The sequence below is a fragment of the Sycon ciliatum genome, chromosome 5 (assembly GCF_964019385.1).
Source record: "Sycon ciliatum chromosome 5, ocSycCili1.1, whole genome shotgun sequence".
Classification (NCBI taxonomy): Eukaryota; Metazoa; Porifera; class Calcarea; order Leucosolenida; family Sycettidae; genus Sycon; species Sycon ciliatum.
In genome coordinates this window covers 15,994,761-16,066,692 of record NC_088647.1, presented here as the reverse complement: position 1 = coordinate 16,066,692, position 71,932 = coordinate 15,994,761, and the positions used below count along the sequence as shown (strand labels likewise).

Below are 71,932 nucleotides of genomic sequence, written 5' to 3'. Positions count from 1 at the left end.
TGTCGTGTCACGGCTCATACCGTATTATCTCTAATATAAGCACAGTCTCCAATAATAGCACATCTCCAATAATAGAACACCTTGGGGCGGCATTCAAAAAATAAAGTGCTCCGTCTCCATTATAAGCACACTGTGTAAATTCATTATCTGTACCGATGAAAAAACCCTGAAATGTGTGTGTCCGACATGAATTTGGCATGGCAACAAGCCTCTGAAATGAGGTTGAAATAATAATGGAACAGTCTCCAATAAAGGAGCGTCTCCAATAATAGCACGGGGCGGAGGTACATTGAAAAAATAAAGGACCGTGCTTATATTAGAGATAATACGGTATGTCACCTTGGGTCTCCATTCGTCCCCACGATGTACATGGTAGTTCCGTTCTGTTTCTTCTTTCCTACTTTACTCTGACACCAGCACTATTTCTGCATCGCGGCGTGCGGCTGGTAGATATATCTACTCAAGGTGTCATCGTGTAGGGGATATTCTCTTTCAATACTGGAGACAGTCACAGTATACTGTAATAATTTGCTCGAGAATTTGATTGCGGCATGATCTACGACCCATTACGACCCACAATTAATTGGGAACTCCCAGGCCACGGGGGAACCATGGATGCAGCGAATGGGACTTTCGGTCTTTGGCCACTTTGGAAGTGGATCTGATCCCCCCCCCCCCCCCCCACACACACACATTGCTTCAGGAGCTGCATCAAAGCCTTGATCCTTGAGGGTGGTGGTGGCGTTTTTTGGGATCGAACTGTAACAGAACGCTATCAGTATGTGTGTGTACCTGAGCGTAAGACTCCTAGTTAGATGAGCTCACTGCAAGCCAAAGCGTTAGGATCACTACTGAGGGCAAGTCGTAATAGGGTAACTGTTAGTAGTGTACATGTAAACCGTAACAAACTGCAGATGCAGCATCTCCATTCTCTACTGTGCTCCCACCTACTGACCTTTTTTGATGCGAGCTGTAAGCAAGGAATTTCCTCGGCACTAACGCATAATTTAGAACAAAATTATAATGCTACTGCATGCTACTAGCATAATTATTGTAGTTCCACATTTGGTTACATTTGCCATTTGTGGCCTCTATGAATTGTGGTCACTTTCCATTTTCCTTCCCGTTGATGATCCTTTCCACGGTGAAACCGGGGTTTCTTTTGCATCTTTCAAAGTCAGTGAACTACGTGGTTGCCATTTTCATGCATGATCTGAATGTGCAGCTGTTGCTGCAAATCGAGGAGCAGTTGACGTCGAAGTCGAAGTGGACGTCAAGCAGAGAGAAAGAGATAGTGAACGTGGCGGAAAGCATGGCAGACGGCGAATGGAAATAGTTATTTACTGTAACTTCTGGATTCGTCCTGCGTGGCCTTCGCTCCAAGGTTTCCGTTGTCACCTCCAGTCGTGCTTTCACCAGCCGTCAAGAAATTCATCAGTCGTCATCGTACGTCATCAATCATTCTCCCCCGTCTCTCGTCGGCTGTTGTCTTCCGTCATTGGTTCCGGACGCGACGTGAAACCGTGCCCAGAAGGACAACCCAGAAGAAGGAAATAGAAGTTGAAGACGTTGATGTTGAAGTGGGTTAAGAAGTCGACGGCTAGCAGAGCTGGTGGCTGTGGCAGACTGTGTGTGGTTTTTGTTGGCGAGAGGGTATGTGTGTTGCTGCGAATGTGATGAGCATGTGAGTTTCGTATTTTCTGTCCTCCCCCACATTTTGTTCTTTATTACTTGCTCTCCTTGAGGGTATAAAGGCGCCCGCACAGCGCGTGTGTTCTGTTCGTTTTTTGATTTGCTCTTGTATGAGGATAACTAGAGGCCCCCACAGAGCCAGTGGATTTTGTTCTTTTGTTATTCCTATGATTTGGGGCCTCACATTTTAGAATTTTCGCATGAACAGTTGGTGAGGCGGTGTGTTGTGTGACTTAAGATTTTTTAGAGGCTATCATTTCCCACATGTGTGACAGCCATCGCGGCTGATGTTCTGGGTGGGCGGACAGAGTTTTATAATACGCAGTGCAGGCAGACGTACTTTATTTCTGGGTGTGACTGGCGAGGTATGATGGAGATTAGAACCGGGGGCAATTCTACTCCGGGGAGGGAGTAATGTTGTAGTACGTTATTTTTGTGTACATCATGTGTACGTGTTTCGGTGCCTACACATGTTGCTGTTGTGTAAAAGGCAGTATTCGTCTTGAGTTCGTCATGTCCAGTTGTTTTTCCATCGTCTACTTGTCAATGCAGTCTTCTCTAATGCAGTTATCTCGTCAATTGTCCAAAAGTGGAGATGGCACGGGGCTGGAAGCAGGAAGGAATAATTCGACATACAACCACCGTAAGTAGACGAGAGCTGTGAATCAACATGGGAACATACAAACAAGTTTGTGCCCGACATTGCAACGCCCGTAAGTGTGCAACAGGAGAGGACTACCGTGTCCGGGAGTGTCACAGGTGCTCAGAGGTAATCCCAAGGTGTCCTTCATCAATCTCACCCAAAAAGCGCAAGCTCTGACCCACAGCCCTGTGATGCCGGCAACTCACTGTGGTCGTGCTCACTTCACAAAGTGTTCCCCACTGAAAGTGGGTGCCCCAAGGGCAGCAGCGCGTGAGTTTGTCCGCCAGAGCGGAACGACCAATTTGTTTGCCCACTTGAGCTCTGCTCACAAGGAACCACATGCGGCTGCTGTTGGTGGAAAGCCACCAGTTTCAGAGAACAACAAACGGACCGATGTTCAAACGTGTGCTGATACGAAGCCGATATCCAACTTCTTTGGCGGTGCGGCCAATATGCGAACGTGTAACTCGAGTCGTGCGGGATAGAGGTCCTTCTCCATTGTCACTGACCCTGGATTCATCGAGCAGAGTTCAAGGTGTATTCACAAATATAGAATTTTTGATGCTTTTCGACTATCGAGAACGAAATTTGCTATAATGTGCTTGAAAAACGAAAAATATCGATGAAACCAGTAAATCGATCGTTAGCGTTATTGGTTAATCGTAAAGAGTTTATGAATGATCGGTTCAGCCCTAACAGAAAGAAGTTGTATTGTGAACAAAACCTACCTGGATTTGCCGATGCACGATATTCTGACTGTGCAGGTACGCCACCGCACTGAGAAGCTGCTCAGAGCATGAATTAAGTAGCTGCAGGCACAGAAAAGGCACAAGTAAACACACACATGAGTATACACACCATTTGACCATTTGACGCCCATCGCCGGAGGCGATGATAGCGATGCTACAGCAGAAGCTGGGATTGCACCATTCAACAGCTTGCAAGGCTGAAGAATTGACTGCCACTATTCAGCCTGGTCTACACCACACAGCTATAAAATGGCTTTTTCTGGCCAGTGAATCCCCCCCACACACACACAAACGCGCGCACACACACACACACACACACACACACACACACACACACACACACACACACACACACACCATCATGTACCATGTATACGCCCGTCGCAAGAGAAGCAAGCAAATCTGCAAATGCACTGGATGTGCACCCACAGATTTTCTCTTATAGCAACGATAGCGAACAAGATCTGAATGAGATAGATCAAGACTTGCGCCAGATAACTGTCTAATCCACACAACTGGCGAAGCCATGTGAATCGACCACCAATGCACACCTGGTCTACACCACACGGAGTACATCGGAATAAAACGGCCAAGACAGTTACCTATGCACACCCTACACTTGCTGGGGTAACCAGTATAGACAGCATGCTGCTTTGATAGAAGCAGGCACTAGATGCACTGGTACCTTGAAGTGAAATTGGAGTTACTTTACCAACCAGCCTCAGCTACTGAGTACTGGGAACCCAGAGCCAACAGACATACCAACAACCTCAGCCATGAAAGCTATTATAGTAACGACACACTGGATTGTGGAGCCGAAACTAGTCCAACTTCCAATGCTTTGGCAAGAAGGTAGCCTTCCAACAGAGACACACACACACACACACACACACACACACACACACACACAGTGATGGCAGCCTAGAACCCAGGCTTCAGGTGTGCGTCAACGACGGCAGAAAAATCAGGGTGAATCCACACACCCCATTCAAGTGCCTTACTTCGCCCTGGAACACATTGGTGGTCATGTTCTCCAGATGCTTGGCCAGAGAACCACCACTGACATACTCCTTCATCACCTGCATTCACACGCACGCACGCACACACACACGCACACACACACACACCATGTACACGCACACACACCATGTACACGCACACACACCATGTACACGCACACCATGTACACACACCATACACACACACTATGCACACACACACACACGCACGCACGCACGCACGCACACACACACACACACACACACACACACACACACACACACACACAAGGCATAGAAGCAACCAGAACAATAATTACAATACCCACAAGCACATTGATCGCCATCCACAAAAACCCACCAAGCGAGAACAGCAGGGGACCAAGAAGGGTAGCCAAGCAATACTTATGCATGATGGTTTAGAGATGTAACGGTGACCCAAGCGCTCACCAGTCACCATTAAACTGCAGGGAAGGACGGAGGGAAGGACGGAGGGAAGGACGGAGGGAAGGACGGAGGGAAGGACGGAGGGAAGGACGGAGGGAAGGAGCAAGAGCGAGGTGTACAGACACAGCAATAGAAACTACCATGTACAGTGGCAAGAACTAACTTAGTAATATTACTCACTTCAATGTGTACGAGATCCATTTCGCCCGCGTCCTGCCAGTGCCGCATGCCGAGATAGTGAACAAGGTTGCAGTGGCTTACTGCCTGCCATTTCATTAGCTCTTGCTCTATACTAACCACCTGTGTACAAGCACAGCCAGAAAGATACGACAAAGAACGTCATTCCCAGCGCTTTGGCTTGGGAGAATCCACAGGAAAAACTGCTCTTATTTTCTTTGCCGTACAGTCCACGTCGGGGATGTATCCATTTCGCTGCAATCTTTCATTGGGGAAGAGATACTGTATGTATGTACAGGTACATGTACATATAGCACACATAGGGGAGGCTACAGAGAGACCTAGGGAACTGATACTACTGTCATTGCCATGAGTGCAAGTCCAAGGTATGCATGACACTATAGAGGTTACGTCATTACGTCATCATTAAGAGTTGCTTCCTTGGGAGTGCCATCACAAGCATGAGACTGACACTCCATACAAAACATAACCGATGATGTCATTAACATACGTGGTGATGTCATTCGGGTAATAGACACGAACATAGGGCAGAGCATCTACTAGTACCTGTCTGAGGCGTCTCATCACCCCCGGTGGGAAGTTGGACGCTGCCTCGGAACGCTTGCCACCGCTGCGACACTGCAGTTGCCACTGACACAGACAGACGACCTCGCCGTGCGTTGTCATGGCTACGCATGTCCTGCAACCCATGCTGCAACTGCGCCCTGGAGTGCATGTACCCAAACAAACACACACACGCACGCACGCACACACACGCACACACATACACACACTCAAACATCCGCACACAAACAAACAAACACAAACACACACACACACACACACACACACACAATGCAATACAACGTCAGGTCATAGAGACTCAAAGATTGCTGCTGACCAGCCAGCACCAGCCATTGGTGATGTATTTGCAGCTCATTACTGCAAGAACAATACTCATCAGAGGTATTCAATCCAGCTGGATGCACCAGAGAACTCCTTTGCTGTTTGCGTTCTTCAGAGCTCACTGACTTATTGAGCCAATGACCTATCCAAGACTAATACGAAGGAGGAGTTCTTCAGCTGGTATGCTGCATATGTGGACGCCTCCTTAGATGCCAGTGGGTCCCTTGATGATGTAAAGATCGCTTCGAACGCCTCGGCCGTCAAACCACACCATGCCAAATGGTTGAAGTCGATAGAGCAGTCGCTCAGCTCCATGGAATGCCCAAAGGATGGTTTCCGCAAGGCTGCAATTCTGGAGTCCATGTTTTCTTTCAGAAACAACCTTCTGCTGGTTGTGTATTGCTGCTGCCTTTGCCTCCTCGTCTCTATCAAAAATGAAATTCTTTATCAATAGTTGTAGTAGACAAGACGCCGACCGACCTCTCATTGCCCTATTTCCTCCATACTGAATTCGACTCTTGCAATAAATAGTAGTCTCAGCACAAATGTTGAATCGTTAAAAAAATCTCCGCAAACCGGTCCAAATCATAAATTTGCGCACAGGAAAATTTTAGACGAATGCAAAAGACAACACACACACAACATAGCTTACCAAGGCCGCGTCCGATGGTGACGTTGTCAAAGTTACCAATGCAGTCCGAGCGGAGGCCGGAGTCGCCGACTGACGACGACGGCGTCGGCTGAGCCATGGTTCGAGCGAGTGGCGGCAGATCCTGAGAGGGACGATCACTGCGGAAAACAACAGCACAGATCAGACCAAATGCTGTAAAAGGGGGCAGCCCTGATTCAAACCAAAGCACTTCCGTCAGAAATAGAGACACCGCTGGAAAGTCGCGTGGCTGATAATTGATACGGGCAAAACACTTCGTGATTGGAAGTCAAAATCAACAAACGTCAACAGATGCAGGTGGAGTCAACCTTGCAAATAACGACCCTTGATCGGGCATTAGAAAAGTGTTGCTATTCATGAGGTTAAAAGTATGCAGTCAAGTGGGTACTTGGTTTGAAGATACATGTAGTGTTGTTATTCGTGACTTGTTGTTAGATCAGAGGTTGCTATTCGCTAGGTCGACTGTATGCACTCCAATATTGCCCCCCCCCCCCCCCCCCCAACACAAATACCACCAGCACACATACACACACCACCACCACCACGCATACACACGCACGCGCACACACGCGCACACCTTTGACCTTGACCTTTGACGCCCATCGCCAGAGGCGATGATAGCAATGCTACGGCAGAAGCCATAGCAACTTGTGCTGGGATTGCACCATTCAACAGCTTGCAAGGCTGAAGAATTGACCGTCACTATTCAGCCTGGTCTACACCGTACAGCTATTTGAAGTGACTTTTTTCTGGCCAGTGAATCCCTACCGTTATTTTTGGTCTTTAAAAAAAAGAAGAAAAAATAGACCACGCGCGCGCACGCACACACACACACACACACACACACACACACACACACACACACATACGATGGGCGTCGGATGGAGGGTGACGACTGCGCGGAACTGTCCTCGTCAGTCGAGAAGACAAGAGTCTGGACATTCGAGCAGATGGATACAGTCTTCACTGGCTTGTCCTTGACGGGACTATCACCATGACGCTGCACAATCACAAACAGCACACAGTCACACCAATGGGAGAAAAGAGAGCATACTGTCAGGAATGTGAAAACACACATCCACAACAGTTGTGACATCACAGGGTAAAAAGTAGGGCTCAAACGGTCACGGTTTTATCCCTGACGGTTAACTGCTAAGCTAACGGTCGGTTAACCGGTTATAACCTATAAGCCACGGCAATCCTGCGGACTCTTTTTTAACCGTATATTTGACTATACTCATTCAAAAAATGTACCCTATTCAGTACAACGCACACTTGTACATTCTCTTGCGTGCTCATTCATACATATTCTCACACCAAGAGACCAGATATGACCGAGTTGACAGCCCAGAAATTGTGTACGCGTGCGACAGCCTGCGAAAGTGCATACTTTGCAACGACTTGATACTTGAAAAATTGACTGAAAAGTTACTGCGTAACCGTTATCTTTATCGGTTAACCGTTAATTCTTCGTAACCGGTCTGCAACCGGTTAATCGGACTAATCGTTTGAGCCCTAGTAAAAAGGGGGCGGGGGGGGGGGGGGGCAAAACACTACTCCACTCGGAAATCAGCTTCAGCTTCAGACTCTTGACGATCAGCATTGTATACATGTTCTTACGGCCTCTCTAAGAGAGAGGCAGAAGAGAAACGAACCAAAACGATACACTGTGTGTGTAACACACACATGGCAGCAGCAGCAGCAGCAGCAGCAGCAGCAGCATCGAAAGCAAATCATACAGAAAGAAGTGGCAAACATCATACAGGGTGTGTCTTGAAAATCAGGCTTGTATTCAAAACAGGCTTCTATAATGATGAGACAGGCTTTTATACAAGACACTACGGTATGCCAGTACAGGCATCATAATAATATACCCAAGAGACTAAATGTATGTGAATCAAATCGCCAACCTTGCTGTCCTTCAGCTTCTTGCGCTCCTCCTCCCGACGATTTAGCTCATCCTTGATTTGCTGTTGCTGGTGCAGCACAGGTACAGACAACGGATGGACGGCACAAACACAAACACAAGCACAAACACATGTGCGTGCGCACACATGCACACACACATACGCACATGTGCACACACACACACACACACACACACACACACACACACACACACACACACACACACACACACACATTAGAAAGCTAGCACTTACATACCACACGACACCTTAACGATCACCTCAAAGAAAATTGCAACGGGAGACGAGCCAGATACGAAGGAAAAGACGACACGTGGTTGCACACGCTCCCGCGAACCAACCTCGATTGCCTGCCGCCGCTCGATCTCCAGCTGTTCTTCACGCAATTGACGCTCCTGCTCCTCCTGTTCCAGGCGCTCCTGTTGCAGTTTGCTGGCTATCATCTGCTCGTAGAAGGACAGCTGGGGACGGTTGAACTCAATGAGCCAGGTCTGAATGTCTTGAACAAGACTAAAGATGACCTCCTACGGGACAACAACGAGAAACATAGAAACAACAGCAAGGAATGGATTGAGCGAACGGCAGACAAACAAAAGGAAGAAGAGCAAACCAAATCGATGCTGCGGCACGGTGAGACCCTACATGCTGCTCCGGGTGGGTGTGCATGTTGGCACTGGGTATACATGCTGACATTGCACAGGGAACAGCAGCTGTTACTTGTCCACAGCACTGCCAGCAGCAGCTACAGAATGGCTTGCTTTGGGGTCACATGCACCACACAGCAAAAAAATCAATGAAGCTGGCCGCAGCACTGCCACAACCACAACCACAACAACAACAACAACAACAACAACAACAACAACAACAACAACAACAACAACAACAGCAGCAGCAGCAGCAGCAGCAGCAGCAGCCACAACAGGCAGAACCAACTGAGCCTCGAAATAAATAAAAGCCCATGCACAATGCAGCAGGAACAGCGTACTTCTCCTAATTGATCGAGCGTCAGCTTCTTCAGCTCTTCCTCCTTGGCTGTGACCTTGTCTTTGGGAACTCCCTTGGCGTTCAAGAGCTTCAGCACTGGTGGGCTACCACGACACAGCACAATGGAGAACACAAGAGCTTTGGTGATGGTCAAGCAAGGAAACGGTACGCAATGCAAACAAGTACTGATAGAGTGCGTGAGAAAGGGGAGGACTTAAAAAGACAGCTCTGCGCAAGAGGAGCAGCAAGCCATGTGTGTGTGGGGGGGGGGGGAGATAAGCGTCACACTTTAGCACATCAGAGAGAGAGAGAGAGAGAGAGAGAGAGAGAGAGAGAGAGAGAGAGAGAGAGAGAGAGAGAGAGAGAGAGAGAGAGAGAGAGAGAGAGAGAGAGAGAGAGAGAGAGAGAGAGAGAGAGAGAGAGAGAGAGAGAGAGAGAGAGAGAGAGAGAGAGAGAGAGAGAGAGAGAGAGAGAGAGAGAGAGAGAGAGAGAGAGAGAGAGAGAGAGAGAGAGAGAGAGAGAGAGAGAGAGAGAGAGAGAGAGAGAGAGAGAGAGAGAGAGAGAGAGAGAGAGAGAGAGAGAGAGAGAGAGAGAATGCTTGGACAGGACAGCCCGAGCTAGACAGCGGGAGCAGTAATGATACAGCACAACGTGCATTCAGCAACTCACACCCATATTGGTGCTGCATTAGCAAGGCTCTCGTCAACATCCATGCAACTAACCTGTTCGGGTAGGCCTCAGGCAGCTCCACATCTAGATCAATGCAAGCATGAACATCAGCACCGGTTTTGCTTTGCTGCGGTTCCAAGCGCACGCGATAGCAAATACGCTCCGTCGGAGAGAGGTCGGACAGGGAGAGCCGCGGTGTGGCACCAGCAGCGCAGGCCACATCATCCTCGTTGTCGTCAGCTTTGGCAGTGACATCTCGGTAACTCTTCGTTTGACTGGGCTGTGGCAAGAGAGACAGCAAACCAAGAAGAAATCAACATTTGAGTCCAACACATTGTGTAGGAGAACATGTAGTAGAGAAAGTGAGACACATCACTAGTACTGGACTTAAGTTCATCAGCTAATAGCGCAAGTTCGGGCGACATAGCCAGCTGGACCGGGTGCAGATACAGACAGGCATCACAGCGCATCGGTCAGATACTTGACAAACTGTGATTACTCTGCGAATGATGCCCTCTCCGTTGTGGCCACTGCCTACCCGATCCAAGAAAGACTCCACTCCCAGATGGACCTTCAGGGGTGGAAAATTCCTGTACACCCACATCTCTCCTATCCGGACAGTCCGGGACCGGGCAATGCCCACAACTTTGAAATGTCTGTAACTCTGAATTTTTCCGGTTTCCGTCTTTCCCTCAAACCAGTGAACACGTACAATTTGATGGGACAGGGCCAGAGATATGGCATATGACATCACTATTTCCACACAAATTGGCAAAAGAGTAGAAATTCTTCCCCACTAAACCTCACCCACAGGGTGCCCAATAGACCAAGGTGCCTGTAACTTCGAGGTCCGGATAAGAGAGATATGAGTATAGATTGTATCTCATGTACAGGGAATCAGTTAGAGATTTTCCACAGCAGATACTGTACGCCTTTTGATTCAAACACACAGCTTCATGCATACACAAAGTGTGTCTTTACCATGCTGCTAACCAAGTACTACTAACACCTTTTCGTGAAACTACTTGAAGAAGTAGAAACTTGCTGGAGACAGGCGTACGCGCAACAAGCATGTGCCTGCTGACAGGTACTTTCTGGTCACTACGATCTGTGCATGAAAAGAGCCGGCAGCTCTGGGCAGTGCCAGTCAGACCGACATGCCCGCACCCGTAGATACTGGAACTATACAAAATTCCGGCAGCTATTTAATTTCAGCTATATTCGGCACGGACCCAAAACGCCGAAATCAAAACGCTGATCAAATTTTTCCCATTGGCTTTGGTGATGCACTTGTGCTACCCGTGTCGAAAATAAATCGCCGCTGAAATGTCGAAAATTGCGAAATGCCAAAATTGCGCAGCGCCGAAATTGTGTATATTTACAGGACATCACAACCTCCTCTAGCCAAGGGCCATGAAGTCAGATCATGCACCGCATTGATAACGCCGACACACGTAAATAATGAACAAGCCACCGTTTTTGCATTAGCCAGGTTATATGTAGAAGTTGCTTATCCCATGGTCGCTCGAACCACTTTGAACATGAACAAACGTTTGCAGAAGAAGCACCGTTTTCCTCTGCTCTACTGCTATGGCATGCATGGACTCCAGAGATAATACTCATGTGTGGGGTACATGTACTAATGCATGGACCCCAGAAACAATACTAGGGTATGTGTGTGTGTGTGTGTGTGTGTGTGCGCATGTGTGTGTGTGTGTGTGTGTGTGTGTGTGTGTGTGTGTGTGTGTGTGTGTGTGTGTGTGTGTGTGTGTGTGTGTGTGTGTGTGTGTGTGTGTCCCATATGGTGCAGTGGTATGTGCAGCGATTTCCAATCGATAGGTTGCGGGTTCGATTCCCGACGATTATGGTCACACACGTCTTTCTTCTCTTTCTCAGACTCTTCCTGACTTTTCTTTCATTCTCCTGGGTGGTTACCAACAGCCAGTGCATGCCGGAGTATGTGGTGTGATGTGTGTGCGGGAAAAAAGAAGAAAAAAAAGACCAAAAAGTAGGGATTCACTGGCCAGAAAAAAGCCACTTCAAAGCTGTGTGGTGTAGACCAGGCTGAATAGTGGTGGTCAATTCTTCAGCCTTGCAAGCTGTTGAATGGTGCAATCCCAGCACAAATTGCTATGGCTTCTGCTGTAGCATCGCTATCATCGCCTCTGGCGATGGGCGTCCAATGGTCAATGGTCAATGTGTGTGTGTGTGTGTGTGTGTGTGTGTGTGTGTGTGTGTGTGTGTGTGTGTGTGTGTGTGTGTGTGTGTGTGTGTGTGTGTGTGTCTTGTGTATGGGTATGTGGTGGTGTGTACATGGTATGTGTGTGTGTGTGGAGGGGGGGGCATGTACTAATGCATGGACCCCAGAAATGATAATCGTGTGGGAGGAGGGGGGTACAAGTACTAATGCATGGACCCCAGAAATACGACTCATGTATGTGTGTGTGTGTGCGTGTGGAGGGGGATACATGACATGTACTAATGCATGGACCCCAGAACTAATACATGTGTGAGGGATACATGTACATGTACAGTGGAACTCACTTAGTACGTACTCTGATAAGACATACCAGTACCCAGTACTCAGTAGTAGGGACACACACTGTCCAGATCGAGAGAACAGATGTATTGATCCATACTGCAACTGCAGTGCACTAGAACACCGGATCACTTGTGACCCGGTTGGGAAGACATGTACATCAGGGGGGGGGGTTCGGGTCCTACAATATTTTCCTGTTAGGCCATGGTAAAAAATAAAGTTGATTCTCAGGTCATGAGCCTGTGAAAATCGGTGCGAGCGAGCGATTTTTTATTTTAATTCCCACAATTTTTTTATTTCCAAAGATAGGGTCACACATGTGTACGTCACAGGTTCATAATTAATTTATAATTATTTTATTATTCAGGCCAGGGAGTAGAAAAATACCTGTATTTTACTACTCCCGGATTCATGCCTTTCGCATTGACCGTTTTCATGCACGCATATGCATGCATAGAAATAAAAAAAATCGTCGGTGCGCCACCAAAAATCGATGCGCGCGTACTTGAGAATCAAAGATATTTTTTACCATGGCCTTATTTACCTCTTTTTTTTTTATAGAAAAGAAAAAGGACCAAGGAACTACCAGTTACGCTATAATGTCCACTAACACCACTCCTTGGTCATTTATCTTTTCTATAAATTTATCCTTGGCTCTCCATCCGAGTCCAATAATTTTTTCCGTACAAATATTTTTTTCACTTCGTTGGCGGCCGGCCAATGTGCGATGCGCAACACCGAAATGCAATGCGAACTCGTGAAATAACATTCACAGAAGAAGTAAGTGATACGACGTCGCCTTGCTGATTTGCCTCAAAGCGTAATACAGGGGGGGGGGGGGGGGGGGTACAAATCAACAAGCAACTCTTGAACCCGATGTACAACTTTTTTCTGCAAAGAAGGTCCAAATCGTGAATCACATCACGAAAGTTGAGCCAACCTCAACTTCAGCTCCGGTGATTGCCCATGCGATTTCGGGGTTTTCTCGGATTCGCAGCCACCGTATAACACATCACAAAAACTCCTTATGCAAATCCAGCTGTATGCAAGTCCAATAGATGTGCTGATAAACCTGATACTATAGTAGTAGGTCTGTAGGTCTAGTCACATGACTATTTGCTACATGTACCGTGAAAAAGGTAAATCACATGTATTTGAGTGAACAACTTCTGACAAACTTCTGACATACTAGTAACATTTATTTTCGAAGTCAGCAATGAATACGTTCACCAAGCGCCACTGCTCGGGGTTGATCCAGAATCTCTGCGAGATATTCACAAAAGTGAAGCTGCAAAATAATCACGCACTGTAACGTGAGAAACTTTCGCTAGAGATTAAATTTCGCTATTTCGCGACCACCACATATTCGCGAATATAAATCGCCGCAAACCTCTCCGTACATTGATTGTAGACTACAAGATCCAAATGAAGAGATAAAATCGCAAAAGTTTCTCATCGTGAATCAGCCCAATCTATGAAAACGCAAAATTTGCACGCCGCGAAAGTTTGTCACTTTACAGTAACTCTGAAATTCAATTTAGGCCAATTGTTGATGCTGAAATTCTCGTAGAATGCATTTATTCCCGTGGTAAACTTCTAACCCGGAGTGTGATATTACTATGGCCACGGTGAAATTTGAAGGGCTTCAGACACCACGGATAATTTGATTCTATTTTTGAATATTCATTTCCTACCCTCTATTCAATTCTTTTTAAAGACTGAAAACCAGATCAATAAGTTCAGTGTTTTTATCAGGGTGTTCGCTATTCCCACGACACAGAGTCTACAATCAAAGTGGGCTATGCTCACCTCGACAGCACGACGCAAGAAACAATCTTCGAGTAATATTGACTGCAAAACAGCTAATTCGTTCTCCTGACGTTCGCGAGGTGTGTCGTCCATTGTTCACTATAGCTCGAGGGACATGTCAATAGAGTCCGCGCCAAGTTAATTTAGGTCCCTGGCGTGCTACCCTCCACCCTGCTTTCTCCACATGTCTAATATACAATGACAACCATGATGGGAGCTGGACTAACACTATAAACAGCAAAGACAGTAACACAACTGCCTGTTTTCTGTTTTGAGAAGTGCATTTACGGTATGAAGGCCAAGATTCAAGAAAGAGTGCAAGTCGGTGCAGTCAGTTCAGTAGAGGTCTACGCTCGGTGCATGGACTGGTGGTATGGTGTGGTGTTACTGGTGTATCGTATGTCCACGCGTCAGTCGAGTCGTGTTGCGTCACTTGCGTGGTTGATGAGCAGCTACATCGAGTATGGTGACGTCATGACGTCTACCCGGCGCATCCCTTTTATTTCCCTTTTTTCGAAAATATTCGATTTCGACTGTACACGATGTGCACGGTACGGCTAGCTGTTGTTTCAGCATTTTCATTTTCAAAGTCAAAATGCAAAGCGTTCGCCTCCGCGATCCGACAGACTGACTTTGAGACACTGACCTGTCACTTACCAGTGTGTGACGGCCTGCCGTGCCAGTTGAGAGTGAGACAGAGATAGCTAGCACACGAGTCAGTCCGACAGTGGTGCCGGTGAGGCCTGAGTGAGGGCACCGCGCGGTGCGCATGCATTATGGACTATGGTAGAAGTCAACCACTGACAGGATCTAGTAGTAGGAGTCAGTGGCTTACCTGTTGAGTTTTGACGTCTTGCCTCTTGCCTCTTGCAGTCTTGGTCGCTATGCCAGTGCAGTGCAAGCTACATCGCGTAGTGTAGACTTGAGTGCTGTAACTAATTACTTGTAAGTACATACATGGTATTTTATAACTCAATACTAGTACTAAAATTACTAGTTCAGAACCAGTATTACTATTAGATGAACCTTGTTTCATGCTGTCAATCTAACAATATGTATCTAATATTGACTGAGTACGAGGTCAATATAGGAAATAAAAGCCGAGTAAAAGACCGAGGCGAAGCGGGAGGTCTTTTACGAGGTTTTTATTTCCTATACTGACCAAGTACGAAGTCAATATTAGATTTATCACGACAAACAGTCCGTATTTCAAATTCCAGAACGATAACCTCATGAATCCCGGTTTTATGATTGCACAACCGTTGCACCACCACCTAGTACCTACTCATGCAGTGGCAATGCTGCACTAGGCACCGTTCAACTGCGCAACCCCTAAGCAGTCAAATATAAGCAGTCAATATAGCCCTAATAAGGAGTGAAATACGCAGGAATATTTGACTGCTTAGGTATGGCAAAAATCTATGTGAGTCAATACTAAGGGAGTGATAAAAGTACGTACATGTACATGCACGAGTAGTACTGTACAACAGGTAATTTTAGCGACTATTAATTTTAGCGTTTTCCCATTGTCAACCGGTTAGCGACGTTTTATTTTAGCGATTTGCAGCGATTTTACTCACGGATCACCAGTGCACTACTATGTCTCAACGGATTAGCGACTTGAAACTTTAGCGAAAATGAGTCGATCGCTAAATTCGCTAGGGTTTTTACGTCGCTAAAATTACCCGTTCTACAGTAATATGGTTATGCACTTTAATATGTACTCTTACTTGGTATCATAAAATTAATACAGCAGTACAATTATTATAAAACAAACAGATTTCTCATTACTGTTTTCTGATGATCGCTTAGTGCGTGAAATTCGGAGTAAAAACACTTTCTCTGTCCTCCTATTGTTTGAACCAGCTCTACCACTCGGTATTGAGCACTCTCTTGGACAGCCTGGAACCTCTCTGTTTTACAATTATTATACAATGTATAGCAAGCAGTCTACGTACATGTAGATCTACAATGACCGTGTCGTACAGTAAGATCGGGCGCCGAAGAACGCAGGGGCTCGAGCGCAGCCTAGGAAAGTTCTTAAATTTTTGATTCTAGCCAGACCGTTCTTATTCACACGCGCGCGGCGAGTCGAGTGACGTCATGACGTTTGTCATGTACATGTACATGTACATGTAGTGCAATGTAGTACTTCTAAACTAGTGGGTGTCGTAAATGGGAATGACTGTACATGTAGCAGTTACTGTTTACACGTGTACATGACATGTACTCACCTCCTATACATGTACAATGTTCCAAATTTTAAAAGTGTTCTTAAATCTGATAATTCTAGCCTGGACTGTTCTTAAATTTTGCCGGTTTTCCAGCCTGGGTGTTCTTCGGCGAGGTGTTCTTCGGCGACCGATCTTACTGTACAGATCCACTCGCGGATTTAAAATACCACTTTACTTCTCCCTGGCATACAGTCAACTTCGCCTATAACGACACTCGGCGGGGCATCAGAAAAGTGTCCTTATTCGCGAAGTGTCGTTATACCCGAAGTCTCATTATATGTGTCACAGTTGGATGGGACTTTGCTCTGGGCATGAAATGATGATGTCGTTATTCGCGAATTGTCGTTATATACGCAGTCGTTATTAGCGAAGTTGACTGTACATGTATGAGCTGCCTACTTACTCATACTGTACATGTATCTCGTTTACCGTACTTTCGGCAATGCTGGCCGAGGTGTTTAGCAATTTGCGAGCCCTAAAATTTCACGCGATTTGAAAAAAAATCCACGCAAAAGCCCTGAAATGGTGTGGCGCTCATTTGAGGAAAGCGGTAATACAATTTTAACGGCGGGGTCCAATTCCAGGAAATACGGCATCCGGGTAGTCCGGGACCGGGCACGTACCGTAACTTGGGAATGTGGTGTAATTCTGCATCACATGCAGGTACAGTGTACATGTTGATGGGGAATATACGAATGGCCAGAGATACGGCACCTCCGCCACCTCGTCACAATTGTTTCCCCAAACGTGACGAAAGAGTAGTAATATTTCCACGTAAACTTGGCCGAAGAGTGCCTGGTAGACTGAATTCAAGTGCCTGTAACTTCGGTATCCAGATACCTGAGGTATGAGTGTTCACAATCCGGCATACGTAGATCTACCGCGCGCGGTGTAGGTGACGGTACTATTACTCAGTGAGTCGTACCCGAGCTCGGCGAGCTGGCTATACCAACGATTTTCTAAGTGAATGACGTCACAATGTGACCCACAGTGGGACATGGGCTTCTAAAAAAGATGCTACAACACCCTGGTTAGCCCAGGGTGCACTGCTACGCCATGAATCTCGCTGCATCTACTGCTTTCCACATGCGCATACCAATAGTTTTTACAGTGCTGCTTGCCTCGAGTTTTCAGTCCAGGAAAATCAACAGAATTTGGTATTATTTTCTGAGAGGTTTCATCAAATGTTTGTATGGTTGCCGGTGGTGTTATTGAAGCACATTCCCGGTTCATTGTTTCCCGGTTACCAGGACATTGGTGAACACTTTCACTGCACTGAACAACCGTACCTGTATATGTTCACCAGTATGAGCATGGCATAGATGTGCTTTGGGCCGATTTACACAACAGCGCCAGCTGCCATTGGGAAGCGAGGCACGTTATCCCGAGAGCATGCCGACACACGGGGAAATGGAATTGATTCCCATGGCCACCGTGGCAAGAAGGCAAATCCCATCCCGTCGCAACTTGTGACAAACATTCTTGAAACATCTTTTTATCAGTGTGACGAAGATTTCAGATGATTATTACATGAAAACGACGTTTAAATCATAACATATTGTTCCATTGTTCCGTGGTGGTATGAGTGCGCTCACTATATTTCTTTCGATATTATGTTTCTTGTCTCAACGCCGACTTTTTCATCTTTTGGCTTTCTTTTTTTCTTTTTTTCCGCCATTGCATCCATTTGTGTGTCCATGGGGCTTGAAAGTGCTACATCACAGCATAGCAACAATTCAAAAAATTCAAAAACTGGATCCACTTGGATCCAGTTTTTGTATGGATCCGAGCACATTTCAAACCGTCTTACTCACAGCAAGGTGATGTAGCCAGTGAAACTGACTGATTTGGCTACTGGGGCGGGGTGACAATTGGTGGCGAAGTAAAAGTCGCGCCTGCATACGACATGAGTGGGTTGCGATGCACCCACATACTGAGGCAATAGCAAAGTCACACCTTAGTGGATCCAAAATAGAAATCTGATGTCAACTTACTACTCCCTGGCCGTTTTTGACGTCATCACTTTCAAGCCCTATTCCCGACTAGTCTCTCAGCCACCATCAATTCAGAAAGGCCAGTCCAGACTCCAGTCCAGAGACCAGTTGGTAATGGTAGAGCCTGGGCTTCGAACACTGTTAGCTGAGGGTCCTTGGCCTTGTGCTATGCTGTCATCACTCATGCACCTGGTACACTACACTACTACAGAGTACAATTACCATGGTTACAGTATTTTATTTTATTTTAATTTATTTATTATAGCATCTCATAGCACAGTGAGAACACCGGCCAATACAAAGAGAGAGGGTGTTAGCCAACCACGGCAAGGAAGGGAGAAGGGGAGGAGAAGAAAAAAAGGAACCGGCATGGATAAGTAGTGATTGCAACAAAATGAGAAACACAAAATCAAAGTCAGTATCAAGCAAGGCTTACAGACATGTACAGTCGACTCCTGATATACCGAACACCATTAGTTCTTTATGGCCGACTGAGTTCGTTATAACGTAAATGCACTGACCCTGCCCCCGCCAGCTCCAGCCCGCACCCGAGCCAGGGTGCGCACAATTACGAGCCACCACCCGTTCCAGCTGACCAAGACTCAGTCTCGGAACAATGTCCTTCGGTCCTTCCCCCACTGCATGATTGACACCTGGAATTGCCTCCCAGCCTCTATGCTCAGTGCTCGCCCCTCCCAGAAGTCGATGCAGACCTTCAAGAAGGTCTATGACCACCTGGGCAGTCTGACTGGGACTGGGCAACCGACCGCCTCTAACCTCTTCCGGGGTTATGCCTCTGCTTCTCCCACCCCGAGCCAAGTTATTGCCAATCCTGAGTAGCCAATCTCCGCTGCTGCCCTATTGCACCCTTCATTTGACACCCTCCTTTCACTCCGGCTATTATCTTTTTAATCGTTTGCTATTTTCTGCTGTGTTCCAAATCAGATCCTCTCCTTCGTTCTAAATATTCCATTTTCTCCCGTGCTTCTTTTCCCCTCCTGCTTATGCTTTCCTCCCAAATTTGGTGCGCCTGCCATTCGAAGATGCCGAAACCTCTGGTCGGTTGAGCATGGCAGGCCGCACCAGCACCATCTCACCCCATGCTAGCCCCATGTGCCTGCCGGTAAGTTGTGTATCTTGTAGTTGTAAACAAAAAAAATCATTACTGACATGTGGCCAATAGGGCTTGAAAGTGATGACGTCAAAAACGGCCAGGGAGTAGTAAGTTGACATCAGATTTCTATTTTGGATCCACGAAGGTGTGACTTTGCTATTGCCTCAGTATGTGGGTGCATAGCAACCCACTCACGTCGTATGCAGGCGTGACTTTTACTTCGCCACCAATTGTCACCCCGCCCCCAGTAGCCAAATCAGTCAGTTTCACTGGCTACATCACCTTGCTGTGAGTAAGACCGCTTGAAATGTGCTTGGATCCATACAAAAACTGGATCCAAGTGGATCAAGTTTTTTGAATTTTTCAAATTGTTGCTATGCCATTGCTATGCTGTGACGTAGCACTTTCAAGCCCTATGACAGTCAGTATGACTGTACTTGGCTTACATGCAGCCAACATTGTTTGCTATAAGGCCATGGTAAAAATTATCTTTGATTCTCAAGTACGCGCGCACCGATTTTTGGCGGCGCACCGACGAATTTTTTTATTTCTATGCATGCATATGCGCGCATGAAAACGGTCCATGCGAAAGGCATGAATCAGGGAGTAGTAAAATACCGGTATTTTTCTACTCCCTGGCCTGAATAATAAAATAAATTTAAACAATTATATGAATCTGTGACGTACATATGTGTGACCCTATCTTTGGAAATAAAAAAATTGTAGGAAATAAAATAAAAAATCGCTCGCTGGCACCGATTTTCACAGGCTCATGACCTGAGAATCAACTTTATTTTTTACCATGGCCTAAAGGGTCAATTTTGTATGGGTTCAAAGTTCAAACAGGGACATGGACAATGGTTCACTATATGAGCCGCAATCAGCGAAAACGACCCTTAGAGATTTCGTAATTTTTTCGAGAAAAAGGTCGATTTGTGACGTTCAACGATTTTTTGATCATGCTGCAAACAGCGCGACGACTTCTTGATTTGAACTCTTTGCTTGAAGTTGAAGTAATTTATTTTGAAGTTGAAGAAGTGTCGAGTGGCGAGTCCAGTGTTCCTTGATCTTGTTGCGATGGCTGCGAACACCAGAGCTGTTCGCAGAGCACACACGGCAGTCATTGTCTACAGCTAGCTCGAGCCTGGTGGGGAGTGGGATGCTGAAGTAGCCGCTGAAGTTCAGAATGAGGATGAAACGTTCTTTGGTTCCGACATCGATGTCGACAGCGAGGCGGATCGCAGCCGTCATCTCCTGCTGCGATGCGGCTCAAGGTGGCCTATGACTCGTCAGAGTCGGAAGATGAGGAGTCGTCACCTGAGATAAATTCTGAGTCTGGGGCTAGTGACGGCAGCGACTCCGTGTCTTCAGCTGCGGAGGAAGAAATGGAAGACGAGATTGCGGAACGACTCCACGCAGGATGAAGCTGCGAATATGTCGATCATCTCTCCGCACTCATTAGCTATTCTTTGTCATTATAGCTGCTTACTTCACTATTTCAAAAGTATTCAAGCTGCCCACCCACCTTAGAATGCTGAATATTCATTGTACACATACATCGTATACATACATTGCACCAATTTGGAGTACATATTGTATATTGGTGTATACACCCGTTTAGAATCGAAATATTGAACTTTTTCTTGGCTGAGGTCCTTCAGTAGATGTGGTTCAACAAATTTCTAACCAAAAAGGAATTTTGAAAATGTTGACCCTAAGGGCTGTTTTCGCTGGTTGAGGCCCATATCACGAAATTCGTTATATTTTATGCGAGTTTGTTATACATGTAAGTGTAGTCGTCTGTACATACAGTCGTGGCCAAAGAAATCCGACCCATGAGACAAAAGAAGCAGCACCAAGGCTCATCTAGATATCTGGCCTCTGCTGCCCTCTCGTTTTTGGAACGTGCATGATGAAGTGGAAGTGGTGGGATTTCCGAGTCTGGTCATGACTGCATGCACTGTCTTGTATTACAGAAATTATGGTGTGTCTAGAGTGTATAACTAGTGCAATGTATGCAGCAGATCTGCCCATGACAATTAGGGCTAAGCCTATCTCAAAAGTCATTAGGCCATAATTATAGGACTTATCTCTGGTGATCACGCAGTCAGCCATGGTCTCCTGCCCCTTCCTCTTGCCTTGGTGAGGCAACACACCTGAATAGCAGCTAGAAATAATGTAGTACAATACAACCAATCTAACATCTTTCTACAGTCTGCAGCACATGGCCCTGCACTCGATCTGGATATCTACTTACAATAACGCCATGTCTGGCGAGCCAAGTGCATACGGAACCTGGCAAGTGGCGCTCTTTTCCAGGAGCCATTGTTCTTCGAGCGGCATCCCATTAGTTTGTTCCCATTCTGTAGCATTTGCGGCCGAAAGTGCGTGACACTGACAGAGTGTATGTCAGTCCCTGCATCGGGCCATGCTTAAGTTGTGGGGAGAGCGAGTAGTGGTACTGAGTCTGAACATGATCTGCTCGCACATGCACTTCAGTATGATAATCTCCACTACGTAGCGGACTGACTCTCGTGGAACATGTCGCAACAACTGTGATGAAAGTTTCGGGACGAGATTCGTCGCCCTCAATGATCCATTCGGCATTCGCTCGACCGGAGCAACCGCCAGACTGACTCGAAAGGTCGAGCTTCAGTAAGTCACGTTGTCATGATTATACTTTATAGTTTACTTGCAAAAACGAGGCTTTGGGAACTTGTCCTCAAACCCAATCAACGAATGACCATCACACATGTACATGTATCCGGAGGTGTCCTGATATAAACTCCCTGATGGAAATTCATTTAGACTTTATTTGAAGGATTCTCCAAAAGTAAACGGATACTTTCGGGGGAGTTTCCTGAATAACAGGGTGAAAGAATGGCATCGATAGACATCCATGCTAGCCGCTACAGCAGCACTCTGTGTTTGTGTTTGTAACTCCTACACTAGATCAGGGCCAGGTCCAGGCAGTTGTATGGCATTGGTATAACCATGATAACAGTTACACCTCCCTGTGGTCGACCAGTCACCGACCACCATGACCACTACCACTGTACCAGTACCACCCTCACCCCGGCCCCACCTCTTATGACAAGCACGAGCCTTCGCTTGTGTACTGGGACTGGCCCACAGGCCACAGCCGTTATTGCACCATGACTCAGGGCATGATGGGGATTACTCGATCTACCGACTGTTTTTTCATGTGTGCGTTCGCTGTCTGATGATTGGTTCACACTTGCCACGTGATCGTTGCCACGGTTTGAGCCAATCAGAGCGCTCACAGGCAGGGCATGAACCTCTGATCATGCCCTGCCATTCAGGCCCTTGGGCTTGAATGGCACCGTAGGAGAACATGAATGATCACGTGATGGGTATACTCGCACGTGGAGAGACTTACCTGATCGAGGTGGAACAACTCAAGAGAAAGAGAGAAAGAAAAAGCCTGATATCCGGTCCATGTCTGATACATGCGGTGGCATTCAGGCCCTTGACCAATCAGCACGTCCCGAGACCGTGTGGAGGTGAAACTGAACACGCCGGCATTCGGCCTTGGGCCGCTCTCGGGCCTGAATCAACGATACTGCCCTGACATCCATGTCTGATTCTATACTTCAGCCATGAAACTCTGAGTCACAACGGAATTTGCCAAGGTTTTCATTGTGTGCCTTTTATTTTGTGTTTCTTCATGTACTACTAGTAGTAGTAGTAGTAGTAGTAGTCTGTGCTGTGTGCAGCTGTACCATGTGTGCCACGAAGTGAGAGTGTCGGCCACTCGTATGCGCACTCAACCATGTTGTCGCCGTGCGACTACCCTGTGACCCTGATCTAACAATACTCATGCCATGCGCCAGTTGCACTACAAACAATCCACTCATGACATCTTGCTCTAAAAGGCGAGCTGCCTGCAAACTTGGATTCACACAAGAGCCATAAGAACACGAGGTCAATCTTGGTGATCATAAAAAGGAGAGACTGATTAGGAACGCGCATGCCTAATTTATACGGGCCAAGATCGCGCATGCCTAATATGCGCGCGTACCATACTGCGCATGCCTATAGCCATTCAGAATATGGAAGGAGCGCGGCAAGGTCAGAAAAAGTAGGCTCTAGCACTACAAATTTATGTCTAAGTGATAATTATGGAAATTACGATCGCGTTCGCGACATTCCGGCCAGCGAGAAGAAATGAAGAATGGTACTCAGTAAACATATCTACACAATGAACTGAATGTCAAGAAAGGAACATGCAATGTAAATAGCTCCGAATACTGTCAGCCTTGAAATCATGAATACAAATCTGTGCCGAAAATGATCTACGGTACCTAAACGACGCAATGGTGGGAGAGCTGTATCAAACTTGACTCAATGATACTGTTACTATACTGACTGACTGCATGATATATTGACACTAGTTACATCTTCAGATCAACTTACTGTTCATGCATCTGAATACTCATCTTGAAAGTTCACCTTCGGAAATAAGGCAATCTACTTTTAAACTACTTCAATAGAACATGTATACTGCAGTGTATCTAGTAAAGGAGGTTCGCATAAGCAGCATGTTCATAACAAAGATCAGAAGGCAATCGTGTTCATGCTGTGTATGTACAGTGTATAAGTGTGTGGGTGTATGTGTTTATGCATGTGTGAGTTTGTGCGTGGGTGTACAAGTGTTCAGACCATCATAGTATAGCTTACTATCCGGTGCACTCATCCTTGTTACTAAACTGCTCCGTCTCGTATAAGCTCACCTAGCTGTTCTTGAAACCGAGCTGCTGCGTGCCGCTTGGGCCGAGTCGTGCTGGTGGTATCACTACTGGATGCACTCTCAGTCGCCGGTGTACCGCGGCGAGCGACGAATCGCTTAAACGCCATTAGAAAGCTGTCAGTAGTCATTATGTAGTACAAGCTCTAAGTGCAACGCCCGTGTTGCCAGACAAGTGAACAGTACCACCCAAACTTTCTTGTTTTCTCCATTGGCTTTAACAGTCAGGGGCCCAAAGTAATCAATGCCAGTCCTGACAAATGGTGCGCTGCGGGTTACCCGTTCTTTGGGGAGAGGTGCGAACTTGGGCATTGCAAAGGGGCCACCCTCAAACCGTTTGCATACTTTGCACTGATTAACTACATTCGTGACCTCTTTTCTACCTCGTGTCACCCAGAAGCGTTTACGTAATTCCACAAGCGTGTGACTAGCGCCGGCGTGGAGAACTCTCTGGTGTACATCGGAAATGATCAATCTCGTCAGCGCACTCTTTCCGCAGAGGAGAATCGGGAATTTAGCATTTGATGGCAGTTCTGCATTCTTCATCCTGCCTCTGCATTTGATTAGGCCATCTTCTTCATCAATAAAGAGACCCAACTTGAACATTAAGTCACTCTTGGTTTTCTTGTTGTTCTTGATGGCGTCCAGTTCTGCTGGGTAATCAGTGGCTTGCGCATGTTTCAGCCAAAGCATTTCCGCGGTCTGAAGTTCGTCAACCGATAAGTATGGTGATGTTGGTCGAGACTTTCTTGCTGACTTTATGAAACGCTGTACCCATGCTGTAACCCTGATCACTTTCGCGAAGGATGATGATTTCTCAATACGAATACCAGCCGGTGGGGGGTTGCTCGCCTGTTGCTCCGCAGGACCCTCCCCCGACAAAGCGGCGTGAACGACTTCTTCTTGACAAGGATCAGTATCCGGTGCCCATTGTACATCCGCCAACCACTCGGGTCCTGTCCACCACAGATTACTCTTGAGGAGGGTTGCAGTCGTGGTGCCTCGTGACAGTTGATCGGCAGGATTGCTTCTTGTGTTCACATAACAGAATTGCACGTCTTCATTGCGGCGGATTTCTGCGACCCTATGTGCTACGAACGTCGGCAGATCCTTGCCCTTCCCTTTCACCCATCCTAGCACACATTGAGAATCTGACCACAAGTACGTAGTGAGCTGAAGAGGGAGTTCTTTCCGTAAGAAGTTGATCATTCGAGCACCTAGCGTGGCTGCGAGTAACTCCAACCTTGGTATTGTTGTTTCCTTTAACGGTGCCACACGAGACTTGGCAAAGAGTAAGCGAACAGACACGTTCGTCGAGATAGTGCGTAGATACGCCACAGCTCCGTAGCCTGCCTTTGATGCGTCACAGAAAACATGGAGCTCATACCTTGGTTCAACGTTGGAAGTGAAACTCGCAAGTCTTGGTATTCTGGTTTGGCTGGCTGTGGATAAGTCATGAGCTATCTCATGCCACTCTGTAAGAATGGCTGCTGGCAAGACATCGTCCCAATTGCACTTCAGTTTCCAGATCTCCTGAAGTAGAGCCTTCGCGCGGAATACGATTGGCGAATAGATTCCCAGTGGATCGTAGAACGATGATAATACGCTCAGCATGTGCCGCTTCGTCTGAACGTTTTTTAGTTCAGCTGGGTTTGGAGTGAGCCCTAGCTCATCCAAGTTTGTGTCCCACTCCATACCAAGGACCTTGACGAGTTGAGCGATTGCGCGATCGCTCTCGGGGATCTGCTGCTTGAGGGACTCGGAGTTTGTCGCCCACTCCCGTAGATTCATTGATGCATCAGCGAAGATGCCCTTGACTTCTCGATAGTACTCTACTGCGTCTTCTACGCTTTCCGCTCCGCCGAGGACATTGTCGACGTAAGTGTTATTCTCTACAGCCTGCGATTGCGTGTTCTCTGAAGAATTGATGTGGTGTCGTATGGTGGCACCAAGCAAGAATGGACTTGCGATTACGCCAAAGGGGATGCGGCAGAATCTGTAGATGACGATGTTGTCTCCTCTGGGAGGCTTGTTGGGGTCTCGAACCCAAAGAAAGCGTGTGACATTGCGGTCACGGACATGTAAGCCGACTTGCAAGAATGCCTTCTCGATGTCGCTGCTCATTGCTATGGGATTCAAACGAAAGCGAAGGAGGATGCCGCAAAGGTCTGGCAGCAGCACTGGGCCTCTGTGGATGCACTCGTTAAGTGACTTGTTGCCTTCCTTCGTCTTGGCAGATGCGTCGTACACTACGCGTATCTTCGTCGTCGTGCTGCTCGGCTTGACTACACAGTGGTGTGGTATGTAGTGATGTACGCTGCTCTCTGTGTTGTTGTCAGTGTGACTGCCATTGTTGTTGTCACTGCGTAGTTCGCTGCTAGAGTCGTTGACTTCTTCAATTACACCCATTTCCATTTGTCCCAGTATCGTTTCGTGATACTTCGTGAGTACTTCTGGTGTTTTTTCCATTCTGTGCATGAGAGATTTCAATCTACCTTTGGCCAAATCAAAGTTCTCTGGTAGGCAAGTTTCTGGGTCTAATTTCCATGGCCATGACACTACATAACGACCATTAATGAACTCAACATTTGCATTGAAGTTGTCGTACGCTAGGGTGTCATCTGTGACTCCATTATCTTCATCTATGCCAATCTGCTCTAGCTTCCAGAATTTCTGTAGGTCGAAATCTGGATGTTGTACTTCGCTTTCAACAGACGTGCACATAGCATGGATATCTGGCATTGAATCATGTTGGTCTGCTTTACCCGTCGGGATGAAACCCAGTTTCGTGTCAAGCATTACAATCCCATTTCCCAATTTCAAATGCTCCAGACCCACAAATTCAAAGTACTGGTCGCTCCCAATTAGTATGTCAATCGGAGCCTGGGTGCTTTCGGTGCCAAGGGGCTCAGCTAGTGGCAATTTTGCGATGGCTGGATGTTTCGACAAATCTAACGGAGCCATATTCATTGGACAAGAGATGTGGTCAGTGATATTTGCAGATATCGGTTGGAAGGAGCCATCACGTAATTTGACTTGTAACTCTACCCTAGGGTAAGTGCGAGTAGTTCTGGTCTTGGAACCAAACCCGGCTACAGCCAAAACATCTTGACCAACTGGTTTACTGTGTAGTGAGGTAGTGACATTTCTGTGCACAAATGAACGGGACGACCCGGTGTCGAACAAGATGCGTGCGTTGCAAGTGTGGTCACCATTCTGGATTTCTGCCATTGCTGTTTGCATTAGTACCACATTGCTCTGGGAGTAAACTTCATTTGTTGCATGTACGTCAGCCACAGGCGGCACTAGCTCTGCATTGCAAGATTGAACATTGGTTGGCTTTGCACTTTTGAATTCTCGTGCCTTTGGATCTAGCCTGGATTGTGGATCAAATTTCTTCATGCATAATGACCGGTGATGCCCGCGTTTCCCACAATGGTAGCATGTACGTGCACCAGCTCTGCAATCTGCTGCACTGTGTCCTTTCCTCAGACATACGAAACATTCATTTGTGATTTTCTCTTTCCGTTTCTCATACGTTGGATATGCTGGGCATTCATCCGTGTAGTGTGACCCTCCACAATACCAACATTTCGGGCCTTTTTGCGTGGTCTGATTCATTAGTAAGGAACTGGTGGCCATACCCTCTTGGTTTGTTTCCCTGTGTACCCGCCCATTAGAAGGTGTGAAGTGTACAGATGCCATGTGATCACTTGCTTCAAGGATATCAATTAATGCACCCAAGACCGTAAGTAGTTTGCCCACAGACCAATTATCACCGGTTTTTCTTTTCTCCATATCAATGATTATCGCTTTTGGCAGTTTTGACATCAGTAGCGGTACGATTATCTCTTGCTGGATGTCTGAACCAGCTGATTTCAGACACCGCAAGTGCGCCTCTGCTTCATTTTGGAACTTCCGCAACGCTACTGGTGTGTTCACTGGTGGCTTAATGGCAACAAGCTTGTGATACGTCATGTTGGCAATTACTTGTGGCTTTCCAAATCGCTCTTTTAGGAGCCCTAATGCTGCTGCATAATTCTTGCCCGTTAAGGTAATGCCCGTTATGGTATCTAGTGCTGCATCGCTCAGGTGATTTCTCAAGTACACTAATTTCTCCACATTGGACAGCTTGGTATTATTGTGAATAGTGGATTCAAACATGTCAATGAATTCTGGGTACTGCAACACATTGCCATTGAACACAGGTATTTTTAGGACAGGAAGCTTCGTTGAACTTGATACTGTGACTGGAGTGCCATTGGCGGCACCTTGTTCTGAGACAAACTGGTTTAATAGCTTCGCTGTTTCTGCCTGTGTTTTCGTATTGGCTTCCATGACCTTCGTCAGATCTATGATCTCCACTGGTGATGCTGTTTTAGACTGGACTGACTTCCCTCGTAACTGTGCCAATAGATCATTGCATTCCGTAATTAATTCCACAACCACATCGACATACTGCTCATCGTGTTTCTTTTTCTCTTTATCACCCTTTTTTGTAGCCTCAAAGTCGTATACCACATTAGCAAACAGGTCGAACAATTCCTCGCCTTTCTTTATCGTAGAAGCAAATACAGTAATCAGACTACTTATCTCGTCCGGAGTTGGAGTGCCAGACAGCAATGTGTTGGCCTCAGCGGAGCGCTGCTTCAAGAACTTCACGTGGGCCTGCAGCACCTTCCGTTTCGTCTTCGCCTGGGCGTTGATGGAGTCTGGTTCTGCCATATCTGCTCTCGGTCTCACACCATATCCGGCATCAGTATTGGTTTCGGCACCAAAAATGTCGCCGTGCGACTACCCTGTGACCCTGATCTAACAATACTCATGCCATGCGCCAGTTGCACTACAAACAATCCACTCATGACATCTTGCTCTAAAAGGCGAGCTGCCTGCAAACTTGGATTCACACAAGAGCCATAAGAACACGAGGTCAATCTTGGTGATCATAAAAAGGAGAGACTGATTAGGAACGCGCATGCCTAATTTATACGGGCCAAGATCGCGCATGCCTAATATGCGCGCGTACCATACTGCGCATGCCTATAGCCATTCAGAATATGGAAGGAGCGCGGCAAGGTCAGAAAAAGTAGGCTCTACAGTCCATTCAGAAAAAAATGAACTTCTAGCTTTTGGCCATAAATGGGTCAAACGTTGAGTTTTTTTAGAATTTTTTTCTGCAATCCCATATGGAATCCTCTTCCAATTATGTTTCTGAAGTTTTTTTGTCCAAAAAGCAAGCCATAGCAAGAATAGGATTTCGGCCAGGTTTTGCCCCAAAAGCACTGAATTGGGAAAAACCATCAAAATCCAGGCCGTTTGACCCCGCCTGCAACAGTGCATTCTGCGGTTCGAACCCCAGTTCAGGCACCCTTTTTGGACCCTTTTTCAAATTTCAAAGTTCGCAGCACTGCACTGTGTACGATGAAATCACGAAAAATCGCCAAATACGGGAGCTCGCCAGAGCCAGGACCCATTTTTTTATGAATGGACTGTAGCACTACAAATTTATGTCTAAGTGATAATTATGGAAATTACGATCGCGTTCGCGACACATGTCAAGCATGCAGCTAGCGATCAACAGAGCAGGAGGGGGAGCGGAATGGGGACATCTGGGGAAACTGGACACTACAAATGCCATGTGCATGTGTGCGCAGTCGCCTCCATGATCCAATGCTCCATGATATCCACTGCGCAAAGTAATGCGTTACTGTGAGTAGTTTCAAAGACCTGAATAGCATGAACCCCTGAACTAGCACTACTAGTACTACTTGGCTGACGAGTGAAGTACGTACTTTTCCACTGACTGCAGTCCATCACTACAATGACTTGGTAGTGATACATACTAATAATTATTTATATTAAAACCATTATCTGTACTCTTTCATTGCACGTACACAATCATGTACATGAGTACTAGACCAAGTCTTCCTAATGACCACAGTTATGTAATTGATAAGAAGCACCTGTGCCCGCACATGCACTGGTACTTTAGCTGGGTAGCAAGATCCCTAGTAGTAATACTAGGACCACCATCATCACCAACCTGCTACATGTATACTAATTGGGAATGATTGCCAATGACCACTTGGTAGCGAAAGAGGTATGCAGGCATGCATGTACGCACAGCTACATAATCATTTGCACCAGGGCTAGGGCCTGGGGGGGGGGGGGGGGGGGGGGTCTGGGGTGCTACTATTCGCCAAACGTCAAAAAGTAAATAGACTGTACATGCACATGGTCCTCACTGAGTCAGTTCTGAACACTACATGACTGTACCGATATTACTGGTGGTAACAGGGATGTTCTTGACATGCGTGTGTGTACCATGTGTACGTGACTGGGCATGTGACATGTGGTGACTACACACCAGGCCAGGGATCAGGGAATCGTAAAAATACTTTTACGACTCCCTGCATGCTACACACAGCCATACATGTCCATCAAGCCACTTACCCCTAGGCTGCCAAACGGACATGCGCGCGCGCACGCGCACACACACACACACAGCAGGCTGGATCCAGGTCGCAAAATTAATATGCACTCAACACGGGAGAACAACAGAACTGAGATAGGAGAATTATGGGATTCGCTATCGTGAGCTGCATACATCATCCAGGCTGGATGTACACAGAAGCTCATGCAATTAGTCAAGAAAAATTCAACTGTTGGAGGTGATAGTGGACATTTGACCACTGGGGACTCCAGTCCAGGGCAGAGCGGTGCATGCCGCACGTGCTGGCATAGGCGCCAAACTGGAAAGAAAGCGAAACGGATAGCAACATTGTGGATAGGCTGAAACTTTTTCAAAGAAATGACCGTCAACGGGGCGTACGGCTGAGTACAAAGATTGAATGACCAGCCCACCCGGGCACAGCATGCAGCCATGCAAGTACATGTACAAGGCAGACTAAACAGTAAAGACTGGAGTCACTTAGCAGGCCGGTGAAGTCAAGGCTCCCCTACATGTATACTGGAGGAACATGTAGGTTCCCATCCGTACCGCGCAAAATTGTTCGCATCTAGCGAAGCTGGAATGCCGGGAACACTGAGAACGTGCCAACATCTAGTGAGAAAGTAGCAGGACTCAACGCATGGAGGCCCACTTCACGCAGGCACAGCACAGCCTGCCTGAATGAGTCCGGGCAATGCCATGTCGGTGGGCTCTTTGGATAAGCTATGATGGTGCGGGAAATCAATTGAGGAAAGCGTTGCTCAACAGGAGTCATTATTCTGATTGTTGCCAACTTGGAGTCATGCAGTACAGCCCATAATCCCATCGGGGAACACTGGGCTCTAGGAAGGCACAATCAACGTAAACCAAACGGGGTCAAGCAAACATAATCTAACATTACGAATATATCTTGGCAACAGTGCACGAGTGGTCACTGGTGGCCCACTAGATTCGCTGTGCCACTACAAGTCCAGTCGCCGGCCCCTGGTCACCAATGGCCGGTGACGGGGGCCGTACAAACACTTCGATCGGGCCGGTATGCGGCGACGTGGAGTGAGAACGAGCGTGCTGTTGCGCTACGGTCAGGCCGTTGCGGTTCTGCAGAGGCAAGCCCGTGGGAGACAGGTGCTGCGGCGGATACGCTGGCGTCGTCATGAAGTCCGGCAGACCGTTAGCGTGGGCTAGCTGCTGGTATGCCGTAGAGCACGCATCCACTAGCATTGCACTGCCTGATTGCCAGGTACCAAACAACTGTGAGTCACCCTCGTCGCTCATCATTTCCTGAGCTAGCTGATCGGCCGACTTGATGGAGCGCCCTTCCAGATCCCCTTTCTTGTATGCTTCTTCGACGGCCCGGTTCAGAATGCTATTCACACTGGCCGAAGTCAAGCCAGGAATAGTAGGAATGGACAGCGTCCCCACTTCTTCGGATTGCCCGTTGTTGGACGCTGACGCTGGCACTCCAGACCCGATCACCATAGCCTGCTGCTGCTGGTTGAGGCTAGTCCGACTACCGCCGCTTGTCGTCAGCGGCGTGTTCAGACGTAGGTTGTCCATATCTGCGTTCCAAGAGCAGGCAGAGCTGCTGCGCTGTATCGAGCGGGGCGACGTGCCCAAGCTGTCCATCGAGAACCCTTCCGTCCTCATCTCCTGCGAGCCGTTCCACGGCGCCGTGGGATAGGGCTCGTCTAGGTTCAGACTGGGTATGGCGGCTGCAGCTCCCCGAGTGTCGCCGTTGCCGAACATGCCATGCATTGCATAGGACTGGCGGTGAGCACCGAGCACCTGAGCACACGCAAGCATGACAATCACAGGACGACCTCTCAATCATAGACACCCTAGTAGCGAACAGGCAAGCTTGCCCTGCATGCATGCGGAGGGGGCTTGACTAACCGGCTGGATGCATAACAACTACTTGATCACGAATAGCTGGGACTGGACCAGATGTGTGCTGGATGTGGACGTGTACTTGGTTGGGTGGTGTCCACCAAGGGAGGTTCCACCATATATGTGCAATGAGGCCATGAGAGACTATCATACAGTAACCATGGTAACACCTGCCACGACAACCACTCCCCTTAGAAACCACCTGTCTTTCGAAACCGGCCAGGGTGAGCATGAAGACTATTTTCTGTGCGCACTCTGGACCGGTCGCTAATGCCAGCCCTAATCAGATCCTCTTGCACGCAGCACGGTCAAAGCTGGAAACTACTTGTTGTTCTATATACAATGCTACCGGTATTCCATCAACCACCATATTCCAAGTTATGCGGCTCGCCGAATTCATAAGGGTTTCAACCAAACTGGCTTTCCAACCATGATGCCACCTGCGTATTACATTCTCAATATTAAATGGCAATTTTTTTTAGAAATGTTCCATCCTCAGGAGTCCGATTTAGGACTGGGTGCCTGATTCCATATGGAGAGGCATGTACAACAAGGGAGTGGAGATCAGCACAGCTCACAAGCTCATTGAAGCAGTATGTACATGCCATGTACACGTATCTTTCATCTCCTGCCCTGACCAACACAGACGCGTTGCGGTACCATATTTAGGCCAGGAAGATCAATTGGAACAGCACCTACCTGCCGGAATGCCTCTGGGTTGCCGATAGTGTGGCGCTTGTCTGCCTGTGCGTTGCCTGACATGGAGTTTGTGTGCAAGCCACCTGGGTCGCTGCCAGACCTGTCCCTCGACAGCTGCATGGGTGTAGGAATGGAGAGGTGATGCGAAGGAGCAGCAAACTGCTGCTCTCGCTGCAGCTCTGTAGGATTTGTGTTTTCAAAGACCGGTGACTGCGGCGGAAAGAATGCTCTCCCCTGAATACTGGTGAAGTCAGCCGGGTCATTGAACGCTACACCATCTGGAGCAAAAGAGAAAGAGCCGAAAAGCAGAGAGAGTTCAAGAGTGAAACAGGGCGAACGTGTTTGCTGCGAGTTCTACTTTGATACGTATACCTGAGGCAGCCCAGCGTCCTCTATAACCTGCGAGCACTCAGCTCTTGTCAGCCTGAAAGGGAACTATGGTGTTCGAATACTTATGATAACATTGTGTATGCATTTACAATTATTATTCACGATTTGCTGGAGTTACTTACGTGGTTTGTTATATTCTTGCTCAGTGAAGTCCCTCTGCAGAATAACTCTACGATGTGTCACTATCTGACAGGGTTTACTGTCACCCCGTATCGGGTGCAAGCACCCACTGACAGATCAAACACTTTTCTTTCCTCATCTTTGATCTTTCTGTCTTCGTCCTGCTCACTACTGTTTGTCGTTCGAATTTCTGATTTATTTATTTATTTTGCTTCTGCATTTCTGCATTTGTTTTGCACCATGTTTTCCATGGATACGCGGGCTGTGCGCAGCAGCGCACCTTTCTGGGGAGACTGGTATCGTTTTAGGTTGCGTCCCGCTACCCATATTTGTTGCATGTAGTACGCTGGTCTCGTTTGTGCTGCACTTGTACGCGCACGTTTTGCCAGGGACAGCGGTTTTGCATTCGCTCTTCTTGGCGCAGCCAGTTCTCTCTCGCGTCTCTCTCATTTTTCTCTCTCCTTTCAACCATGCATAATTTGTTCCTTATCTGAAAAGGCGGTGATCTTTTGTGTGACGGTGTGCACGGGGTGCATGACTGAGTGCCTGGGAAGGTTTAGATAACAAAGTGGTCCCGAAACCCTGTGAGAATGTCCAGGCGTATCGAGGCGTTTGTGAAACCCTATCGTGGTAGTGGCGATGATTTCGAGGCCTTCTGGTCTAAGTTTTTAGTATTAGCGAACCTCCAGCAGTGGAGTTCGAGCACAGACAAGATGAACAATTTACCGTTGTTTCTGGAGAACGAGGCCTACCTGGTGTGGGACGAGCTTTCGTCAACCGACAAAGCTGACCCGGATGCGGTGAAAGCAACTTTGAAAAGTGCATTCAGTACGACGCCTGCTGCGTCTTTCCAGAAATTTCGTGCCCGCACGTTGCGGACCGATGAGAGCGTCGAGGGGTACGCTGCAGACTTGAAGAAACTGCTAGTTGGTGCTGGCCAGAAAGTCGCGAGTGACGGCAAAGACCGTGTAGTCATCGAGCAGTTCGTTGCTGGTTTGCCCTGGGAGTTTCAACGCCAGTTGCGAATAAATTGTTCCATGGAGTCTGTATCTGACTGTATTGAGTATGTCCGTCGCTTGCGGAGCGCGGAGGGTACATCTCGTCCGAAAGAGCCGGTTGGCGCTGCGGCTGCTGGCTCCCAACGCAGCCGGAATGTTTTATGTTTTCGTTGTAATCAGGCTGGACATATTTCGCGCAATTGTCCCGCAAACCGGAGTTCTGGCAGCAGCAGAAGTCATGGCAATGGTGGTGGGCGGCCAGCTTTGACCTGTTTCTTCTGCGATGAGACAGGTCACGTGAAGCCAAACTGTCCGGAGTACAAGAAGTGGCGCCAGTCCCGCCAGCAGTCTGACACGTCCTGGCGTGCAAAGGAGTCTGAAGTGCAGGCCGCAGCACCTGAGCGCACGCCTGATCCATGCCTCTGTGTGCCTGATGCGAATGCATGCTCTTTGCCGCGTCTCCATGTGGATATTGCTGTGGGAGAACAGTCTGCTCGCCCTAAGGCAGTCGTGGACACCGGCGCCAGCCGCAACCTGGTGAGCCGGCAGCTGGTGGAGGCCCTGAATGTGGATGTCCGTCCGTCCGAACTGGCAATTTCGGCTATTGACGGCAACAGTGTGCCTATCCAGGGTGAAGTTTCGCTGCAGGTGTCCAGACTCGATGATGCTGTTTATCTGCCATGCACTACGAGTCGGTTTCTCATCGTCCCTGATTTGCATGCCGTTGGCTCAGATCTGGTCATTGGCCTGGAACTGATTTCCGCACTGGGCGGTGTTGACGTCCAGTATGATCATGGCGTGCTCACTGGTGTGACGTTTGGCACGAAACCGCAGACCATTGACCCAGTTGCAGCTCCACCCGAGAGGTCGACCCATGACCATCCATATGGGCATGTGACAGTTACCAGAGATGACGAGGGTAATGTCACCCTAGCAACGGATGATGGCCAAGTGTGCTGGGACGCTGCTCGTAAGAGATGGGAGCTGACCTGGAAATGGCAAAGTGGGAGCGAGCCTCAGTCGCCCGTTGGCTGTGGCATAGGCGAGTACTCTCGCTCGAAACTGACTGATGAGCAGGAGACCCTGTTCCAGCAGGAGGTCCGGACTTGGATTGACAACGGCTGGCTGCAGCCGTATGATGTGGACCAACATGGCCAGCCCAAGTGTGTGCTGCCTTTCCTTGCTCAAGTCCAGGAGCACAAGTCGTCCACTCCAGTTCGCCCTTGCTTGGACTATCGCAGGCTGAATGCCTGCATCATCTCACATCCTGGCTCAGAAGCACCTGCCTGTGGTGAGAAATTACGGAAGTGGCGGCAGGCTGGACCTGCATCTGAGTACGTTCTCCTGGACATTCGCAAGGCCTACTTACAGGTCCATGTCGCACCATCATTGCTGCCATACCAGGTTGTCCTCGTCGACGGCCAGCGTTACGTGATGGAACGGATGGCGTTCGGTCTATCCATTGCCCCCAAGTTCCTAGACATCATAGTGAAGTGGGTCTTGCGTGACGTGGTCGATGCCGACAACTACGTGGATGATATCCACGTGCCGCGTGACCGTGCTGCCGAAGTGTCCTCTCAGCTTGCTGCGTTTGGTTTTGAGACCAAGCCTGCAGAGCCATTGCCTGATGCCCGTGTTCTGGGCTTGCAGCTCCATTCTAGCGCCACGGGTGAAGTCTTGTGGACCCGTCGGCAGGGTGTTGATCTGTCTGTTCCACCCACGACTACGAAGCGGGAACTCTTCAGTTGGTGCGGTCGGGCGCTCAGCCATTATCCCGTCTGCTGTTGGCTTCGTCCGGCCTGCAGCTTCTTGAAGCGCCTCGTGTCTGGCCAGTCCGCATGGGATAAGCCTGTCTCTCCTGAAGTACAGCGGTTCCTCCAGGAACTGTCCGATCGTTGTGTGCGAGAGGATCCTGCTCATGGTACGTGGCATTCTTCCTCTACTGGTTCTGGTTTTGTTGTTCATTGCGATGCCTCTGATGTTGCTATTGGTGTTGTTTTGGAGTGTGATGGTTCTGTTCTGGAAGATCGTTCTTGGCTCCGGCCAAAGGACGACCGGCGTCATATCAATCTTGCTGAGTTGAATGCTGCCTTGAAAGGCCTCGAGCTGGCTATTGATTGGAATGTCTCTTCTGTTGTGCTCAAGACAGACTCTAAGACTGTCTTTGGTTGGCTCCAGGCTGTGTTGCGCAATACTGAACGGGTGCGAGTTAGTGGTTTGCAACATGTCTTGGTTCAACGTCGTCTGCAGATCTTTACAGATTTGATTGAGGCATCCGGTATTTCGGTCACAGTGGAATGGGTGCCAAGTTCTGAGAATCATGCTGATGTACTGACTCGTGTTCCGCAGCCGTGGGTTGCTCATGCTAAGAAGTTGTGTTCTTCTGCTGATGTCGCTGCTTCTGCCCCCTCTTCTACACTTTCACATCCATTGGAGTTTGACGTGTTGAAGTCTGGTCAAGCTACTGATGATGCTATCCAGAGCGTTATTCGCGATTTGTCTCGTGACGTCTCTGTTTCTGATCCGTCATTCTGCAAGTTTCGTAAGCAGTTGTGTGTTATTGATGGTCTATTGTGTCGCACTTGGCGTGACCCCGTCGACGGTGAGGTACTGGTTCCTGTTGCACCGCAATCCACCGTTCCCGCTTTGATTACTGCTGCTCATGCCAATACAGGTCATGGCAATTGGGAAACTATGTGGCGTTCTCTGTGTCAGTCTTGTTTCTTTCCAGGTATGTCTTCGCTATGCCAGGCCTATGTGCGTAATTGTCAGGCCTGCCAGGCTGCCAATCCCCGCAGTGGTCCACCAGCTCCTGCTGTTCAGAATGACGTTCCTGTCAAGCCGTGGGACATTGTCCAGATCGATACACTGGAGCTCGGTGTCAACCAGACCGGTCAGTACCATTGTGTGTTAGTGGTTGTCGATATGTTTTCCCGTTGGGTCGAGGTGGTACCCTTGCGGCGTCATGATGGTCGCTCTGTTGCAGAGGAATTTCTGCGTCTCTGTTTGAAGTTTGGTCCGCCGCGTGTGGTGCGTTGCGACAATGGTCATGAGTTCCGCAATGCTATTGTGTCTTCTTTGTTGGATGTGTTTGGTGTTTGCGTTCGTACTGGTGCGGTCCGTCACCCTCAGTCACAGGGTGGCGCCGAGAGATTCAATCGTACTATTCTCACTCTTATTCGCAAGGTGTTGGATACTGCTGCCGATTGGCTAGCCGAGCTAGAGATTCTCCTCTTCTTCTACCGTACTCGTCCGCATAGTGAATTGAAGATTTCTCCCATGCGTGCTATGTTTGGCTGGGAGCCTCGTGCTCTATTTGTGGACGGTATACCATCTACTCTTTCGTCCTCTCTTTGGGTTGATGGTGTGTGTGATAAGGCTGCTCGGGTTCACGACTATTTGACGGCGGTTGTTGCAGAGCACGCCCCTGCGCCTGTTGTTGAGTCGCCTTCTTGTCCGTATGTTGTTGGTGATCGTGTTCTATTGCGTAACCCTGATCGTCGCCAGAAACGTCAGCCCCCGTTCGATTCTGGTTGGTCAGTTAAACATGTTATTGGTCCTGCCAGTGTTGTGATTTGCCGTGTGCATCCTGAGTCAGGTCGTCATCAGGAAAAGGTGGTCAATGTCGAGCTCTTGAAGCGTGATGTTGGTTTGGTTGTTCCTGATGTGCCGTGTGCTCCTCTAGTGCCCCCGCCTGATGTTGGCGATGTTCGCGTTGATGGTCCTCGTGATGATGGTGATGATGATGGTTGGGTTTGCTTGGACATTTCCCCCCCCATCTGATCATCTGGTTGGTGGTCATTCATTACGTCCCCGTGGTTCTCTGCAGCCCCCTGCTCGCTATCGCTAGGCATCTGTCTTCCCTGCTGTATGTCATTACATGTATGCCCCATCCAATGTTATCAGGTGGAGGGGTGAAAGGGAACTATGGTGTTCGAATACTTATGATAACATTGTGTATGCATTTACAATTATTATTCACGATTTGCTGGAGTTACTTACGTGGTTTGTTATATTCTTGCTCAGTGAAGTCCCTCTGCAGAATAACTCTACGATGTGTCACTATCTGACAGGGTTTACTGTCACCCCGTATCGGGTGCAAGCACCCACTGACAGATCAAACACTTTTCTTTCCTCATCTTTGATCTTTCTGTCTTCGTCCTGCTCACTACTGTTTGTCGTTCGAATTTCTGATTTATTTATTTATTTTGCTTCTGCATTTCTGCATTTGTTTTGCACCATGTTTTCCATGGATACGCGGGCTGTGCGCAGCAGCGCACCTTTCTGGGGAGACTGGTATCGTTTTAGGTTGCGTCCCGCTACCCATATTTGTTGCATGTAGTACGCTGGTCTCGTTTGTGCTGCACTTGTACGCGCACGTTTTGCCAGGGACAGCGGTTTTGCATTCGCTCTTCTTGGCGCAGCCAGTTCTCTCTCGCGTCTCTCTCATTTTTCTCTCTCCTTTCAACCATGCATAATTTGTTCCTTATCTGAAAAGGCGGTGATCTTTTGTGTGACGGTGTGCACGGGGTGCATGACTGAGTGCCTGGGAAGGTTTAGATAACAAGCCAACAGTTGCAAACGCAATCAACCGAGCACATGCTTGTACCAACATACATACGTGCAGGCATTAAATAGTGGCACCTGGCTAGCAACGAGATTGGATAGATCCAGCCCGCGGCCTACACCACACGCTCACTACTCGCCGAATCAGAACCGACCAGTATCACAGTGAATTGTGAGCTGGTTTCCATCAGCTACATGTAAACATGGACGTACCTTGACGTGGCGCTCTCAGTGGCGAGGCTTCACCGCTGGCCAGGTATGGGCTTGCGACGGGGCTCCTTGAAATGGGGCTTGGTGCCAATCCCAGTCCTGATGATAAAGACTACAGGGCCAAGCAGAAATACACAAAAGGAAGGACCAGCTTTGGTAAACATATCATACTAAAATTAATAACAATCGACCTGATGATCGCGACTACGTGACACTCGGAGTTGCAACACAGCTCCCCCCCCCCCCCCCTCTCTCTCTCTCTCTTGTACATACTAAACAATATGTAGTCACCTCTTTGAAATTCTGTACATTGATGACAAGTAGCGGTCTTCAGAAAATATTCTGAGAAATAAAAGGTGCGGCTCACTGCTGATCCAAAAGTCTGAAGGCCACAAATGTAGCTATAGTTATTAATTTTCCCCCGTATTCAGTCTACTGTCAATGAACCATGACATCAATAGGAACGGACATGGTGACCACAACTTCAGAATCAGCATTTCACTCTCTGTTAGTTCAACTTAGTTGACCAAAAAAAGAGCGTCTGTTTACGAAAGTGATGAACCTGAGCGACAATAAAACCGTGTGGCAAAAAGTAAAACTGTAGCAAACCTCCTCAAGATTGTAAACAGACTGTACGGCGAGTGTTGTTGCACTACCAACCAGTTTTACATATAAGTGCCTTTCTGACTGCTTTCAAGCATGACATACCACCCCGGCTTGTATAGTATGTGTATTTCAAGCATGACATACCACCCCGGCTTGTGTAGTATGAAATAAGGAAATACTCAATGTGTTCGAAGCTCGCTCGCGTTATGTTATCTATATTTTACTTCACCATAGGTACAGGCATTGCTGCCTTCTTGCTGTGGATCATGAACGAGCGTCACAGCTCCTAGGCTGTGATGAAAACTGTTTCTTCAGTATTCGAACACGACATTTTAGCACTTGCTTCACCCCTGCTGAATGCATTTGCATGGGTACTAGCCGATAAGAAAGCAATGCGTCCAGCACCATTGCAAGCGCAATAGACCAATGGCGTTCAGCGTTAATTATTTGATGTCGCCGTAAGGACAGCACCTCCGGCCCTCACCTGTCCCGACATCCCCGGGATGTCCATGTTGGGCGTTTCGACCCAGCCAGAATTCCCAGCGTGACTCGGCGGGTACGGAGACGGAGACTGCACACAAGCATGAGCACCAGAAGAAATGCTGTTAGACATGTTATTATAACGAGTCGCAAATTTAACGATTGTCCAAAATCCATAGGTTAAAGAGAACATAGGATACCGATCTTGCAGTCTTCAGGCTTATCCGCACATATCACATATGTGCCATTGCAACCTCAACAGAACTTATTATAACGAAGAAATGTCACCCGTTCAAACGTTAGATTTACTTCCTCGTTATATTTACATGTCTTACAGTAGCATGTAAGCGGCAGAGTACTACTAGTACTAGTATGTGACTCAGGGGAGTGGCTGCTATGATGACAAAATCACTGGTTTGCACCACATGCAGTGATGCAGCACGTACTAGTATGTGACTGGGGCGAGTGGCTGCTACGATGACAAAATCACTGGTTTGCACCACATGCAGTGATGCAGCACGTACTAGTATGTGACTGGGGCGAGTGGCTGCTATGATGACAAAATCACTGGATTGCACTACATGTCGCGATGCAGCATATAAGAGTTACTAGTGTGTTCAAGTGGAGCTGCACACATCATGCCACATCCAAAGCAATGGTTTTCGCCATAGCAGATCCATCCCCATGCGTAATCGTCACGCCAGTCTTCAAGTACTCTTGTCATTATTAATCATATCATTCCTGCATTACCTCAGTGACAGCCAATCATTATAATGACATTACTGTTTGCAACTTTGACACGCATGCTGGGGGAATGTAGAAGGGGGCAGGGGGGGGGGGGGGATGGGGGTAGGAACGCACACAACCCATGCTGTTAGTGAGTCTGAGACATACTGCTTGTCACCTCACATGGTTCAGGTTAGTAAAATAAAAATGTATATAAAAAAATTACCGCATTTGCAGCCGCATCACCTGGCGTGTTGAGGAACACATCAAGCAAAGACGTTCGCATTCTTCGGTTAGTGCTTCAAGGAAAAGGCAGATGCAAGTAACTATTGGTAAAGGGGTGGGCGGTGGGCGGTGGCGCAATGCGTTATGAACAGAGGCCGCCGCAAAGTTGTGCCGGCCACGTCCAAATGCGAGTATGTCAGCGTGTGCATGGTGGTATTGGGCAAGAAATTAGCAATGCAGAATGCTGCCCGGCTATATGACACGGGCCAAGTTTCATGCCAATGCCGGGCAACTCCCTACAGTAAGATCACGCTTCAAAGAACGACCAGACTGGTAAAAGAAAGAACGACCAGACTGGTAAAAGAAAATCGACGCAGGCCGAGTCCACACTAAATAGGAACGTTTCAAAGATTTTCTTCACTTTTCTTTAGTGCCTGCAAATGCTTCACTTAAATGTGGGGCTTTGAGTAAAACAAGTCGGGGAGCTAGGTTGGTACTAGCTCCCGGTGGTCCACAGTATACTCCAGCTGGAGTACAACACAGTATCCAGCTGGAGTACAACACTAGAATGTGAAAATATAACCGGGATACACTGTATCGAGAAATACTAGCCTCTTCAAAGTTGGAGACAGCACAAGCTGAAGAACTTTTATAACCCGTCTTTCTCATCAACTAAGAATACTCCAGGTGGGGTTGGGTGGGGGTTGTCGGGGAATCTCAAGCACGCACACAGAGTGCACCCGACACAACGATCACCCACTCAGTTCATATGGTTTACAAAGTTGAATGCATGATAGGATTAAAGTAACGGGAAGAGAAATAGAAAGTCGAAACTGTCTTCATGCCATTGCAATAATAATTACAACCACTGAACACCGCGTGGTTGAGAGCTCTATCTGCTCAGGGGGTGCATGCATGCGTGCACAGCACACCCACACGTAATGAGTCTGAAGCACATGCCAGTACGTCATATTAGGACGTGACGTGGCAACGTGATACTAGTACATGCCCCCTAGTGACAATTGTCACTAAAAATGAGGAGAAGAAGATAAAAAACAGTACCAATTATCGCAGAATAGGAGCCAATAAATTGAGAAAACAAAACAAAAGAACCAAATTTATGACACACACTATTAAACGTCAATCGTCAGAGACGGCCAAAACACGAATTAGAGTCACGAGTCAGACCCAAACTCGGACAAAGCAGAGAACATAGTGGTCTCAAGAGCCATACCTACTAGGCTCACGGAGCAGGGCTCTGTCGCGGAGAAGACGACCACCAGCGGTGTCATCAGGTACACCAGCCAAAGGCACATGGTCCAACGGCTCGTCATCGATAATACTAGCTACATCTAGTGGCTCAGGGATACGACTGGAATGACTTCCAGCAGGCTTCAGCAGCTCTGTGTTGACGAGTTTTTCTGCTGTGCCACGGCCAATCACGACAGTTGAGGGACCAACGACTCGCTTGACGATCCAACCTTCTTCGAATTCGGGGAGTCGTTTCTGGTGCCGGTGTGGACGGCGGAAGAGAACAGACTCTCCAGCCGAGAACGCTTGAGTTGGCTCCTCGACAAAATCGCAGGACGACAACTCTGATTCCAGGAGATCGTACATGGCTGAGGCGCGACGCTGTATTTCCTCCGTCCAGCGGGGAAACGACCAATCTGTTGGGGTAGCATCCACCACGAGACTGCGGGGCTGCCAGCCAACCATTGCTTGCATAGGTGAGACACCGGTGACACTGTGGGGCCTGTTGCGGTAGAAGTACAGGAGCATAGCTAGGTCAACCTGCCAATCACTGGACTCGTCGAGGACCTTCCGCACCAAGGTCAACAGCGTTTGGTTGAACCGTTCTGCGGCACCTTGCGATTGGGGGTGGCGAACTGCGCCAAAACACACGTTGACCTCAAATACCTTGTAGAGGGATGACATCAGGGCATTGTGAAGCTCGGTGCCGTTGTCGGAGCGGATAACATGGGGAGGACCCCACCGAGTGCAGACACTAACAAATGCATCGGCGACAGACTCAGCATCATGGCGAACAAGTGGGACGACCTCCACCCACTTGGTGAAGGTGTCAATGCAGACAAGAACGCAGTGATATCGGCCAGACTTGTTGGTACCAAGCTCGAGCGTGTCAATTTGCACAACACGCCAGGGACCATCGGGAGTTACAGGTCGCGTTGGTTGCGGTAGACAAGGTTGAGCAGGATTTGCCGCACGGCAGGTAGTGCACTCTGACACGTAGTCACGGCAGCGCTGTGCCATACCAGGGAAATAGCATTGGCTACGGAGTAGACGCCACATACTTTCCCAACCGGCGTGACCACTCACAGTATGGGCGACTGCAAGTGCATCGGCAGTAAGACTCTGGGGAAGGGCAGGCACAAGCTCAACATCGTTGAGAGGCGATTTCACGCTGCGAAACAGCACATCATCCTCAATCACCAGCTGGGTTCGGACTCTGCTGTAGCTGGAGTTGGGAATCGGTTCACCGGAGAGAAGCTGGGCCTTAACGGACGAGATCGCCTCGTCGGCAACTTGGGCAGTGGCGATGTCACCCATAGCAAGAGGTGGGAGAGCACGAACGGTAACACCGGCTGCTGCAACATCAGGCTGTGGCTTCTTAGGACTGTCCGGCACACGGAACCAGGTAGGGACACGGGTTAGCTGATCCGAAATATTGTCCTCTGAGCGGACCCATTCAACGTCAACTGTAATGCCAGATACAGTGATCAAATCGTCGATGATCTGCAAACGACGCTGAACCAACGTAGCGTGAAGGCCACTCACTTTAACACGACGAATGTTGTTCAGCAACTGCGTCAACCAGCCATGGACTGTACGCGAATCAGTGTGCAAGACCACGTTCTTCACTGGCCAACACAGAGCGAGGTTGAGCGACTTGATGACGGCGTCTAACTCTGCTATGTTGATATGACGCTTATCATCGGAAGGTCTGAGCCAGGACTTGTCTTCGACGATAGCGCCGTTGACTTCCAGAACCGCACCCATGGCCAGGCCAGAAGCATCGCACCAAACGTGCCACACTGTGGTGTCATCACAGGGCACAGACCAGACACCATGCACAGGATCGTCTTGACGGACACGAGACTCGACCTCACGACATGGTTGCACGAGATGAGGCGGTACGAGGTCATCCCATTTCGATGTGTTCTCGCCGACAAGCCGCTTGATGTAGTTGCACAGCGGGCGTAACCAGGAACATACCGGGTAGTGACTAATCACACGGCCACACCAACTGAACACTTGACGACGAGTTGGTGACTCTGGCAACTTGAGGTCAACACCAGCACGACGTTCCCACGTGACTGTATCTTCGACATCAGAAGAGGACAGCTGTAGGCCCAACACACGAGCAGTTGCGAACTGCTCTGGCTCTTTCGTCTCAAGCCCATAGCTGGCGAGTTCATGGCGGACGATGTCGGTCTGGGCAGTAGGGACGTAGAGGTCGTCCACATAGTTGTCAACGTCGGCGTGATCACGGGTAATCCATTGGACAATCATGTCCAAGATCTTTGGCGCGACGTTCAGACCGAATCCCATGCGGGTCATGGTATACAACTCGCCTTTGTACACAACGGTTTGGTACTTGTACAGGGTGGGATGGATCCGAACTTGCAGGTAGGCTTTCCGGATGTCGAGAAGAACGCTGTCGGCACTACGTCTGCGCCAGTCACGAAGTTTCGCGTCACAAGCTGGAGCGGTGACACCGGGGTGGGACACAAGACAGGCATTCAGGGCACGGTAGTCCAAGCACGGCCGAACCGGCGTGGATGCCTTGTGCTGCTGACTAACGGCAAGTATCGGCAAGACAGCGACAGGCTCTCCGAATGCCTCGGAGTCGTACTTGACAAGCCATCCATTGTCCACCCACAACTTCATTTCTGAAGCAAACTGCTCCTCCTCGCTGACGCTTAGAGACTTCCGCGAGTACTCTCCAATGCCGGAACCAATGTGCTGCTCGGGTGCAACGCCACCCTTCCACGACCACTGAGCAATCCAATGACCACGCTCATTCGACCAGTTAGCTAGGCAATCATTCGCCTTCAAGGTGACTGTCGACTCGGACTCGGTAACATCGATGTGACGAGAAAGCTTGTTAGGCTTCTCAGATTCGGGTTGGGGAGATGCACCGGCAGCGACACCTGCCTGCTGACCAAACACAACTGAGGACAGCGTGCCCCCTAGACCGTCGTAACGTAGAGTGAGGCCACCGACCTTGCCAATGGTATCTGTGCCAATCAGGAAGTCCGTGTTCAAGGACGACAAGTTGGGCACAACGAGACAATCAATAGTGATCCGAGGCAAATGGACGGCTCCATCAAGTCGTTGCACACGTAGCGTGACGTTGCCAAGGATAGTAAGTGGTGTTCCGTCGATAGACAACAGCTTGTCCTGACAGGGAGAAACTGCAGCTGATAGGTTCAATCGGTCAACAACAGCCGACTCCACCAGTGTGCGAGTACAGCCAGAATCCACCACAGAGGCAAAACGCGTCCACGTACTAGACCCAGTACTGGGTTCCTGTACGTCCACGGCTACACGAACTAGGTCTCCATCCGATTTTGCCAGAGCAAGGCAAATATCCGTACGTTCAGGCGGCGCGTGACCAGCAGCGACATTTCCAACTCGACTCTTGTTCGGACAGTCCTTGGAAATATGCCCTTTCGCTTTACAGGCATAACAGGTGACACTGGGCTTACGCTTCGGGCACTGTGATCTCACATGGCCCACGGCCTTACACTGGTAACACACGAGCGACTTCTTGGGCTGAGAGCTAGCAGCAGCAACAGCACCATGGGATTCTGGGAGTTTGGATGCCTGCATGACTCTGATTTGATTTGCCATATCAGTGACAGTGAGCTTCTGCGTAGCAGACGCCATACGAACGTGGTGACCAATATCAGCTGGCAACCCACTCAGGAACTGCTCAATCAGCACGGGATCTGAATTATCCGCAATCTTATGGCCAGACAGCGTAAGTAGGCGCTTCAAATCTGCCAGGTACGCGTCCACAGGCTCTCCATTCCGCAAAGCCCTTGACGTAAATGAACGGTAGGCAGCACCAGGCGTGGGGCAAAATGCCTGCTCCAGCGCAGATTTAATTTTTGCCGGCGATTTTTTGTCCTCGTCAGACAATTGAGTGACAACCGTAAAGGCTTGTCCACTCAGGAACAACGGAAGATGCTCAGCCTTGGCAGCGTCATCGGCCCACTTATTGGCCTTGGCTAAGACCAGAAACTTAGCCCAGAACTCATCAAAGTCGTCCTGTTTGCCCCGATACGGGCGAATAAATCCATCCAACTTCGAAGCCATCTTTCAGAACTTCCCGGGTTTCGGCACCAAAGTTGTCGGGGAATCTCAAGCACGCACACAGAGTGCACCCGACACAACGATCACCCACTCAGTTCATATGGTTTACAAAGTTGAATGCATGATAGGATTAAAGTAACGGGAAGAGAAATAGAAAGTCGAAACTGTCTTCATGCCATTGCAATAATAATTACAACCACTGAACACCGCGTGGTTGAGAGCTCTATCTGCTCAGGGGGTGCATGCATGCGTGCACAGCACACCCACACGTAATGAGTCTGAAGCACATGCCAGTACGTCATATTAGGACGTGACGTGGCAACGTGATACTAGTACAGGGTACGACCTACATCTCCCAACGTGCTAGCTTTCTGCAGTTGTCAGCCGCAATGCAAGTAAACGGCATGCCCGTGTTTCAGGTCGCAGTCCCATGCCTCCGTGCATCAGCCAACCATCCTGGCTACACAAGAGAGGTGGCTGGCAGTTCAGAGCGAAATCAATAGACGCCTAACACTGTACATCTTCAAGTGTACAGTTTTCTTTGACAGCCGCTTGTGGCAAGATGGAGGCCGTCAAAAACTGTACTATTAGCCAGGTCCTCTCAATTGTACATGTACTAGTATGATCAACGACTACTTGCAGGGTTGCGTTGGACATGATACACAGGCGCGTGCTTGGCGATGGGCACGGGGGGCACGTGCACCCCCCAAAAATTTTCAATCTGGGTAATTGCAATTGTAATGTACGCAAATATGCTCTAAAATTCAAGAAAGGTTGCAAACAAATTGCAGAAAATTGCCAGGGGGGGGGGGCTCCCCTCGGCTCCCGTGCACCCCCGTTGCACCCCCTAGTTGGGGGGCCGAGCACACCCCTGGATACATGTTTCTAACAATACCGGTACTTGCAAATCGGCCCAAATATGCACAACACCAACTGGGTTAGTGGTAGGTGCAATCTCATCACATCCACCACTGGATATCACACGAGAAGTTTACCGAGTACTGTGCTATGCAACGGGTCCACACTAACACTCTTTCTGACAGCTACCCAAGGTTTGATCCTACCGGTGCTCCTTTACAATAATACCACGGTACACTACCGCAAAACCAGAACATTTTGGCGGAGATTTATTTTCGGTAACTTTGGCACAGGTAATTTTTTCCTAAAATAAAACGCGACCTAAAATTCCACCATGCCATGCCACACAGTGTGCAAAATACATTTCTGGATCTGGACGATTGGTTAACCGAAATTTTCGCGCTACCGAGCCGTTGATTTTTGGGAAATACCGAAAATATTACACCACCGAAAATTCCCGGTTTTACAGTGCTAGCAGACTAACCCGGCTGATTTGACGCTCAATACGGCGACTGGCGTGGCGACTTCGCGAGTATCCGGATCGACCGTCGAAGAGTTCGTCCGGCTGAACAGTCCAGTAGGAACCCTACACAGCCATCACATCAGGAAAGCAGTCACAGCAAAGCCAGGTTAAGGACTAGAGTTGACGCAACATACATAGCTCCACGGAACAGCACTGATAATAACCATTCCCCGTTTTCGTTTTTTTTAGTTTATGAGCTGCCGAGGCCCGAAAATCTGCTTTCAGTATACCTTGAGCTAAAATTGTAAAACACTCATTACATGGGTTGTGTCGAATCGATTGCAACTTGTGGTCACAAGGCTATCGATGGGCAATAGCCTGAGTGCCAGCCGAACAGATAACTTGACTGCATTTCAACACAATGTGTCATCTTAGCTGGTATGTAGCAGTCAGAGTCAACTCACTGGGTACCTCGCAACCCATATCTATTCTCTTTTTTTATTATTAAAATCCCGCTTTCTCTCAGCTAAGCTGGCCTAAATCTGGCCCGGAAAAACATAATACAGAGCTCGTGATTATTGCTGATTGTGCCCTAGCGTGGTTGCCATACTGTGGGCACGCCAACACATGAACACACAACATACGCGCAAGCACGCACAGATACCAGTCATGGTGTGGTGCTGGGGAGAATGGGTCGCTCACTGGGAGTCACACGCTGGGCCTGGTGCCAGGTGCAGTGGGCCGCAGTGGTGGTGGTGCTGGTGGTCCAGTCGTGGACATGTGGAAACTCCCACAACAGCACAACAGCACACAGTGCACCAAACTGCTGACACCTGGACTACTAGGGTACATGCAAGGCAAGGTAAGGCAACCATGGCAACCGTGCTACACCTTCCAGGAGTCCCTGTCATTCTCTGAAACTCACTGGCTACCATTGGGCCATTTCAGCTGGAAGTTAGTTTCAGCTGTCATTACGACATTAGATAGTTGCTGACTGCGGAGAGACATGTTACATGTACTTGCATAACCCCCCCCCCCCCCCCCGACCTTGAGGATCAGCAGCATTGCCTGGCTGAGAATCACAGTCCAGAAGACAGTGCAAGTACTGGTGCAAGTACTGGTGCAAGTACTGGTGCTAGTACTGGTGCTAGTACTGGTGCTAGTACTACTGCAGTTAGTTAGTAGTTACTGCACACAGTGGCACACACACACACACACACACACACACACACACACACACACACACACACACACACACACACACACACACACAGTAACTGCATGTATTTCGTGTAGGTGTTGAGCGCATGCACACTGCACACTGCATAGCGGCATGCCTCATGGAGCAGGCGTAACAGCTTTCAAGAAAGATTATTGGCGTAACAGCTTTCAAGAAAGATTATTGCTTCACAGTTTTTCAGATGATGTCAGACTATCATTATACTAGTACCGTAGTAGTATCGCGCCATCAGCCACGTTGTCATTGGAGCTGCATGACTGCATGTACCCCTCTCAGTCTCAGCCCTCTACTCTAGCTCTTCCTAGCTAAGCAGCATACAGTGAATCCTTTGCCGTGGTGTTGCACGCTATTAGCATCACACATCAACTGAACAGGAAAGAGGATCATGGAGTATGATAACTGGACATGGCTGTGACAAAGTTATAGCACGAACCCGCCTGTGTTCATCCATCCAACAACGTGGCTCACCTTTCCAGGGTCATCTGCTGGTCGTGGTTGCTTCACAAAGCACTTGAACAAGGACAGATTGTGGCGAATTGAGTTCTGTAGGGAGCGCAAGAAAGCAGCACGACAATGTCGAAAATGCGGAATGCAGGATGATTAAAACGGAGGAAGGAAGACTAGAAGCTATCTAGTACACATATAGCTGATAGTAGTAGGGTGAAAACAGGAGAAAATTCAAAACATCTTTTCGCTTTGGATGTGAGTGTGAATACAAGTCATTGTGGGGATTCGTGACAGCTGGCGTCCAGTGGGATCCTCAGTAAGTTTCTAATCACATGTATTGTAGTATTCGAATTCAATTATTTGCTACACCTTGCGCGCAATCTACCAGTAGGACGAGCAGAGAAGATTCTCCTGAAGATGCCAGCATGGCTCGTGGCGGGTGAGGGCCCGTGACACTTCTTCAGTCGCGTTCAGGACAGGGTCAAGAAGAACCTCGTGTCGTGAAAAGGGCAACACAATCAACGGGATCGATCGCGTCCGGAATCAACAACAGATTGCAAGGCGATTGTCACGTCAGCGTTTAGCGTGGTAGGTAAATCTACGAGTACGAGCACGGATAGTAGCGCGGCACTGGTCCGGGCCAGAGACTGCTGTTTCCCCTCGAGGCCTCGCGACACTAGCTATCAGCATTTGCAATCGCTCCAAATGAAAACGAAAAGCCGCTCGCTACGTCTAGCTCTGTCCAGCACACCAGCTGTCGAGCAGTGAAAACCAGTGGAGTGGTGGCGGTAGATCTACATGACGACAGTAGTCTACGAATCACTCATATCACTGTCAGTGACTCTGCACTAGTGCGTTTGTTCCTGGCACACAGCTACAACAGTACAAGTACAATCAAACAACGAACGCAAGCTGTAAATATATCTTATTGATAACAATCCACCACGTCGGAAATACAGGACACAGCACGGGAAAGGCAAAAGAGATTCTAATAATTTGCATGCTTGGCTAACGGAATCGAGTAGATTCGAAACACCTTACTTTCCACGCATGTGACTGGCCCTCTTTATAGAACGGGAACTTCTCCGAAATCCACGCATAGATCTCACTAAGCGTAAGGCGCTGGTGTTGGGAACCGTTGATGGAGAAGGCGATCAGCTGAGCGTAGCTGTAAGGCGGTTTCGACCTGCCGTCACCTCGAGACGCTTGCTCTTCGTCATCTGTCGTCGGCAGCTTGGCTAGCGGGTCAAACTGGGACGAGGTGTTCCGTCGAACGCTGCGATTCGCTCCTCCGCCGCTCAGCGGAGAAACACAGGGCTCGACAGGCGCAACAACACCAGGTTGCACTTCCATCATCACCATGTTCGTGGGGAGATTAGAGATTGGCCCTCCGTGTAACCACTGCAGAGCTGTAAGCGAACTGTTTAGGCCACCGCTACCATCATTTTGTCCTGCGCAATCTGGATCGCCAGAATCGGGGGACGAGCAAGAGCCACTCATGGTTTCGCCAAAACAAAAGGTTTGCGGAGTTGCTCAGACAATAGCGACGACTTCACAGCAAGATCAAAAACCGCGGGAGGGAGCGGACATCTTTTAGTTACAGGCTATGGAGAAAAGCTAGATGGTGTTAGTACTTCAGAAAAGCAACTGAACCTTCACTTCAGCCAGAGCTAGAGAACCGTTGCTTACTTCTCCTCGAGGAGCAGTGACTGTCATTACGCACTGAGTGTCTTGGCATTTTTGTATTCTGTCCTGGCATCGCCTTGGCTTGGCAAGAACAGTCAGTCAGTGCAGTCCGACTACTGCCCAGTGCACTGGCAGCAGCATGCAAGCAGCAGGCCAGTTCAAGCAGCACAGCTAGCCAGCTAGTAGTACTGCAGTAGTACATGACATACAGACAGTCCATAGTTGCTTGAGTCGTGACGCAGACTGGTCATGGCGGACCAGGTGGACATAGCACTAAGCCACTACGCTAGTGTGTGGTGCAGTGGATCATGGAGTCTGTAGAGTTGAGTGGATGTGTCACTGTGTGTAGTAGATCTACACGGTCACTCATGTACTGGATCTGTAGCGTAGAGTACAGATTCAGCAGTGTGATGCAAGTAAGACTAAGAGTAAGAGAGCGATACTGCACTGGCCAAGGCAAATGGCTGAGTCTGTACAAGTAAGTGCCACTCCTCATGCTCACTCGTGTAAAAATACATCACGGTATATTAACTTTTGTGAAAAGAAGAAGGACAAAATGTTACGAGTTATGACTACCGGTAACTGTCCACCAACGTAACCAGATCTTATACAGTCAGCGAGTGCGACAAAATGGCACAAAACTGACAAGGAGTACTGAGACATTAAATTATTTAATTGGCTCACCATCCGAGTTATATTAACTTTAAAAAAAAGATATCAGTCAATATGGACTGATGCACCGCAAAGGGTTAACATTAATTTTAATATAATAATATTTAGTGGTGTGCACGGGAAGTCGAGTACCCGTGCTACCCATGAGGACCTCGGGTAGTCGGGTACAGAATCGTACCCGAAAACCCGAAGTCGCAGATGACATCATGTAGAAAGAGTAGACAGAGAGAGGTCTACAGTGCACGTGTACAAATACATGTAACTCACGCATGTCTACCCAGTGTGTAACATGTAAGTGAAGGGGCCGGTGTGCATTGTGGTCTTACCATGGAAACATTACCCGATCGGGTACACGTGCTACCCGTGGAAAACTACCCGGACCCGATACCCGAAGAAAATGCTACCCGCCTCAGCCCTAATAATATTACATAAAGCTAAAGTCTAGTAAAGGCACACAATAAAAACCGATTGGTTCAGCCATGAAACTCTGAGTCACAACGGAATTTGCCAAGGTTTTTATTGTGTGCCTTTGTGTACCGTGGCCGCTCTGCCTGAATCAGGTACTGAGCACGTTCGCAGAACGTAAGGGCATGTTCGATTGGTAGGATCGGGATCCCGATCCACCGGATCCACTGGATTCGCACCCTTTCGATTGGTCGAATCCGGATCCGGATCCGGATCCTTCGGATTTGGATCCGGTCAACCCACCTCGGGGAGCAGGGTTGACCGGATCCAAATGTGACCTTTGTGCGTATATGGCGGGTAAAAATCATTTTTGTACACATTGTGGTACGCACACGTGGATGGAGATAGAGCTTGTCGACTTTTTGTACGACGCACGCGATGAGTACGACGTTCACCCTTTTGGGTGACTTGTGAGCGCCATTGTCAACATGGCAACAGTCAAGGTCGTAAATAAAGTGTTCAGTTGAATCTGAAGGATCCGACGGATCTGAGATCTGGATCCCGATCCCGTTCCTTACCAATCGAACATGCCCTAAGCCTACTGCCTTTGCAAGGGCGTCGGAACCGCACCGGCCGGGGCGGCCATGGCCGCCCCACTTTTTCGGCCGTTTTTTTTTTTTTTTTTTTTTAGCACACTGCAACAAAGCGCGATGATCTCAGCGCAAACGTGGCAAATCCTTGTCCCCGATCGTGGTTTGTTGCAGAATCAAAAGTCCATGTACACTGAAATGGCACCAAATGCCTGGGAATGCTTGCAATTGGCTTCAATTTTTGAATTTTTTCCCGGGGGAGGGTAATGTTTGTCCCCGATCGTAGCATCTTTGCAGAATCAAAAAGTCTTTCATTGTAGTTACCGTACACTGAAATGGCACCAAATGCCCGGAAATGCGTGCAATTGGCTTTAATTTTTGAAATTTGTTCCCGCGGGAGGACCCCCGGACCCCCCTTCCATGGCCGCCCCACTTCCAAAGTCGTTCCGACGCGCCTGCTTTGTGTATTATAAAAACTTGTAGACTCTACATGACTTTGTACTAAGTTGTATACCGTGGCATGAGTTGTAAGGGTACTAGCAGATTTACAATGTACACGTACATGTTAGGCTGTGTTTACATGAAGCGTTTCAACCCGGGTCAGATTTCAACCCGCCATGTGCACAAAGTGAATGGCGCGTTTACATGACGCATTGCGCTTGACCGGGGTTGAAATTTCAACCCGGGTCAAGAAAATCGTACAAACGTACTTCTGTGCGTATCTCGCGCCAGGTTTGAACAGCACTGCAGATGCAAATTTCGCGCGAACGGATTCACGTGACCATACAGGACTGTAGAAGTGGACTTTTGGCGGCATATCAGTATTTGACCCGGGTCAACTGTCTTCATGTAAACGCTCACCTCTTTTGTCTATCGTACAGACTTTCAACCCGGGCTGAACTCGACCCGGGTTGAAATTTCTCATGTTAACACAGCCTAAGTAGGCTACAGTCCATTCACAAAAAGATGGGCCCTGGCTCTGGCGAGCTCCCGTATTTGGCGAATTTTCAAGATTTTATCGTACACAGTGCAGTGCTGCGAAGTTTGAAATTTGAAAAAGGGTCCAAAAAGGGTACCTGAACTGGGGTTCGAACCGTACAATGCACAGTTGCAGGCAGGATCAAACGGCCTGGATTTTGATGGTCTTTCCCGATTCAGTGCTCTTGGGGCAAAACCTGGCCGAAATACTATTCTTGTTACGGCTTGCATTTTGGAGAAATAGACTTTAGAAACATAATTGGAAGAGGATTCCATAAAGGATTGCAGAAAAAAATTCTAAAAAAACTCAACGTTTGACCCATTTATGGCCAAAAGCTAGAAGTCCATCTTTTTCTGAATGGACTGTAGCTAAGCCATGAACAGGACAAGTGCAAGTGAAAAGTCACACTCACAATGGTTTCAGCCGGTGGTACCCATAATGCCCCTCCTACCCATGGCATGTGACCAAGACTAAGCCCCCCCCCCCCCCTGCCGTATTCAGTGTGAACGCCGCAGGTGGTCTCAGAAACCAGGTCACCTTGCACGCATAAAAACTTTGGGGAGTCTCCGTTGTGTGCCTGCCATAGTGTATGATACCATTCAGAAAGTGTGAAAGCCTACATTGTATGCCTTGGTGTGACCATGGTGACCGGACGAGTAAAACATTTGTTTTGCCCCGTGAGATACCATGAAAGGTAAACTAGAATTTTATTCAAGTACAATACATTGGAAAGTTCCAAGAAATTCCACGTAAAACAGACGAAATTCAGTTCTCAATGGCCGATGCCTACCCCAGCACCATCCTTCGTCGACAGGCCTGTCAGGCGCCTTCTGGACCCGCGTAGCCATGGTAGCCGGAGGTCGACTGCATGGAACACTGCTGCTGCGAATTCGCACCCAAGCCATAAAAATGCTTGCACCGGTCCTGATATGTAAAACGTCAATCATGTACCGCGTACATGTACATATGTAGATCTCAATTCTTCATTGGATACTTCTCTACACAGTAAAGCAGGAAAGAGAGAAAATGCTGAAACCGGCCTCTACTTGAAGCCACGGCCCAGGATTAGGTTCCGGCAGATTGTGCTCGCGAAATCATGGAATCACAGGCATGGTGGTGGCCTGGCACATGCGAAACTTCCTAAGCTGGTTGTGTTTCTCAACGCGTGTAGCCGGTGGTAACGCGGACGTGCAAATCATGGAATTATGCTTTCATGGATGCTCGCGTTATGCTCGCAAAATCCTCATATTATGCTTTGGCATCGGGGATACTTATTCACTTTGTTGTGTTTATGGAGTGACCAGGACCACGTTATACATGTAGCTTGTCCGGACACTCAAGGTTCCAGCCTGATCACTGACAACCAATGCAATTCACACATTTTTATCAATCGGTTCCTTTTGTATCCTGAACATGTGCAATACTGTCTGTAGTCTGTAAAGTGTAGTTAGTTTGCGTGTGGTAACGTTTCGGTGGCAGGGACTTGGTGGGTTTCAGGCGTAAGCATGGTAAGGCCGAGTAAAAAAAATTACTAGATGATCGTCCTTTTTTTTGGAAAAATCGGGGAGGGCGGGAGGATTTTATTTTTATTTTTTTACTTTTTACCCTCTCATGCACACAGTGTACACAACAACATCAAGGTTTTTTTTCTCTTTTTTTCTTTTTTTTTCTTTTTTTCTTTTTCTTTCTTCAGCAGATCGATACTGACGTTGTGATATACTAGTAGTAGCCTAATTAAAGCGGGATTCACAGAAGCTTTTTTGCGATGCGACACGCGATGCGACAGACGCGAAACCGGGAAAACCCCAAATCGCAGCCATGTCGCACCCCACGCAACTGCCGCAACTGGGCCATCGCAGGCCATCGCAGAAGTTGAGCTTGGCTCAACTTTTGCGATGCGATGCGATGCGACAAGCGATTTGGTGTACGTTTTGACCTTTTCTACAGCAAAGTTGTACAAAGGTGCAAGAGTTGCCTATAAATTTTTACAAGTTGTGTCAAACCGCGCGAATATCATGGTGACGTACCTAAATCAGCAAAACTTTGTCACATCGCTGACTTCTTCTGTGAATGGTATTTCGCGAGTTCGCATCGCACGCATCCATCGCAGATCGCGTCGCATCGCGTGTCGCATCGCAAAAAAGCTTCTGTGAATCCCGCTTAAAGCGGGATTCACAGAAGCTTTTTTGCGATGCGACACGCGATGCGACGCGATCTGCGATGGATGCGTGCGATGCGAACTCGCGAAATACCATTCACAGAAGAAGTCAGCGATGCGACAAAGTTTTGCTGATTTGGGTACGTCACCATGATATTCGCGCGGTTTGACACAACTTGTAAAAATTTAAAGGCAACTCTTGCACCTTTGTACAACTTTGCTGTAGAAAAGGTCAAAATCGTACACCAAATCGCTTGTCGCATCGCATCGCATCGCAAAAGTTGAGCCAAGCTCAACTTCTGCGATGGCATGCGATGGCCCAGTTGCGTCAGTTGCGTGGGGTGCGACATGGCTGCGATTTGGGGTTTTCCCGGTTTCGCGCCTGTCGCATCGCGTGTCGCATCGCAAAAAAGCTTCTGTGAATCCCGCTTAAAGCGGGATTCACAGAAGCTTTTTTGCGATGCGACACGCGATGCGACAGGCGCGAAACCGGGAAAACCCCAAATCGCAGCCATGTCGCACCCCACGCAACTGACGCAACTGGGCCATCGCATGCCATCGCAGAAGTAAGTATTAGTTGAGCTTGGCTCAACTTTTGCGATGCGATGCGATGCGACAAGCGATTTGGTGTACGATTTTGACCTTTTCTACAGCAAAGTTGTACAAAGGTGCAAGAGTTGCCTTTAAATTTTTACAAGTTGTGTCAAACCGCGCGAATATCATGGTGACGTACCCAAATCAGCAAAACTTTGTCGCATCGCTGACTTCTTCTGTGAATGGTATTTCGCGAGTTCGCATCGCACGCATCCATCGCAGATCGCGTCGCATCGCGTGTCGCATCGCAAAAAAGCTTCTGTGAATCCCGCTTAAAGCGGGATTCACAGAAGCTTTTTTGTGATGCGACACGCGATGCGACAGGCGCGAAACCGGGAAAACCCCAAATCGCAGCCATGTCGCGGCCCACGCAACTGCCGCAACTGGGCCATCGCAGAAGTTGAGCTTGGCTCAACTTTTGCGATGCGACAAGCGATTTGGTGTACGATTTTGACCTTTTCTACAGCAAAGTTGTACAAAGGTGCAAGAGTTGCCTATAAATTTTTACAAGTTGTGTCAAACCGCGCGAATATCATGGTGACGTACCCAAATCAGCAAAACTTTGTCGCATCGCTGACTTCTTCTGTGAATGGTATTTCGCGAGTTCGCATCGCACGCATCCATCGCAGATCGCGTCGCATCGCGTGTCGCATCGCAAAAAAGCTTCTGTGAATCCCGCTTTAGGCCTGTGGGGATTGCCCTATCAAAAATTTAATAATAATAATAATAGTATGTGGTCCATATAGTAAAGAAAGTATTAAACAAAGCGTGCACATGTTTCCTGCATCCGCGATCGGTAAAAAACCAACGATTTCGGCAAAAACTCACGATTTAAAAAATAAAATATTTCTTGGGGCGCTGACAAAAACTGGGGCGGACGGGGACGATCATCTAGCTTTTTTTTTACTTGGCCTAATGTAGAATTACATGTAGCATGCCATCAGGGTAGGTGACCCAGCAATCCCTTCGCATACACTGCATACTGTACTGTAGTGCCTTTTAGGTGCAATCCGTTCAACTTAGGTGCCTGGGTCTCTTCACCGAAATTACCGAAATTAAAGTTACACCGAAAATAACGTGTTATGCATTTTAAATTAAAGTAACTGCCGGAGTCCATGAGGTGCAACTGTAATAAGATAGGAAGATCATTGAACTGAGTCGTTGTTGCCGGCTGCAGCTCCAATGGCCAAGGAAGTCCTTGCAACTGCAACTCCAATCCAAGAACGTCATTGCTACTGCAACTGCTACCAATTATCTTGGAAAAACAATAACACGTACATTGTACATATTGATATGCTAACAACAGGTAAGCATAATGCATTACCAACACGGCAACAGTCCAAAACATCAAGAGTACATCTACATGCTTTGTGTGCTCTTGATATCAAGTGAGGGGCTCTCGGTACGGTGTCGTCTGGTGAGAGGGTTCATTATTAATATTATGAATCATGCAAATAAGAAGCTGGCGCGTGGCCGGGCTTGCATTTATTTACCATGTTTACATGTACATGTACACGTTCTTCAGAAAGAAGGATTAGTAGCAGAAGTCCATGACGCCATGTGTTATGTACTCGAGGTAGTGCCGGTGTAAAGTAGTTGTCCGTAATTTGGGACCGTAAATAAAGCGCCATGATTGTGGTGTTTATACAGTGATTATTGATAGGCGACTGAGTGACTCAGTTCAAGCACTTGTAGTAAAAGTTAGTTATACATGTACTGTAGCAAGAGTACATAGCCCCATGTAGAATCTACTCTTGGTTATAGTGATTCGGCACCGTCATTTGCCATTTGCCCAAGGCTGTTTCAAATGCTCCGGCTGTTTACTTTCGGTCTGGAACAGGAACACGCCCCAGAATATACATGTACAATGTCATGTAGGCTTCGCTTCAGCCTTTTCAGGGTTATCCCGGTCAAACCACACACGCACCGGTACATGTTGTGACACTATAACTTTCGTGCCCGGTTCAAAATGGAAATACAAAGGGACGAGCGACAACTACATTGTAGAGTCTTATCTACATGTAGGCACAACACTGACAGAGTACTGAGGCCGCGATTCAACCACTTGACATCTTGCTCCTACACATCTCCGAAGCGCTAACCAACAGCCTTCCAACTAAGTTATTTGGAAGGTTCAAGGAGGCGAAGATGAGGGTAACGAAAATGAGTCATATGTACTAGCCAATAGTTAGTGAGTGAGACATTCAACGAGCTAGCACCGAAAGTACATGTACATGTACATGTAGCTCCAACCAGGGAGTAGTGTACTACTCCCTGGCTCCAACACATCTCCAAAGCGCTAAGCCTTCCAACTCGGAAGGTCAAAGAGGGGAAGATAAGCATGTCCTTTTCCTGTCTACATTTAGTTTTATTCCAAGCAAATACATGGTTGGGGCAGCCAATGACCTTAACCACTTTGCGTGGCGATTGCAGGGTTTTTATAGCCAACCACTGCTAGCAAGGAAAAGAGTAAGAAGAAGTCGAAAAGAAAAGGAAAAAAGAAAAAGAAGCAAAGGCTACTGAGAGTAGCCATTGCACAGGGGAGAGTGGTGCAATGCAGAAGAGTAGGGGTAAGCGTGTTGGCATAATCTGGTCCTTTTTGAGAAGGAGCATAAAAACAAAAAAACAAGGGCAGATGTCCAATGCCCAATGCTGTCACATGATGCACACCTGCTATTGAAGATGCTGCCCCAGCCATGTATTGCTTGGAATAAAACTAAAATTAATGTGGAAAGGAAAAGGACATATGGATACGCTTACCTTCCCCTCTTTGACCTTCCGAGTTGGAAGGCTTAGCGCTTAGAAGGAGCATGAAATGGCATCCGAAAAACAAGGCCAGATGTCCAAGGAGGCTGTTTTTTACACACCTGCTATTGAAGGACCATAATTATACTTTATAGCGCTTGTTGTCGATTTGGAATAATATTTTAGCAGCCACTATAGTAGGCACCGGCGGATTATGCCGGCATAATTATTTGGTGGTTGAAAATTTGGAGCATAATTTGGCATCCTTTCGGAGGTAGGAGCATAACTACATCGGATTGTACTACAGTTCTAGTATGTAGGCTACATAATTGTGTACAATGCACATGATTGGTGCTGGTGGTCTGCATGGTAAAGGGTTCGGAGGTCATGCAGATAGTGTTTTCAATGAAAAGCAGGGTAGAAATCATGGCAATACATTATTGTATGCTCGAACTAGTCTTCTTCAAAGTTCTTTCTCACACTGATACAGTACATGGAGAAGAAGATGCGAGTGAATCAGCCTTTATCAGGTATCCCGGGCGAACGAGAAAGCGACGGGTAGTCCGCAAAACGCCGCGTACATATACATTATGCATGTTATTGTTATGAAGTCATGACGTCTGGATTTTAGCAGCCATGACTGCACATGCTATGGATATTGCTCAAATTTAAACAAATTTAGGTATAGTTGATGTTCAGTCATGATGAAAGTAGAGGCGGAGCTACGGGACGTAACGGGAGAGATGAGCTGATTAATCGCAGGGTGAGGTTGACATCGGTTGGACGAGTGTGACGATTGCGAAGACAGTTGAACCGTGATGATTATTTTCAAAGGTAACTCAAACTAATTTTGGCAATGAAAAAATCTTTTTACAAAAGAAGTCAACTAATGAATAGAAGAAGTAATGTTTTCTCTTTTCCATGTTGATCTCTAGCATGGATGGACACCTTGGTATGGGGATACTCATGTATTTTGTAAATTTTTCTTGTACTTAATATGGCCACTTGCAAGTACGGAAAAGGCACAATTTTCCGAACTTTGAGGCTCCATAAGTACAACAAAGTGGATATGTATCACCGAGTCCCAAAGCATAATGCGAGAATCCATGAAAGCATAATTCCATGATTTCGCGAGCATACTAGTAATCCGCCAGAGCCTACACTATAGGACATCTCCCAAAAGTTCAGCGTTTGCTTGTGAATTTGGTATTCCTCTTGCATAATTATTATTGTCTTGTACATGTACTTCCACAAAGCTACCAGTCAACATCATGACAATGGTCTGAGTCCTTTTCTCATGACAATTATCTGTTCTTTTGGTCTTTTTGGTCAAGCATTATAAAAGCATAATTGGCTGTTTTCTCGAGCATCCGCTAGAGCACAATCTGGTCGTTTTCCGAGCACTGGCAAGGCACGAAGTAAGCCCTACAATCCATGCCTGCACTAATGCTTTGCACATGAGAAAACTGCAAGCGAATGGTGAAGCATGTAAAGTAAGCTCGGCATAGGCTATGCGGTCTCGCACTGTACGTCTTCATGTTCACCTGTAGCTAACCCTTTCCCAAAGGTGCTCTTTTAATTCGCACTTAGTGCTTTTCGCGTCCCTCAAAATATGCTGAAAAAGTGCTTTTTTTCAGTGAAAAAAGGCAAAAAGTGCCCTTTTTTCAGTGAAGCATAGCCATGATACATGTTCAGATATGATCCCAAGCTGAAAAATGAATACGCACTCTTCCATTTATGGGTCCACGAAAGGCAAAACAGGAAGTAAAGTTCAAAAACCCCACTTTTTACAGCATTGTGTACACTGGGTACAAGCTTCACCAACTTGTTGCCCCCAAAAAAACGGCGTGCCAAGGCCCATCGTCAGCATCGAGTACTCGGAAACTGTAATCGCATGCATGAGAAAACAGATTTTAGCACTTTTTCATCTAAAAAAGCTCAAAAAGGGCGATATTCACCAAAAAACGCAATAAAGGGCGAAAGAAACGGGCTTTTCCAAAAAGGGCAAAAAAAAGGGCGAGCACCAATTTGGGTAAGGGCTACCTGTAGCTTTCTCAAGATCACACCAACTCTCAATACATAGACCGATTTATCATTACAGTCCATTTCAAAACTATAGACTCGTACCTAGGCAAAAACCGTTATGCTAGCATCTATACCACATAAAATCTGTGATCACTTTGTGCATAATTTTTTCCAAATTGGGCGTCTGTTATCCAATCCTTTAGAAACTATTATGAGAGTAATTGTGGAGCGATCCTGAGCAATATTCCGAAAACTATTCTCAAAAAGTTCCAGCCAAATTTGAAATATTTCAAAAACCCTACGCATCTATAGTTTTGAAATGCACTGTAGACAGTCATGCTTTGCATACATTGTCAAGACTCTGTCCCTTCGGAAAAACGCGGATAAGAAATCTAAATTTATAGGGACAACAAACTTCGGTGGGGTTGCGAAAATTCAATCTGTTTTTACGCTTATTTCCCTTGCAGAATTTGGAAGGATTTGCAGAATTATCACAGAATTTACTGTTTTCAGCCGCAGAATTCTGCACGGAATTTCTGATATCCTGCAGCGCAATTCACGGGGGACGGAATCAATTTTTTCTAAGGGGCCAGAATTCTAGTAGGGTGCAATCATAACCTCAACGAGTGTGCACTTCCTGTATTAACTTCCATCCAGTGCCCAGTGGCATGGTACAAAATCTACAGTAGTCGCACGCCAAAGAATGTGGTTTCCAAAGGGTTAGCCCGAGACGTTCTCAGAAACAATCCGTATTGGATCATATGAATCCCACAAGCTGCCAGAAAACCAACACTGCCGTTCTTAGCTTTAGGCTGTGGCGCTCTTAGAATTTCAGGATGGATGTTCTTGGGCTCCATGTTCTTCAGCGTGCGACTACTGTAAGGTGGGAAATAGTGACCATTCTATCAATCATACTACCAAGAGTCCATAATCCCCCAGAGTGGTCAACTTCACTCTGGGAGGGCAAAATCCGCATTGCACGTCCCGCTGTGACATCACGAGGAAGTGTGTCCACGGAGGACTTCGTCGACAGAACGACTCAAGTCTGACCCAAAAAACGACTCACATCACGGATTACGCCGTCCCACCCCATCCCAGTTGCGCACTCTGGGGGATTATGGACTGTTGATCATACACAGGATGCACATAATGTAGATGTAGACAATCATGTTTGTCACAAAAGAAGCCCAGTAGTCGCACCATAGGCAGGAGTTGCACACGTGCATATCGGTTATGTATGCAGGGAGTCCCTGATGTCTAGCCTTGATTTCGCCCATATCCTAAATTCGTAAGAAATCAACGCTTGAGAGGATTCGGCTTGGCAATCCTAGTACAAACCGCTACACTGGTCACCAGATGCAGAAAGGATGTGTACTTGCCAACAAACCTATGTATGCACAGAGGCAAGGAGCACATGTAGTGGTGTGCACGACATATCTCGGTCAACATGCAAACGCAGTAGAACTGAGCAGTAGAACTGATGATAAGACATACACACAACTGCCATCGGTGTGATGTGGCACACATGTGCATAGCACGCACAGACGCACGAACACCGTGCTTGCAGGGATGGCATGGTGCAGTGTTCTCCGGAGGGAAGGGTCCACCTCAAAGATTTACACTCCCAAACCAGCTTAGAAAAGTCATAGCTACATTTCTGACTGGGATGGCCGGTCCCTCATCGATTCGGCACAGCTGGTGATAGGTTGTTGGTTTGCAAGAGATAAAAATCAAGATACTGGCTCCTACTATCAGTCGTCGAACGTCATCTTGCTTCCCTTGAACTCCTGGATTGATCCCTTCTTCTGAGGAGGTGCACCACCACCACGACCACCACGGCCTCCGCGACCACCACCGAATCCGCCTCCGCGACCGCCACCGAATCCGCCGCCACGACCTCCAAATCCGCCGCCGCGACCACCGAATCCACCACCACGGCCGCCGCGACCACCTGCAAGTAAGAACGCAGAAAAGGTAACAGGATAAACTTCTCAGACAATGAAGCAACAACCTAACTCCATAACACGGATAGGGCACGTGGAAACACATCCAACTGTTGGCATACCCAAGGACAATACATGCACCAGCAGCAGGAGCAGCACCACTAATGGCCACTATCTGAACAACATCAATGCGGCAAGTCCGAAAACCTGCAGCACGGTTCCACAGACATTCGATATTCTAAGGTCAATTCAATATGGAGATGTCCCAATTCTGATTGAGCATGTCTATCATAGGATTCAAGCTGCTCACCCGAAAGAACTGATTTTTCTGTAGCCAAAGACATGACGACTGTCACACTCAGAGCAACACCAACATGAGCTGAAGTGCTAGAATGACAGTGCTTTATGCTGGCAAATTACAATGGCACCAAGAGTAGCACAACTTCATTACAATGAGTTTCTTAATTGTGGACAAGTGTGAAGCAGAGACCATCATTGTAGATGGGAGCTAAAGCGATATTGACTGTTCCCATAGGCCGATTCATACTTCATTTCGCGTACAGGAAAGCCACCGCGCGATGACTTTCCACGTACGCGAAATGGTTGAGCTCAAGTCAACTTTTTCGAGACATGAAGTATGAATCAGGATAAGTTGGATGGAGACTGCCCTATTAGTAAACAAAACAGAACATACCACGACCACCTGGGGAATCTGTGCGCTCAGCAGCATAGTCCATATGGATTGTCCTGCCATTGATCGATTGTCCCTGCATGGAGCTCAGAGCGCTCTTGGCTGACTCTACGTCTTCATAGTCAACGTATCCGAATCTAAGAAACACAAACACAGCAACAAAGTCAATTACATGGTGTGACTGAAAAGGCAACTCAAGACGAACAAGCAGTGGATGGGAAGATGTCCTGCTCTCGTTAGCAGTGCTCCGTGGAAATAAGCAGGAGCACTGCCATAGCGTGAGAGACAAGATTTCACTATGTGCCAACAGCCATGATCAACACAGGAGAGATGTGGCCTGTGATGAATTGGTAATAGTTGGCAACAATTTTGACTTCTGGGGAAAACCCAAAACATTTCTTGAGCACCCACAAACTGATAGACGCTACACGCCACTAAACTGAACTACGGTCGTGGACTGCACATCATAAATGATTCAGCATGCAATTATTATTGGCCAATGCAGCACACATTGCGAATGAAAGAAAAGAAAAAACCCACATACCCCTTGGATTGGCCAGACTCGCGGTCGGTAATGACACGGGCCTTGCTGCAACCCTCGAAGTACTCAGCTAGAGAGTCGCTGTCCAGGTTGAAGTCGAGCTTGCCAACAAACAGGGTCTTGCTGGGTGTAGAGGCGCTGCCGCCGCGACCACCGCCGCGTGCACCACCACGCTGACCACCGCGGCCACGTGCACCGGGAGAATCACCGCGCTCCTGAGCAAAGTCAATGTGGATGTTGCGGCCGTTCAGCTCCTGTCCGTCCATGGCATCCTTCGCCTTCTGTGCAGAGTCGGCATCGTCAAAGTCAACGTAGCCAAAGCTGCAATGAAAACATCAGGCCAGTATATAGCACAATACTGAATACCCTAAAGTCTTGAGCGAGGATTCCATAATCACTACACAAACAGAAATAGGCCTCAGCAACGAGGAATTCACAAGAAGTTCTCTCAACATGCAGTGTCAATATTCAGGTGTGAATTTTCATCATCGGCCAGAAATTCTTTCTTGCACAAAGTTGTGCATGCCAGTGGCAAAACTCACCCCTTGGATCGTCCAGAGTCTCTGTCAGTGATGACACGTGCATTGCTGCAGCCGTCGAAAGCCTGAGCTAGGGTAGCATCATCAACTCCCCAGTCCAATCGGCCAACGAACAAGGTCTTGCTGCCACCGGAGGAGCCAGTGCTAGGAGTGCGGCCACCTAATGATCAAGCAACGCAGGCAATAGCAGCGGTATTACATTATTCGAACAGATTTGCATGATCCCATGGACTTGCAAGACAACACCGGCAAGCCACGGATAACAACTACAAGAAACAGCCAGTTAGAAATGTCCTGCTTTCGTTAGCAGCACTCTGTGGAGAACACAAAGAGCACTGCCATAGCGTGAAAGACATGATGTTAATGTCTGCCAACAGCCATGCTCAACTCAGGAGTAGTTAGCCTGAGATAAATTGGTAAAGGTTGGCAGAGTAATTTTGCGTCACAATCTTTGGAATAGTTGAGCGCATTCAGAATACATTATTTTATGAAAGCTTCACGATATACAAAAGCTGTGGATACACCAAAAAAAAGTACACACCTTCCTTTGCAGCGGGCTTGGATGGAGTGGGCTTGGCCTTCTTGGCTGGGGGAGGCGAGGCATCACTGTCAGAATCGGAATCAGAGTCCGACTCGGAGTCAGAGTCACTCTCTGGTGCAGAACGCTACAAATACAGAAACATGAGCAATGATTAGAATTCACTGGACGCAGCCATAATCCCATTAGTGCAACGAGCTCACTATAACATACACCCGAGCATTGCATCTGCAAATGTGCATGCATAGAAGTAGAAAAGCTAAAAAGCATACACAAGTGAATGTACAATCTGCTGAATGAAGCACAAAATCAGATGTTCAGTATTCGAGGATACTACAGTCATTATTGTAGATGCCAGTACTGCGCTACAGGCCAATCCAGACAATGTAGATGATAGTGGAAATACACTGTACATCCACAAGTACTCCAAAAACATGACATCGACAAGCACACACAATGCCCACTTATATTCAAGAACCATGGCAACCAAAATAAAAAGTGGGAGGCTATGGTGAAAGATAGCGATAGAAAGGAACATGCCGATAATGCCAAGGACAAGACAATGACAGCTTACTTTCTTAGACGCAACTACGGGTCTCTGGGCTTGCTTAGCCTGGACTTGGCCATTAGCCTTGCCTTTCTTAGTCACAGGTGCGTCACTCTCACTACTCGATGATTCTTCAGAACTGTCGTCGTCATCGTCACTACTGTCACTACTGCTGGAAGCAGCCTGGGCACTCTGCACGCACCAAAAACATGCCAGTTGTCACAAGGCGCTGGAAAGGCCCGAGACTTGTACCAATGTACCAAATTGAATGCAGAACGCAAAGCTCTCTTCCCCCGCAAAACGGCATTCACCGTGTATGCAAAGATGGTGTTAGCAGAAAGTAATGCATCAGCGTTGCAAAATTCAAGAGAGCATTTGGACACAAAAGGTTTTCAAATTTCTACAGAGTGTAGAATGTCTGGAATGCATGGCCAATCATCTCACTTTCTTCGGTAGTTTCGTAGGAGCCGGCTTGCTCACAGTTTTAGATTTCTTAGCTGGTGGCTGGTCATCTGAACTCTCATCCGAGTCGTCACTGTCTGATTCTTCACTACTGCTATCCTTTACAGGTGCAGCACGCTGCAATGGCAGTGCATAGGTGCATTGTATGTGTCAGAAAAGCACAGCTGCCGTGTACTCTTTATCGTAACCTAGCAATCCTCTAGCCAGAAGAATGAATGACTTTACACACACATTACAATACGAAACAATAAAAGAAGACAATGGCACGACTCCAATTGGTGACAGCATTCCTGACGAGGACGGACGAAAGCTACAAAGTAGTGATGTGTTCTGTGTACCCTGTCACCATACCTTTGTTCCCTTAGCCTTGGGTGCAGCCTCTTCCTCAGATCTGAGGAAACATAAAGTCAGGTGATAGTCGATGAATAAACACATGAAAGTAATGGCGCCTTTAATCCGGAGTCAACAGCATAGGCCTCAGTAACGAGGAATTCACAAGAAGTTCTATCAACATGTAGTGTCAATATTCAGGTGTGAATTTTCATCATAGGCCAAAACTGGTTTTAGATATGCAAATACACGTGCCAAATCAAGAATATTGACACGCACACACACACACACACAAGACTTACGATGATTCCTCCTCGCTGGATTCGTCTTCGCTTGACTCTTGCTGTGAGACATATAGCAAGCAACAAGAAAACAAACAGAAAAATGAGCACACACATAAACACAAATGGAGAGCCAAGACGTGTAATGCAACCTTTTTCACTTCCAGCATGCCACAAGAAAACCATGTTTCCTAACACTAGAAGTGAAAGGATTGAACAAAGACAAGCACTAGAATGGAGATAGAAACTATCACACAGAGATGTTCTGGCCATCAGGAGTACAAGAAATGCCCAAAGGGATGGATATTGATCAACAGACTAGTTGATAATACATATAGACATACTCCCCCCCCCCCCCCCCCCCCGGGCACACGATACAGGCCAGAAGACCCCCCCCCCCCCTCCCCCGGCACATACACCGAAAAAAGGAAGCAATGGACACAGCAGCGATTATACTAAATTCTCGCCTTTTTCGGCTGTTGCTTCGCTTGTGGCTTGGAAGCAGTCTTGCTCGCAGCTTTGGATTTCTTAGCTGGTGGAAGCTCTTCCTCACTCTCATCTGAGCTATTGTCACTGTCCGATTCCTCACTACTGCTCTCCTTCTTGGGTGCAGGGCGCTGCAACAGGAATGAAAAACCAGCTGTCTTACATGTCCAGCCCGTCTTTGTCACATGTAAAAGATGACACGCTTGCTATCGCGAACGGGTCATAAACAACTTGACTTTCTTATAGTTGACCAGTACAACCAACTCTTAGTACAGCATATAATGCACCAGCATCCTGCTGTACAACACCGGCGGGACTGCTTCACTCTGACGTCGAAGATATGCATCAGCACATAAATTGTGAGGTTGGCCAAGCTGTACTTCGGAACACCCTTGGTTTGATTTCTTGAACGACTTCGTCACGTTAGAATCTCGCACACCCACGCACACATTAGGAATGCCACGGATAAGATCGCCCAGCTAAGGGTGAGCGACTAACAGCATGAAATGAAATAGCCCCCTTACCTTGGTACCCTTTGTGGCCTTGGCAGGTGCAACCTCTTCCTCAGATCTAATGAACAAAAGGGGACAAGGAAATATAATAAGCTACACGAAACACTACAACAAACGTCACATATACATGTAAATGAGCCTCAGTAACGAGGAATTCACAAGAAGTTCTCTCAACACGTAGTGTCAATATTCAGGTGTGAATTTTCATCATCAGCCAAACCAAGTTTATTGCCAGGGTATAGGAACCAGGAACATTGAAAAGAATGCACAGAACACAGAAACTTACGATTCTTCTTCACTGGATTCCTGGATGAGGCAAAGAAACACAAAATAAAATGGTCGTTATACCGGTGATAACATAATATATTAAAGACTACAAAACTTTCGATAGTGCAATAACTATATCCTCCCAGAAGATAGTATTTTGCCACTTGACCCGGATGATGACGTCATTGATATAGAACCCGCCAAAGTGACAGCATCCATGACGCCATATGACGTTACCAATGAGATCATAACGTATGGGTGAAGTTTCGGCTGCTTGTATCGTATTTTTGGAAAATAGCGCTTTCCTTTTATTACCGCCACATAATTTCAGGGCTTTGTGTAAATGCAAACTGGTTGATTTAGGGCTCGCGACTACTAAGCACATCGGCCAATGTCTCAGACATGGTTGGCAGTGAGACACAAACTCAATGAAAAAATCAACACTCTTACTTGCAAACTGCATTAATCATATCAAGCAATACAGCAGTTACATGAAAACCCCAATCAAAACAAGGGGAACAAACCTCGGAAGAGGAAGATGGTGGAGGAGGTGCCTTCTTGGAGGATTTCTTGGCAACCTACACAAAGAACAATCATTCATCATAATAAGTAAAGGGCTGACAGATGACACACCAACACGTAAACGCGTACAAAGAACAAACGTGGCAAGTGCAGTGATGTACATTGTCAGAACCTAGCTTACCTCTGTGGTCTTCTTGCCCTGTAGAAGCAGAAGAAATAAAAAACAGGTACATATCTGGTCATGAATCCATACATCCTGTACACACACCTTGTACACACTCTCTCTAACGGTCTCTAGGCTACACTGCAATTGATATACATTAGCTCAAATTTTCGGGCAAGGCCCATCATCAGGAATAAGTTTACTGTAGACAGAACAGGGGTTTATATATATGTGACAAGTACTAGTGGCCAAAGTGTGATGGTATAGCAATACCACAGGAAGCGAGATTATAATTCTGTGTGATATGTATGAGGTGAAAATATAGTGATAGTGCAGGATTACTAGCGTGAGTACCGAAAATTTGAGCTAATGTATATCAATTGCAGTGTAGCCTAGAGACCGTTAGAGAGAGTGTGTACAAGGTGTGTGTACAGGATGTATGGATTCAAGTATTGGCTACAGTGGAGTCTCCAAACCTTGAGAAAAGTGTTTCCGAATATCTGGTCATGAAAAAGACTAATGGACTTGCCTCCTCTTTCAACAATAGAACGGAGAATGAGGGACGCAACATCTACTGCCGGTGTTGCATAACATACAACTGCCGTAGGATTCTGGGCAAGATGCCGGAACAGTATTAATTGTGTATGAAAATTGCCTGCAGTGTAAGGGGCCGTCCGGGGTTACCGATTGTTTAAACGAAAAGTTTTAGTTTTTTTCAGCCCCCACCCACCCACCTTTTCTGCAGGTAAAACGAATTCCAATAAAATATTGATGTCAATTTTCGACACCCAGAAGTAACTGGGCATTCTCCATCAGCATTCAATAATTATTTTCAAAACGAAACTCCATCAAACCCACCCACCCACAAACGAAAACATTTCGTTTTGAAAATATGATTGGTAACCTTGGACGGCCCCTAACACCTAAAACACCAAATATCAGCTCACACATACCTTGGCAGCTGCTACCTTCTTTGGGGGAGGAACAGGTACAGGCTCCTCCTCAGAGCTGGAAAAAAACAACCAGAACACATGGTCAAAGAATAACAGCAAAGTATTAAAACAACTGTCCTACCATGTTTTGACCTATGGAAATTTACTCAGAGCTGTTGGGCTAAATTCACAAAACGTATACCTCTGTGTAGGGAACCAGGAGTGTGGGTGCTCCTTGGAGAATGAGATCAATCCTGATGGCTAGGACACTTTCTTTCATTTTCCTCGATCGTAGAGTTCTGATTCTTTGCGGAATACTCGTAGAATAATCACAAGTGAAACCGATGCATTCGGAGTTACCATGAGTGACATTCGTTCCAGTGCATTTGCTTTGGCGTATGCCCTGCTTCCTCTGAGCTTCTTGAGTGATGATGCCAATATGTTCGCTATAAAACCCACCGTTAATAATATAGAAGTACGGTATCTAACATAATTTAGTTAAATTTACCTACACATACACAGCTGCCAAAGGACTAAATAAATGGAATCAATATCATTGTACACTTACGATTCCTCACTGCTCTCCTCCTGTTCGGCATGAAAAATACACAAAAAGCTACAGTAATCAGGAACAGAATGCTTGAGCAGTGCACCGCCAACTATATGATGGATGGGACAAACACTTTTTTGTACACAGTGCATGTACTCCCAGTGATACATGTACAGAAAGAATGAAGTGTGATTTCCAGCAGCTAATCGGGTTCGGTGCACAAGTGGAATTCAGTGGAATCTAGCTTTATAGTGTAGAGCATACAGCCAAAGTACTAAAATTTGAAATCGTCATAAAGAAATTGTGGTAACAGATTATGTGGAGGTCCTACCTCAGACTCGGAAGATGATGGGGGTGGCGGTGGTGCCTTCTTCTTCTTTGCCTTCTCGATGACCTGACAGATTCAACGATAAAAGAAGAAGAAGTCTTTCAATATATTGCGTTGTTTAGAAGCTAGATTCCTTTGAAAGAAGACATTACCAAAAAGTGAGAAAGTGAAACTTGAGACATAGACAGTTTAGAAAATATAAAGAAACACCTCTTGACTCACCTCTGAGGTCTTCTTGCCCTAGAAATACCAAAAAGGAAAACAAGAAACAAGAAAAAGGATTGTTGCAAACTTAGAATAACAAATCAATATAAAGTAATCCAAACCATTCCCTTGAAGCCACATACACATCACACAAAGCATAGATATTCGGTACATTATCCGTGATGCCTGTGTACCGTGGATCAAACTGCTTTGCG

General features: G+C 47.5%; 3 protein-coding genes across 11 annotated transcripts in view; all 3 read right to left on the bottom strand.

Annotated features, from left to right (window-relative positions):
• The window catches only part of LOC135817816 (eIF-2-alpha kinase GCN2-like), a 44,522-nt gene extending 29,985 nt beyond the window's left edge, over positions 1–14,537 (bottom strand). Inside the window, exons 1-11 of the mRNA XM_065331093.1 lie at positions 14,212–14,537; positions 9,917–10,143; positions 9,196–9,298; positions 8,552–8,734; positions 8,193–8,258; positions 7,152–7,282; positions 6,265–6,401; positions 5,274–5,431; positions 4,710–4,829; positions 4,086–4,163; positions 3,064–3,144 (exon numbers count right to left, since the gene is read on the bottom strand). Coding sequence (XP_065187165.1) covers positions 3,064–3,144; positions 4,086–4,163; positions 4,710–4,829; positions 5,274–5,431; positions 6,265–6,401; positions 7,152–7,282; positions 8,193–8,258; positions 8,552–8,734; positions 9,196–9,298; positions 9,917–10,143; positions 14,212–14,304 — 1,377 coding nt within the window. The 5' untranslated portion in view covers positions 14,305–14,537. The remainder of the gene's footprint in view (positions 1–3,063; positions 3,145–4,085; positions 4,164–4,709; positions 4,830–5,273; positions 5,432–6,264; positions 6,402–7,151; positions 7,283–8,192; positions 8,259–8,551; positions 8,735–9,195; positions 9,299–9,916; positions 10,144–14,211) is intronic.
• Positions 14,538–30,837: 16,300 nt separating this feature from the next.
• LOC135817815 (forkhead box protein O-like) lies at positions 30,838–51,807 on the bottom strand. Its single transcript, XM_065331092.1, has 7 exons — positions 51,069–51,807; positions 50,049–50,123; positions 48,362–48,463; positions 40,733–40,819; positions 39,646–39,754; positions 33,359–33,636; positions 30,838–32,557 (listed from the first exon to the last, which is right to left on the bottom strand). Exons 1-7 carry the CDS (start codon positions 51,525–51,527, stop codon positions 31,718–31,720), a joined length of 1,950 nt encoding a protein of 649 aa, XP_065187164.1. The 5' UTR covers positions 51,528–51,807; the 3' UTR covers positions 30,838–31,717.
• Positions 51,808–63,238: 11,431 nt separating this feature from the next.
• The window catches only part of LOC135817814 (uncharacterized), an 11,169-nt gene continuing 2,475 nt past the window's right edge, over positions 63,239–71,932 (bottom strand). The window contains exons 3-20 of one of the 9 annotated variants that reach the window (XM_065331082.1): positions 71,736–71,753; positions 71,517–71,579; positions 71,204–71,223; positions 70,657–70,711; positions 69,722–69,739; positions 69,543–69,596; positions 69,038–69,057; positions 68,764–68,809; positions 68,221–68,370; positions 67,775–67,815; positions 67,494–67,533; positions 67,125–67,259; positions 66,708–66,872; positions 66,137–66,260; positions 65,599–65,755; positions 65,060–65,377; positions 64,519–64,652; positions 63,239–63,832 (exon numbers count right to left, since the gene is read on the bottom strand). In XM_065331082.1, the coding sequence (XP_065187154.1) occupies positions 63,633–63,832; positions 64,519–64,652; positions 65,060–65,377; positions 65,599–65,755; positions 66,137–66,260; positions 66,708–66,872; positions 67,125–67,259; positions 67,494–67,533; positions 67,775–67,815; positions 68,221–68,370; positions 68,764–68,809; positions 69,038–69,057; positions 69,543–69,596; positions 69,722–69,739; positions 70,657–70,711; positions 71,204–71,223; positions 71,517–71,579; positions 71,736–71,753 (1,758 nt within the window). In that variant the 3' untranslated portion in view covers positions 63,239–63,632. The remainder of the gene's footprint in view (positions 63,833–64,518; positions 64,653–65,059; positions 65,378–65,598; positions 65,756–66,136; positions 66,261–66,707; positions 66,873–67,124; positions 67,260–67,493; positions 67,534–67,774; positions 67,816–68,220; positions 68,371–68,763; positions 68,810–69,037; positions 69,058–69,542; positions 69,597–69,721; positions 69,740–70,656; positions 70,712–71,203; positions 71,224–71,516; positions 71,580–71,735; positions 71,754–71,932) is intronic. The other 8 variants (XM_065331084.1, XM_065331083.1, XM_065331085.1 and 5 more) reach the window with 8 other exon arrangements.

Excerpts from the sequence above, each read along its gene's own strand:
- LOC135817815 (XM_065331092.1), bottom strand. The coding sequence starts at position 51,527 with ATGAGTGGCTCTTGCTCGTCCCCCGATTCTGGCGATCCAGATTGCGCA. Across the intron at positions 48,464-50,048 it reads CAGCAGATGACCCTGGAAAG|GGTTCCTACTGGACTGTTCA; the intron begins GTGAGCCACGTT and ends ATGGCTGTGTAG. Across the intron at positions 33,637-39,645 it reads ACTGAGAGCGCCACGTCAAG|ATGGTGTAGCGTTCAATGAC; the intron begins GTACGTCCATGT and ends CTTTTGCTCCAG.